The 66,182-nt window shown below is 36.6% G+C and overlaps 1 long non-coding RNA gene across 1 annotated transcript; it reads left to right on the forward strand.

Annotated features, from left to right (window-relative positions):
* The first annotated feature begins 920 nt into the window (after nucleotides 1-920).
* LOC128375677 (uncharacterized) lies at nucleotides 921-60,522 on the forward strand. Its single transcript, XR_008323100.1, has 4 exons — nucleotides 921-982; nucleotides 51,163-51,292; nucleotides 51,570-51,717; nucleotides 60,476-60,522. It is a non-coding gene; the product is annotated as an uncharacterized LOC128375677 (long non-coding RNA).
* The last annotated feature ends 5,660 nt before the right edge of the window (nucleotides 60,523-66,182 follow it).

The raw sequence follows: 66,182 nt of genomic DNA on the forward strand, positions 1-66,182 counted from the left end.
GAGAACACTGCAATACTATGGCTGCATATACAACAAAATAAGCATAGTAAGTTATTACATTCATAATGATGTTTACAAACTTTGCAACTTTGTAGGAACTCCATTAACACTCTGTTATTCAGTTAGTACCTTTAACTGTGTCCTTTGTTACTCTAAACTATGGGGTAAAATAGATAATACATTTTTTTTTCTTTCTTTCATTATGATAATGAATACTATTTCGAATTAATATGTACTGATTTCAAAGTTTTTTTGGAGCAATTCATGCAATGAAATCTTGTTTCATTAATAAAAACATTTGTAACTCTGTTACCATGTAACTTCATTACCATGACATATTATATTAAATGTTTCATAAATGCCTCAAAATTTGTCATGGACATACGATCTTTGGTCATATGACAGAAAATAATTATAAAAACATTTCCATATGACTTTTTAAAATGTTATATTCTGAGAACCCCATGTTTGACGATGTTGAGTTTTATGGTTAAAAAATGGTGTTCATTTTCCGTAACTCCATTACCGAGCACATTTTGGCTTCAAAGTCATATAAGGTCTTAATTTAATTAGATCTTTTTGTGTTGCCATTAAAATACATCTATGCACACACAAAAAGACAAGTTGTTTTTAAATGCCAGTTCAATAATCTCTGAGTGGCATCAAAATATGTAGTAGAAGTGTATCTCCCTTACCGTGTGATCTTCCCCATTGATAAAATGGTCAAACATATTTTCCACTGTAAATTTCACTCGACATTTCAGATTTTTTTTAAATGGGCCCTCCTAATGTCTATGTTATGCACTCTGTACATAAAAAATATGATACATAGACTTCATTGTTTTCCCAGCTGCACCATTAACTTCATCTCCCATTCATGAGGAAGAAGATGACATAGGAGAGACTACATCCAGTGGTACCATGGCCTCAACATCAACACAAATTGAGTCTGCACCACTTTCCAGCACCTCAACAACACAAGGTACCACAAGCTCTGTAATTATAGCTGATATCCTGCACAGTTGCCCAGAGTCTTAACTAATTGTGTGCACTGTCAAATTATTAAAAAAACACCAGTGCAAATCACAGATATTGAATTCCCCCAAAACTGTGAAAATACCAGTCACTTTGCCCATGGACATCTCAGATTTCTGAATATGGGGCCTGTACTAATGTCTAGGTGTTAGACACTCAGTGATGCACTCCAAATCCATTTTACTTGGGTCCCCAAATTCCTTGAAGCGGCCCACAGTGCCCTCTAGGGACCAAGATCTAATGAATATGACAACCAATCACGTTCTCCCCTACCTGCAGCATCACACGGTAGCAGGATCATGCGCTTCTCCAAAATGAGAGAGGTGCTGTGTTCATATACGCACAAGGCGCAGCAACGGTTACATCAGGATCTATGAGAATATAACAATAATTAATGTTAAGTTTCTCCTAAACATCAGGACAGGTCTGCTGTCAATACACAAATTTAAATGTTTATATAGTGAAATATTGCGCGATCACGCACAGATCTCTAGATGTACTATGCGGGTGCCTTGTGAGACCACACGGTATTTCAGTGAACGTGCGATATTTTCACGATGTTTGCAGCTCTAACTGATAGAAGAGCTAATTAAAAGCCAAAGTGAAGAGATACGTTTTTAGCTTTCTCTTAAAAATATTTAGTGAACTGGCTTCCCTGATATCTAAAGGTAGTTTGTTTAATAGTATTGGGATGTAATTGACAGAAGCTGCATCCCTGATTTTCTCTCTGCTGTTTAGTCAGAAGGCTTCACCTCAGACTACTCTGCAATGGCCTGCTCCACATCATTGTAGCTAAAAACCCGACACGCTATCTGATCAGTGTATGCATGCTTCCCACACTCCATTAAACAAACAAACCAACCATCATCTATGTAAGCCAGGTCTGAATAACCACTGGGTCCATAGTTGATGATGGAGGGTTTGCTCCATTGTGTTGGATCTTGTGGGGTTTTGTTCAGATACACTCCTAAATTAACCCTTTTGGACAGATCAGTCGGGTGGCTGAAGAGGAGCCACTTGTTATGAACTGGCTGCACTTCACTTTGATCTGGAAAGGAGACTACACTTCCCTGACAGCCTGAATCTGTGTCCACAAGTTTAGACTTGTTATCACAACTGGCGTCTAAAAATAACAAACATGATGTGAGAACGCATTACCTCATCTCCAGTGTTGTTGTATACCCACTCGTATTACAACTATTAAAGTCCGTTTTACTTTCTTGTTTTTACAAGACATGACAACACATGACGGTATCTCAATCAGGACAAACTTATCAATACACAATAATTCCCAGCTCCAACTTCCAACTTGAGGTAAATGGAACACAGCATGCTATTTATGCTACACTAGAATAATATGAGTAACAGTGCAACTTCAATCAGCCAACATTGATTGTTGATACAGGAAACAGTATAATGTTATAGTAGGCACATTTATTTAGATAGCACTTTGAATGACCTCTGTGTATGATCAAGTGTCTTACAATTCAAAGCAGCATCATTAATGTAGAGCAGGTTTTGTCAACGTCATTAAACATCATTCAGTGAAAAAAGAATAAAAAATCAACTATGAATAGATGAAAAATGTTGCTTCTTCAATGTGTTATCATAACAATGACTATAACTAGAATAGAATAGGTCTTTATTGTATTGTCATTGTCACAAGTACAATGAAATTTTAAAGTGCTCACCAGTCAGTGCATCATTCATAATAATAATTAAAAAAAAGAAATAGAAATAAATAAAAATGAAAGACAAAGATAATCAATAAATACTATACATAAAAACAGCTCAAGTATACCTACATACGGTTACATCCTGTCATTGCACAGCCCTATTTCATTTTCTGGGACATTAGAAAGTGCTGCTTTTGTTTTGTGTCCAGCCAAAATTCTTCTCTATTGTACTGGGTGATGTTACAGAAACATCATCAATCAATATGTCTCATTAATCATCTCACCAGCCCTCACATTTATCTGCTGACCCTTTGCAGGGGCCCCACCCCTAGGTTGGGAACAGTAACACTTATGCTCTAACACTGATGCTTCACTATTACTTTCAATTTCAGTGCCTTTACTGTCATTGTGCAATGTTCAATGAAATCAAGTGTCTCCAGTGGTACATGCAGTAACATAACTATATACATTAATGTAAAACTACAACTAGACACATTACAGTCTGAATATTAAATAAACAATAAATATTATAAAACAGAGTAAGTACATGTTGTCATTTGTTTCTAATGTCCTGACTCTTTGGAGAGCTTTCCAGTCTGCCACAATGTAGCTGGCAGACTACACCAGCACCATAGGTGAGAATAACAGGTGCATCTGCTGGGACAGGTTGGCATGGTATGTAGTGGAGCAGGTTCTACACCCTGTTCCCTGACACTGATTATAATCTTTCTTTTGGACATGTCGAGTCACAGGTTGTTAGTGGCATATCATTCTCTCAGTCTGCAGATGTCATTTCTGAACGCAGACTGATCACATGTATAAGTTCAAACACAGCATAGTACGTATGTACTTTTCCACAAGTATTATGAGCTTGATAGGCTTCATAGGATTTATCATGCAGGACTTTTATTTGTTATAGAATATTTTTACATTGCTGCATTGGTACTTATAAAGAATCTGAGTCCTTCTTCCACCATAGCATACACGTCTCTTTAGTCTCTCTCAAAAAACATAACTTGTGTTATATGCAAAACAAAGAAAGGTATCTCCTTTTCAAAGCTTTATAAATAAAATAGAGTTGTAATATCAGTTTTATAAAGGAGCACTTGAAGACAATTGGATGAAAATTTGTGACACTCAAATGGAGATGAAAAAAATGTCTATCATTGTCTATCATGTCAAGTTCACATCATCATTTGTTTGTGCTGAATATAATAAACTGTTTAAATGTTATTACAAATGTTAAATGTGTTGACCGATGACATAATCAGTTTAAAGTGGGCTAGCTGTATTTTCACTTTGAACGAACATCAAAAACAACCTGTAGGTATCTTTCAATTGTGTGTTGAATAACTTGTTTTTTAATTGTAGTCTACTTTGGATGAAGGTAATGTCATAAGGGAGAAAGGGCGTGTGTTGAATTAAACCAGTAAGACGGACTAGCACACAGGAATCTCTTCCTCATTTCTTGTTGTTTACTTGCAGTTGACTCTAACACTGGTGACGCAGTTTGTCTCACACTTTTAAGGTATTGTCACTATTTATGTATTATTAGGGATTATAACATTTTATATACCCTACTTTAATGACTCTTATTGGAAGCAATAACATAGTTTTTAAAGATTATTATTATTATTGTTATTATGTCATTTTCTTCAAACCAACAGTATTTGTGTTAATCATCAAATCATTATGATTTCCTCTCACGTTTATTTAAACATTGTGTTGCTTTACTTTGTGGTTTGTTTCAGAGATTTTGTTGAGCAAGTTTGTCAACAGAAATTTGGCAGCAGCATAAAATAGACATACAGGTCATGGACAGTGAAGTTGAGTTTATTTAACTGCTCTGAATTGATAGAGGTTGTCTGCTGTGTTTTCAGCACAGAAATGTGTTCATAATACAATCTTATAGAGAATGCACAAGTTTGCCTGGCTTTATTCAGTAGAGGTGCACACTGAGGGCTCATTTTGCTTCTTTTATTTCTCTCTAGTATTTTGCATCTATTAGATAGCCTGGTCTGTAAAGGGTTAGAATAGTGGCTGTTCAGGTCAGGTGTCACTGAATGTACAGCAATTTGTGGCTGTGTGATTGTTTTCTTTATCCGTTAGTGAAATACCGTACATTTCTAAATGTTTCAGTTGACGCTACCTTTTACTTGACATACAGTCAGATCAGTGTGAACAAAAGTTTCAAATGTTAGCCTTAATTGCAATTATTTAAATTATACATACAGTGCTGCTCGAAATGTTGTGAACCCTTTACAGTTTTAATGTTTCTGCATAAATATGATCTAAAACATGATTTGAGTTTTACAGAAGTCATTAAACTACACCAAAGGAATCCAATAAAACAACCCAGACTAAAAATATAAAATTTATTAATTTATTTATTGAGGCCCTGATTTATTTAAAGAACAGAAATCTGGGTGTTGACATTAAAAGTCTGACATTCACAACACAAGTTTGTGTAAGTGTGCCATGGCTGACAACCTTAGAAGAAGAGTTGCTGATACTCAGCAGGCTGTAAAGTGTTACAAAACCATTTCTAAAGAAGTTTGGACTCCACCAGTCGACTGTCAGGCAGATTGTGTATAAATGGGAGACATCCAACACCAGTGTTCCCGTCCGTAGCTGGACAACAAAGCTCACATCAAAGAGCAGGTGTGTAACAGTCTGGGAAGTCAAAAGGGAAAGGAAACTAAAAGCTTTTATTGCAGTGAGCTACAGTCAATGTTCATGACTCCACCATTAGGAGAACACTGAACATCAATGGTGTGCATGGCAGAGCTGCAAAGAGAAAGCCACAGCTCTGTAAATAAAAACATTGCTGCTGTCTTCAGTTTGCTCAAGACCACGTAGATAAACCAGAAGGTGACAAGAGAAATGTTCTGTGGACAGATGAGAAAATAGTAAAAGTTCTCGGCTTGGATGAGAAGCATTTTCTTTGGCGATGAGCAAACAATGCAAAAAGCAGTGTGTAGTTGAGATGACGATCTCCAAATGTTTAATTGAGATGGTGAATATTTATAGGTGTCACTGTCTTGGTCTGATATTTGCTTATTTGTACCAAAGTACTGAACAAATGAATATCTTACCGAATGATGGCACTACATGAAAAGTGAGGGGATGAAGGTGTTACAATTCATCCTGAGTTGGACCTGAGTCCTGCTTAGACATTTCATTAGGAATTAAATCTGTCAGCCTCATAGTGATGCTCAGGGAAAAGTCAGGGGATCACCAAAGTCAGTAACCCTTATCCTCCGGGGATCCTTAAAGTTTGTATATTAAATATCCACAACATGTTTTCAGAGTTAGTATTCTGGCATTTATTGCAGAAATATCAGTTATTTGATTGATAACTGCTGTCAGCCCTCACGTACTCAGTGATTAGTGAGGAAATGGAGAGATACAATTTTACCATTTACCACTGCTGTTAAAGACAAACTAACTGAGGACATCTAGTGGTCATATAAAGTAGTGCAGGGTCTGAAATGAGAAACTAAATAGACACAAACTGAAGTACATTCTCCGTGTCAGTGAACTTCACAGCTACAATCAGACAAGATTAATATCTGTAGAGAAGGTGGGGTGATAATTATAACTCATTCCATCAGAGATCCTCATCTCTCAGAGTGAGATGAGGATCTCTAAATGTTTAAAATGACTGTTCTCTGTTCCTGAGTCAGAAATCAGCAATAACACAATAACATTATACTGTGTGTGTGTGTGTGTTCTTTTACAGCCCAGTGCAGAGTTTGTGATATCCCTGACTGTTAATCATGGGGACATGTCTAAGCAAGTAAGTCACCATCATGTAACTTTGTAATGTTAATGTGTATGTTGGTTAATGTGCTGCTTTGCTATGTGACCTTTGTAGACAAGGAATAACTGTTCTTTGATTCAGTACATCTCTGGTTTCAGAGGTTTGTTTTGTTAGCCGATCATATTTACATTGATCTTTTCTGTCACTTGTATCCACACTGACAGACACTTGAATCAATAAAATCTACTTTACTTTTCTTCTACATCAAAATGACCTCAAATGTTCGGACCAGAAATGATTCAGTATGAACAGAATACAGTTTACTGAACATTTCTGATGTCTGTCTGGTAGTTTTATATCCAGCAGTTGTGTCTAGATAGCTAACATTATAACATAGTCATGTTGAGTCTTGATCAACTTGTTTCTGATCTCTTTTGATCTGCTTTGTTGTGTTTTCATTTATATCTTCATAACAAGAAACAGTGAATTTTATTAGAATTATCAGTCTGAGTTAACACAGAGAACGACCCAATCTCCAGAATAAAATGATTCATTGTAATCATCATGAGCATCAGTCAGGATGAATGGAAAGGAAGGCCATGAAACTTCAGTCCTCTTAATGAAGGTTTATTTGAACTAATCACAGGAATTTAATTGATGCAGCAATAAATGGAAAAACACTCATGAGTCTTCAAGTCTGAAAAAATGTGAATTCCATCCATTCATCTCCGCTTATCCGGGGTCGGGTCGCGGGGGCAGCAGCCTAAGCAGGGAAGCCCTGACTTGAACAAAATGTGAATTACATTTATTAAAGTAAACATTTGGACTTAAGGGAAGATAAAAACTGACAACGTTGAGAATAAAAACTATTTATTAAACTTCTGTTGATTTAAAATGATCTTAAATGTGATTGAGCTGCAGTACAGAAAACAGAGCCGAGCTAATCTCTGTTTTCTGTCTGATTGTAATAAATATTATTGGTTATGATGAATAAAATATTAAGCAGCATCTTTATAAAAGAGGTTTAGTCTTTTATTAGCCTTTGAACATTTGATAGGATGTTACATGACTTTTTCCTTTTTATTATCATTTATCAAACAAACAGTAAGAATCCATCTGGTGAAGCTGTCAACATCATTAAAATCATTCAGTGGAAACAGAATCAATAATAAATCTGACATTGATTTTATCTGCAATCACTTTATAATCATCTTTACTGTCTGCACTTGTCAGTGTGATACTAAATTCTCCATGATATGATTTCTCTGATGTATATCACACATTGAAGAAGAACATGTTTGTTTCCATTTCATCAAATTTCATTTTGTTTCCTCCATATTTATATTTTATTATAACAATGATTATTACTTGCTGCAGGCGGCGCAGGGAAGCACGTGGTGATTCAGACCAGTCTTCAGGCATTGGGTGAGTCAAACATTTAACTTTGTACACACTTTTTGAGAAGAATCAAGTTTTGTGAACTTTTTTGATTTCTACTTCAAAGTTTGTGTTTATCCAACATTTGATGTGACTAGATGGTAAATGTTGTAATTTACCACTCTGGTGTTTTTCTTTTGGAGTACTACCCTTAAAAAGAAGTAAGACTTTATTAATATTAAAATGTTAAATACCTTGTACACACACACACACACACACACACACACACACACACACACACACACACACACACACACACACACACACACACACACACTTGCATCCAGTTTCCTTGTATTTAATCTCTATTTATATAATATTATAATGATTATTACTTGCAGTCGGCCAAGCTTCAAGAAGGGCGTTGAAACAGATCTTCATTCACTCCGGTCTTCAGTCAGGCGGTGAGTCAAACCTTTAACCTGTTTATACATTCTTTCACACACTTTTTGAGAAGAATCTATTTTTATAAACTTTTTTGATATCTACTTGTTCTCTGTTCCTGAGTCAGAAATCAGCCCTAACATTATACTGTGTGTGTGTATGTGTGTGTGTGTGTGTGTGTGTGTGTGTGTGTGTGTGTGTGTGTGTGTGTGTGTGTGTGTCGTCTTGCAGGCCAGTGCAGCAGCAGAGCACGAGCAACATCTCAGCCAATCCCCATGAGCCAATTATGTTTCCACCACCTCCAGGACCTCCACCACCGTAAGTCACCATCATGTAACTTTGTAATGTTAATGTGCTGCTTTGCTATGTGACCTTTCTAGACAAGGAATAACTGTTCTTTGATTCAGTACATCTCTGGTTTCACAGGTTTGTTTTGTTAGCTGATCATATTTACATTGATCTTTTCTGTCACTTGTATCCACACTGACAGACACTTGAATCAATAAAATCTACTTTACTTTTCTTCTACATCAAAATGACCTCAAATGTTCGGACCAGAAATGATTCAGTATGAACAGAATACAGTTTACTGAACATTTCTGATGTCTGTCTGGTAGTTTTATATCCAGCAGTTGTGTCTGGATAGCTAACATTATAACATAGTCATGTTGAGTCTTGATCAACTTGTTTCTGATCTCTTTTGATCTGCTTTGTTGTGTTTTCATTTATATCTTCATAACAAGAAACAGTGAATTTTATTAGAATTATCAGTCTGAGTTAACACAGAGAACGACCCAATCTCCAGAATAAAATGATTCATTGTAATCATCATGAGCATCAGTCAAGATGAATGGAAAGGAAGGCCATGAAACTTCAGTCCTCTTAATGAAGGTTTATTTGAACTAATCACAGGAAGTGAATTGATGCAGCAATAAATGGAAAAACACTCATGAGTCTTCAAGTCTGAAAAAATGTGAATTCCATCCATTCATCTCCGCTTATCCGGGGTCGGGTCGCGGGGGCAGCAGCCTAAGCAGGGAAGCCCTGACTTGAACAAAATGTGAATTACATTTATTAAAGTAAACATTTGGACTTAAGGGAAGATAAAAACTGACAAAGTTGAGAATAAAAACTATTTATTAAACTTGTGTTGATTTAAAAAAGTTCTTAAATGTGATTGAGCTGCAGTACAGAAAACAGAGCCGAGCTAATCTCTGTTTTCTGTCTGATTGTAATAAATATTATTGGTTATGATGAATAAAATATTAAGCAGCATCTTTATAAAAGAGGTTTAGTCTTTTATTAGCCTTTGAACATTTGATAGGATGTTACATCACTTTTTCCTTTTTATTATCATTTATCAAACAAACAGTAAGAATCCATCTGGTGAAGCTGTCAACATCATTAAAATCATTCAGTGGAAACAGAATCAATAATAAATCTGACATTGATTTTATCTGCAATCACTTTATAATCATCTTTACTGTCTGCACTTGTCAGTGTGATACTAAATTCTCCATGATATGATTTCTCTGATGTATATCACACATTGAAGAAGAAGATGTTTGCTTCCATTTCATCAAATTTCATTTTATTTCCTCATATTTATATATTATTATAACAATGATTATTACTTGCTGCAGGTCGAGCTTCAAGAAGGACAGAAGGTCAGATGTCCATTCTTCACTGAGGCAGTGAGTCAAACCTTTAACCTGTTTATACATTCTTTCACACCTTTTTAAGAAGAATCAACATTTGATGTGACTAGATGGTAAATGTTGTAATTTACCACTCTAGTGTTTTTTCTCTTGGAGTACTACCCTTAAAAAGAAGTAAGACTTTACTAATGTTAAAATGTTCAATACCTTGTACACACACACACACACACACACACACACACACACACACACACACACACACACACACACACACACACACACACACACACACACACACACACACATTTGCATCCGATTTCCTTGTATTTAATCTCTATTTATATAATATTATAACAATGATTATTACTTGCAGTCGGCCAAGCTTCAAGAAGGACGTTGAAACAGATCTTCATTCACTCCGGTCTTCAGTCAGGCGGTGAGTCAAACCTTTAACCTGTTTATACATTCTTTCACACTTTTTAAGAAGAATCAACTTTTTTGATTTCTACTTCAAAGTTTGTGTTTATCCAACATTTGATGTGACTAGAAAGTAAATGTTGTAATTTTTACACTCTGGTGGTTTTACTCTTTGTGTCTGTCAGAATCTTTCAGGATAAAAATAATTCCTCTGGATTCACCTTGAAGTATAAAAACAGATCAAGGACTGACGAAGTTGACTTTTGAAAGAATTAAGACTTTACCAACAGTAAAATGTAGGAGCCATATATTGATTGTTTATTAGTTATTCTGTGTTTAATTAGCTTTGTCTTGTTGCCATGGTGATATGTAGTGTTTGGGGTCACGTGGGCACTGTAGCCACAGCCGGTAGGTTATATCAGTACCTGCTTCACCTGCACTGGGGATGGAGGCGAGTCTAGGTAGCCGTAATTTTTGTTGACCGCATTTCATTATCGCTGTTTTGTTTGTTTTGATACACGTTCGCCAAGTGTACACATATACCATCCTATGGGCGCGTGTAAAGCCGCTGTAGTACTCATTTCATTCATTAAAATCTCAGAAACTTCTTTTTGGACTCAGTGTGCTTCTCTGGAACAGCAGCAGCGTGTCATACAAATACAAGACCTATTCTGCCTCACTAGCGACTTTTAAAAGGAACTGGAAAGCCGCTACATAGTGTCAACAAAAAAGGCATCAATTAATAAAGCGATCGCTTGCAGCACAAAGCAATCTGCAGGACGCACAGCGCAGCGGACCTAAATAAAGTAAGACAAAACGCCACGTCATACATCTGTCAAGGAGGACAGGTAAGCTAAGCTCACCTGTGCATGTATGTGTGCGGAGAAGACATCCAGATTGCATCAAGTCGAAGTTTGGAAAAGTCGAATGAATGAATGCTGGTCGGATATGCGATGTCTGTGCATTGTTTGCTCTGTGCTCTGAATGACGTCTGCACTTTGATGCTGATATGCGAAGGTTTTTGATGTTGCATGGAGGAACGCTGATGCTGCTTTGTTGAAATGAAATGTCCTGATTTGCTGTGCATTGTGGATGGATTTAAATGTCAAGGTTCATTGATCATTGAATGAAAAGTTACAAAAATGAGTCAAATAAATGACGCAGCCTCGTGCTCTGACATGGAGTCTGGGAAACAAAGGGAGAGGAAACTCACTGAAAAAGGTTTGCTGAATAAAATTGAAAACCTGCAAAATAAACGCAAACGTGTTGTGGATAAAATCAAAGGTTTAATACCAGAAATGAAAGGGCTCATGAAACAAAGAGAAAATGTGTTGGATGTGAAGCAATGTTTGGAGAATTTAAATACACTGTGTGAAAATGCCACAGCCTCACACAATGAACTGTTGCATCTACTCCCTGAGGAGGAACTCATTCAACAAAAGGAATGGTTTTCAACCATTATGAATTACAGCAATACATTTCAAAGGGACACTCAAAGTTGGATTGTTGACATTGGACAAAAAATCTCTCTGGAGCAACAGGATTCAGCAGAAATTCAATTACACCAAAAGAACGAACCAAGTCAAATTGAGGATGACATTAATCCAAGTGACAGTGTTTCAAATAAGGGAAGCCACAAAACATCTCAGTCACAATGCTCTTCAACCTCTTCTGCACGTTTAAAGGCCGAAGCTGAGCTGGCAGCCTTAAGTATGAGGCACAAATTATTAAAGGAAAAGCATGCTTTGGAAGAAGAGGAGCAACGCCTGCGCAAAAGGAGAGAAGAGCTCCAACTGAGCACTGAGATTGCTGAAAAAATGGCAAAACTTGAAGTTCTCAAAATACAAAGCACAACAAGTGGAAAACGGACATCAAAGGTCTCAGATGGAATGAAATTCTACTTGGAAAAAGCACAATCGCAGCAGTTATTTAATGTCAATGCAGATGAATTCATTCCAAAACAAATTGAAGCAAACACAAATCCAAATATAACCTCATATGAACAAAACCAAATGCAATTTCATATGAACCCCCCAATCAACATACAGGAATCATATGAACAACAAGGAGTTAACATGGAGGGTCTGGAATCCAAAGATGAAGTTCTTGGCATTATGAGGAAACAAAATGAAATAACAACATTGCTAATACAACAGCAAAGCCTCTCAGCTCTACCTAAGAGAGAGATCCCAATTTATGACGGTGATCCATTGAAATACCACACATTCATCAGAGCCTTTGAGAATGGAGTCGAGAGGAACACAACTAATAGCTGTGATCGCCTATATTTTTTGGAACAACACACAAAGGGCCATGCTAAGGAGCTTGTCAGAAGCTGTCAACATATACATCCAGAACGTGGATATACAAAAGCCAAAGCTTTATTAAAGGAGCAGTTCGGGAACGAACAAAAGGTCGCCTCTGCTTACCTGGATAAAGCCCTCTCATGGCCTCCAATTAAAGCAGAGGAGGTGAAGGTTCTGCAGGACTACAGTCTCTTCCTTAGAGGCTGCTGTAATGCCATGGAGGACGTACAGTATCTTTCAGACATGGATATGCCTTCCAACATGTTGAGCATCATTAAAAAACTGCCCTACAAACTCAGAGATAGGTGGAGGAACCATGCCTGTGAGCTACAGGAACGACATAACCGGAGAGTTAAGTTCACAGATATTGCTAACTTTATTGAAAGACAGGTGAAAATTTTGACAGATCCTGTGTTCGGCAATATACAAGACTCTCAATCAATAATCATAAGTAACAGAACAAACAAATCCAAGTCACAGTTTCGTCCTGGACATAAGGGGAGCAGTTTCGCTACCAATGTAAGCCCGGTGGAGAACAAATATCAGTCTGCAAGGAAAGAAAAGGAAATCAAACAAACAGGAAGAAAGGCATGCATCTGCTGTGGAGGAGGACACACATTAGATGTATGTGTACAGATGGGAAAATTGGTTCATGAGAAGAAGATAGGCTTCTTGAAGGAAAATGGCATCTGTTTTGGTTGTTTGTGCACAGGGCACATCAGTAGAGATTGCCGTAAAAGGATTTCCTGTTCTAAGTGTAGCCTTAGACATCCCACTGTACTTCATAAGGAACCTGTTAAAGATTCTGAGCAGATGGAGAGGAGCCCAGGGCTTCACGTTGAGAACACACTGGTGTCAAGTGGTCTTACAGGGGCTGGAGAGCAGGACTGCAAACTGCCCATTGTTCCGGTCCAGGTTAAATCTAAAAAAGGAACCAAAACTGTCATCACTTACGCTTTCTTAGACCAGGGGAGTACCGCAGTGTTTTGCACTGAGAGCTTAATGCACAAGCTCCACCTCACAGGGAGGAATGGACGCATTCTCCTTCGAACCATGGGCCAGGAGAAAGTCGTAAGCAGTAACATCGTGTCAGGATTGGAAGTTGCAGCACTGGAGGGGGACAATTTTCTGGAGCTTCCAAGAGTTTACACGCAAGAGTCCATGCCTGTGAACAGAGGAAATATTCCCACGGAAAGGGATATTGAACAATGGTCACATCTGAAACACATTCGCTTACCTCAGATTGATGCAGGAATTGAGCTACTTATAGGAACCAATGTTCCTAAAGCACTGGAACCACTGGAAGTGGTGTGTAGCGTAAATGATGGACCATATGCGATCCGAACTTCGCTGGGCTGGACTGTTAATGGTCCACTGACAGGTAGCAGTGGAGAGACGGTCAACTGGGAGCATCCACAAATAACTGTCAACAGAGTTTCAGTCGTGAACCTGGATGACCTCTGGCAACAACAATTTAAGAATGATTTCCCTGAAAGCAGTATTGAGGAGCAACCAGGAATGTCAAGGGAGGATCAAAGGTTCTTGGAGTTTGTCAACAACTCTGTGAAACAGGTGGAAGGGCATTACCAGATCGCGTTACCTTTAAGGAACAGGGACGTCAGCATGCCAAACAACAGGAGAGTTGTTGAACAGCGCCTGTGTTATTTGAAAAGGAGGTTTCAGAAAGACTCAATATTTCATACTGAGTATAACACCTTTATAACTGACCTTCTAGCTAAAGGCTATGCGGAAAAGGTGCCCGAAGAAGAGCTGGACCGTGGTGATGGGAAAGTATGGTACATACCACACCACGGAGTCTACCATCCCACTAAAAGAAAAATCAGAGTTGTGTTTGACTGTGGAGCAAGATATCAAGGAACATCATTAAATGCTCAGCTTCTACAGGGCCCTGATCTTACCAGTTCTCTGATTGGAGTGGTGACTCGGTTTAGGAAGGAATCGGTTGTGATCATGGCCGATATAGAAGCTATGTTCCACCAGGTTCAAGTTCCTCCTGAGGACAGAGACCTCCTAAGGTTCCTCTGGTGGCCAAAGGGGGATACACAGCAGCTACCCATTGAGCATCGGATGAAGGTGCACTTGTTTGGGGCGACATCATCTCCCAGTTGTGCTAACTTCGCCCTCAGAAAGTGTGCAGAGGACCACGGGCATCACTACAGTAAGGAAACAGTGGATAAATTACTGCACTGTTTTTATGTGGATGATTGCCTCGTGTCAGTGGCCACAGAGAAGGAAGCAGTGATGCTTTACAGGAACCTTGTCTCTTTGTGTTCCAAGGGTGGATTTTCTCTCACAAAGTGGTTGAGTAACAGGAATGGAGTGCTGAAAGTCATTCCAGAGAATTACAGAACAAAAAGCATTGAAGGATTGGACATGGAACTGGATTCGCTACCTGTAGAGAGAGTGCTGGGTGTGGAATGGAGCATTAAATCAGACTCCTTCAAGTTCAAAATGGTACTTAAGGACAGACCACTAACCAGAAGAGGAATTCTCTCGACTGTCAGCTCCATCTACGATCCCCTTGGAATGCTGAGCCCTGTTGTTTTAACTGCGAAGAGGATCCTGAGAGACCTGTGTGAGAGAGGGATAGGTTGGGATGATATTGTGCCTGAGTCAGTCTCTAAAGAGTGGTTGGAGTGGTTGCAGCAGCTGCATCTGTTGGAAAGATTTGAGGTCAGCAGATGTATGAAGCCTCCAGGTTTTGGAGAAGTTACTTCAGCCCAGTTGCATCATTTCTGCGATGCCAGTGAGCATGGATATGGAACAGTGACTTACCTGTTGTCGAAAGCCAAGAATTCAGAAGTACACAGTGCTTTTGTGATGGGAAAGGCTCGGATAGCTCCTTTGAAATCTGTTACTATTCCCAGGATGGAGCTTATCGCTGCAACTATGGCCAGCCGCATCGACATGCTGTGGAGGAAAGAGTTACAGATGGATCTTTTGGACTCAGTATTCTGGACGGACAGCACATCTGTCCTGAAATACATCAGGAATGAGACTTCAAGGTTTAAAGTTTTTGTTGCAAACCGGGTCTCACAAATCTTCAAGGTTTCTTGTCCTACTCAATGGAGGTACGTGCACACCAGCAGCAATCCAGCAGACATAGCCTCCAGAGGTGTGAAAGTTGATGTTCGTTGCTGATGCTACATGGGTGTCAGGGCCTAACTTTCTTTTGCATCCTGAGAGTGAATGGCCTGTTGCTCGGGAAGACCTCTATCACCTTTCACTTGGCGACCCTGAAGTCAAAGGAGTGGTTGCAGTGAATGTTGTTCAGGTCAGGGAAGAACCTGTAACTCACCTGATGGAGTACTTTTCCTCCTGGATGAAGCTAAAGAAATCAGTGGCCTGGCTCTTGAGGATTAAAAGCTGGCTCATGTCCTGTGTAAAGAAGAGAAGACAGTTACATCTGACCTTTGCACAGTCTGACATCAACAAGGAACAGCAGGCATCATCTGTGGAACAGGAAATGAAAGAGTTCAAGAGGACAGCAGTGCATAGGAGCCTCACTGTGAAAGACCTGGAACAAGCTGATCTTGCCATCATCAAGTTCTGTCAGGGAAAGAGATTTCCTGAAGAGCTAACCAGTCTGGCAAAAGGGCAGCCGGTTAAAAGGTCCAGTCACCTCTATAAGCTCTGTCCACAGCTGCAAGATGGAGTCCTGAGAGTTGGTGGTCGTCTCAGTAGATTGTCTATGCCTGTGGAAGAGAAACATCCTATAATCCTGGCAAAGGATCTCCATATCTCAGAGCTCTTACTTAGACATGTACATCAGGAAGTGGGACATGGTGGCCGTAACCATATGCTGTCTAAGCTGAGAGAGAGATACTGGATAGTGGGTGTGAGTTCAGCCATCAGGAGAGTGCTATCCAAGTGTATCATCTGTCGCCGGCTGAATGCTCTGCCAGTTCACCAGCAGATGGCAGATTTGCCTCTTGAAAGAATTGTCCCAGATGAACCGCCATTCACCCGAGTGGGAGTGGACTGCTTTGGCCCATTTGAGGTTAAGAGTAGAAGGAGCATGGTAAAGAGGTATGGTGTTCTATTTACTTGCCTCGCTATCAGAGCAGTACATATCGAGGTTGCATCATCATTGGACACCAGCTCCTTTATTAATGCACTCAGGCGTTTCATTGCCAGGAGGGGACAAGTTCGGGAGATACGTTCTGACAATGGAACAAACTTTGTAGGAGCAGAGCGAGACCTGAGGAACGCTATGGAACAGTGGAATCAGGTGCAGATCCAGGATGTCATGCTGCAAAAGGGAATACAGTGGAACTTTAACCCACCTGCTGGTTCGCATCATGGTGGAGTTTGGGAACGGTTGATTCGGTCTGTGCGAAAGGTTCTCAATTCAACTTTGAGGGTACAAAACTTGGATGAGGAAAGCCTTCACACAGTGTTTTGTGAGATTGAAGCCATAATAAACAGCAGACCAATTACCAAAGCCTCCTTGGATCCAAATGACCTGGAAGCATTGACGCCCAACCACCTGCTACTGTTGAAGACCTCACCAGCATTGCCACCAGGAGTGTTCCAACCCACAGATATTTATGCACATAGGAGGTGGAAACAGGTCCAGTATATGGCTGACCTGTTTTGGAGGAGATGGATAAAAGAGTACCTCCCTCAACTGCAGGAGCGTCAGAGATGGACAGGAGTAAAGAGGAATCTTGTTGTGGGAGACCTGGTCATTATAATGGACAGCACAGCGCCTCGGAACTCTTGGCCTATGGGACGAGTGATACAGACCTTCCCGGACCGAAGAGGATTCGTTCGTCAGGTGCGAATTAAAACCCGGAGCAGCTGCCTGGACCGGCCCATCACAAAGCTTTGCTTGTTGCATGAGGCTGACGCCATTTGAGGACACGATGGCTTCAGTTGTGATTCTTTTTTCTTTTTTTTCCTTTCTTCTCTTCTCTCTCCTTTTTGACTGTTACTAGACTCTCTTTACTGAACTTTGGCAGTTTGACTTTGACCAATGAGACTGTGGACTGTGAGTCATATGATTCAAGAAGAAAGAAGAGTCGTGTGGATTAATTAATGGACATTAATTTTGAACTTTATTGTTGAAAGTCTTTTTTCATATGTTTATGTCTCCTACGTGATATTAGAGTAATTATTTACATTAACTCAATAATTAGGGGCTGGTGTGTAGGAGCCATATATTGATTGTTTATTAGTTATTCTGTGTTTAATTAGCTTTGTCTTGTTGCCATGGTGATATGTAGTGTTTGGGGTCACGTGGGCACTGTAGCCACAGCCGGTAGGTTATATCAGTACCTGCTTCACCTGCACTGGGGATGGAGGCGAGTCTAGGTAGCCGTAATTTTTGTTGACCGCATTTCATTATCGCTGTTTTGTTTGTTTTGATACACGTTCGCCAAGTGTACACATATACCATCCTATGGGCGCGTGTAAAGCCGCTGTAGTACTCATTTCATTCATTAAAATCTCAGAAACTTCTTTTTGGACTCAGTGTGCTTCTCTGGAACAGCAGCAGCGTGTCATACAAATACAAGACCTATTCTGCCTCACTAGCGACTTTTAAAAGGAACTGGAAAGCCGCTACAGTAAAATGTTACTGTATTTTTTAAAATCTTGTACACACACATTCACATTCACATTCATATTCATAGAACATTTGAGATCAAAATACAAAAGTATCAATAATGTCATCATATGTTTAAATTAGGGCTGTCTAACGATTAATTTTTTAAATTGAGATTAATCGCAGAATTTTCATAGTTAATCACGATTAATGGCGTTTTGAATTGCATGTTTAAAATCCTGTTATTTTCCATTTGAAGGCAGTTTTAAGCCCATAATGTAAAGCATTTCTTACCAGAGTGTCTTAACTGGGAATCAATCACGGCTCTGCTGCGGCTCCCACACTCCAAAATGGTCCTTTGGTGGAGCTGAGGCTCGCTTGGCTGCACCTGGGTGTTTAGCGTGGAGGTGCTAACTCAAACTCCACGTACTCCGGTGGTAGTTAAACTCCGTTTGACACAGGTTGCATTTTACTTTTGACTTGTCAACTGAAGCGTCTGGAAGTGTTTTAAAGTTAAACAAGCCGTTCAAAAGTCCAGTAGCTCTCTTACTTTCCATCAGCGCGGTAGGTTTACTGCAGGAGGCCACTTCAAAGCATAGCGCTACAGCTAGAGGAGCCGTCTACGGGGGAGTAGAAGGGACAAAAAGGCATGCAACATTAAAATGCGATTTAAAAAAAACGCGTTATGGATTGCATTAATCTGATCGCGATTAACGCATTAATGCTGACAGCCTTAGTTTAAATGAATGAATTAATAATAATAATAATAATAATAATAATAATAATAATAATAATAATAATAATAATAATAACAATAATAATAATAATAATAATAATTGAATTTTCTGTTTTACTCCAACACTTGAGACAAGTGTATATTATATTATTAAAATTATTATTATTATTTGCTGCAGACTGCGCAGGGAAGAGAGCTACAAGAAGTATGGTGGATCACGTGTTGATTCAGTCCAGCCTTCAGATTTTCAGTGAGTCAAACCTTTAACCTGTTTATACATTTTTTCACACACTTAATGAGAAGAATCAATTTTTATGAACTTTTTTGATATCTACTTGTTCTCTGTTCCTGAGTCAGAAAGCAGCCCTAACATTATACTGTGTGTGCGTGTGTGTGTGTGTGTGTGTGTCGTCTTGCAGCCCAGTGCAGCAGCAGAGCATCAGCAACATCTCAGCCAATCCCCATGAGCCAATGAAGTCAGCACCACCGTAAGTCACCATCATGTAACTTTGTAATGTTAATGTGTATGTTGGTTAATGTGCTGCTTTGCTATGTGACCTTTGTAGACAAGGAATAACTGTTCTTTGATTCAGTACATCTCTGGTTTCAGAGGTTTGTTTTGTTAGCTGATCATATTTACATTGATCTTTTCTGTCACTTGTATCCACACTGACAGACACTTGAATCATTAAAATCTACTTTACTTTTCTTCTACATCAAAATGAGCTCAAATGTTAGGACCAGAAATGATTCAGTAGGAACAGAATACAGTTTACTGAACATTTCTGATGTCTGTCTGATGGTTTTGTATCCAGCAGTTGTGTCTGGATGGTTAACATTGTAATATAGTCATGTTGAGTCTTGATCAACTTGTTCCTGATCTCTTTTGATCTGCTTTGTTTTCATTTATATCTTCAGAACAAGAAACAGTGAGTTTTATTACAATTGTCAGTCTGAGTTAACACAGAGAACGACCCAATCTACAAAATAAAATGATTCATTGTATGTTACTGCAAACCACAGATGCAATGAATATCTACGTCTCATACGCTATACCTCTACATTACAATGTTGGTCAAATAATTATTTATAATATTTTTATGATGTGAAAACAGAACTGTCTGGTTGTAATACATATTATTGGTTATGATGAATAAAATATTAAGCAGCATCATTATAAAAGAGTTTTAGTCTTTTATTAGCCTTTGAACCTTTGATAGGATGTTACATCACTTTTTCCTTTTTATTATCATTTATCAAACAAACAGTAAGAATCCATCTGGTGAAGCTGTCAACATCATTAAAATCATTCAGTGGAAACAGAATCAATAATAAATCTGATATTGATTTTATCTGCAATCACTTTATAATCATCTTTACTGTCTGCACTTGTCAGTGTGATACTAAATTCTCCATTATATGATTTCTCTGTCCTATATTATAATTGCTCCTGGAGGTTTTCTTCTGGTACAGATAAGCTTCGCTCCTACTGATGTTTAACATCTTATGTTGGCCAGCAAACACTGCAAAACTAAAATTAAATACATATTACAAACACAAAGACATTATCAGTACAAAATTAATTTACAAACATAAATAGCCACAAAAATTAAATATACAAACACATATCATATGCGCCTGCTGAACAGAAATGTCTTAATGTTGCTCTGTTACTCTTCATTGATGAACTCTTTACCCTGTGCTTGGCTTCTGATAGCAGCTTCTGGCAGTACAGGCATTTCCCCTCTAATTAGTGATCATGTGAACATCACATGTTGTCCCTTCAATGTCATTGACAGGTTTAACAGCAGGTGTTTCCATAACAACAGAGAAACCAAGTTACACTTAAATAAATTATTTACAACTTGTTTAGAAAGCCACTTTCTTTAAAAAGGACTTCAAATATTAGGAATCATTTCCATGTGACAGCTACAAGCAGAATGTTGCTTCATTTGCATCCAGTGTCCTTGTATTTTATCTCTATTTATATAATATTATAACAATGATTATTACTTGCAGCCGGCCAAACGTCAAGAAGGACGTTGAAACAGATGATTCAGACGAGTCTTCAGACAGTGGGTGAGTCAAACCTTTAACCTGTATATATTCTTTCACACACTTTTTTCATATCTATTATCTCTCTGTATCTATTATTCATTACCTAGAGAATTATCCTGAGCTTAATCATGACCACTACCTGTTTAACCCAAATATAACCTTAAACCAAGTCTTTACTTTATAGATTTACATGCCCACAATGTGAGGAATACATGACTGTATTACAAACATCAAACAACAAACTGTCACATATTTTTGATGCTGCTGTTATGAGACTCATTTTGCTTCTCTGACTCTCTCACACACAAAAAAAGAAAAAAACTCATTTACATAAAATTACAAACACACACAAGTCTTCAAGTCTGAAAGAAAACAAATACAAGATCAAACTGACACAATAAATCAAATGATAGCTCCATATCTTAAAATAAGGATAATGATGATGTCAGTTAAACTAACATGTACATACGATAAGAAGTAAAGAGAAGAAAAGGATAAAAAGCTCTGAGCAGGTCTGCTGCCTCATGTGAAAGTGAAAGAATGAGTGAGAAGGAGAGCAGCTGTTAAATAAGGCTTGAGTGGACCAGTTGAACTTGAAGAAGAGAAAACATGAGCCAGTTAGTGAGAAGGAAAGGAGAAAAAAGGAAGAGAGGTAGGTGAGGAAAGAGAAGAGGAATAAAAAACAGAATAGTCTTTACTACAAACTAAATGTTAATTACATTTATTAAAGTAAACATTTGGACTTAAGGGAAGATAAAAACTGACAAAGTTGAGAATAAAAACTATTTATTAAACTTGTGTTGATTTAAAATGTTCTTATATTGGATGGTTCTATATTATTATAATAATGATTATTACTTGCTGCAGGCCGACCATTGGGAGGACATTCAGTCGGTGAGTCAAACCTTTAACCTGTTTATACATTTGTTCACACACTTTTTAAGAAGAATAAACATTTTTTGATATCTACTTCAAAGTTTGTCATTATCCAACATTTGATGTGACTAGATGGTAAATGTTGTAATTTACCACTCTGGTGGTTTTTCTCTTTGTGTCTGTCAGAGTCTGAAATATTGAATATTGAAATATTTTCCTCAACGTTTAAAACATATATTGACATATGGAGGCTGCCATTACACTACGTGCACCATGAACTTTGGGTTGATGATGTAAATTGGTTGCATTGGAGAGGCGACCGTTGTACATTGTTGGTATTTTAACGTCCCACAGTAGAGAAAATATGAACACAATGCTGCACTGTGCAGCCCATAAAACATCCTGACTGAGACAAACTGCCTCCAAGTTCTCCTGCTGCTGCTGCTGTGATACACTCAATACCTGTGAATAATATCAAACCTGTTAGCATCTTGTTAGCATGCTTTAATGTTACCTTGTATATAATCTCATCATGTATAAAGCATACGATAGATCTGAAATGATTTTTATTAGAATATGTTTTATCATACAACGATAGTTTGATCCAAACAGCTGCTGACAGAAAGCAGAGCTCTCTATAACACACTCTCTGTTAGCATAGACACTCTCTCCTCTCCTCCATGTTTATCTCGCTGTAGTGTAAACAGACTGGGACTGAAGACCACTGCAACCTTTTGGCATCACTACCCACAATGCATTGTGACATAAACAACAATGGCGATTTATGAGTGATAGAATTGTTTCAAATTTTATGAGAAATTAAGACACCAAGAGTGTTTTTATATCATTTATATAGTTGATGCCAACATTATCTAATAAGGTCTACAAGTCTTAATGGTCGAGGTTCCTTTTAAAAGTTGGTATTCTAACATTAATTGTAGAAATATCAGTCATGTGATTGATAACTGTTCTCAGCCCTCATGTACTCAGTGATTAGTGAGGAAATGGAGAGAAGCTGAGTCTGACTGACAGCTGATCTGTTAAATGTGCAAACAAACAGATTTTGATTGATTAATAAAGTTACCACTGCTGATAAAGACAAACTAACTGAGGACATCTAGTGGTCATATAAAGGCAAGGCAAGGCAAGGCAAGGCAGTTTTATTTATATAGCGCATTTCATACACAATGGCAATTCAATGTGCTTTACATAAAACAGAAAAACATGTAATTTGAGAAACTTAAAACATACAATCAACCCCCCCCCACCCCCATAAAAACAAAGTACAGAAAAATAGAAAGACATAAATAAAATGATTGCAGCATAAAATAATAAATTAGCTTTAATATCATTAAAAGGACAAGGAGTGCAAATGAAAGATTAAAATGTAAAGTGCTTTAGAAGAGCTCAATCATAAGCACAGGAGAAGAGAAATGTTTTTAACCTGGATTTAAAAGTGTTCACAGTTGGGGCTGATTTCAGTTCTGCTGGTAGTTTGTTCCAGTTGTGTAAAAAGCTGCTTCATCATGTTTAGTTTGAACTCTGGGCTCAACTATCTGACCTGAGTCAGTAGATCTCAGAGCTCTACTGGGTTTATATTCTACTAACATGTCATTCATGTATTCTGGACCTAAACCATTCAGTGATTTGTAGACCAGGGTTACGGTTAGTCAGTGTAAAGACTTTAGAACTGGAGTAATGTGCTCTGATCTCTTTGTTCTGGTCAAAACTCGAGCTGCGGCGTTCTGAATGAGCTGCAGCTGTTTAATGCTTTTTTTTGGGAGTCCAGTCAGAAGACCGTTACAGTAGTCGAGTCTACTTGAGATGAAAGCATGAATCAACTTCCCCTGGTCTGTTTGAGACATAAAACCCTTCACTCTGGATATGTTCTTAAGCTGATAGAAGGCTGTTTTGGTGATTTGTTTGATATGACTGCTGAAAGTCAAATCTGAGTCTATCAGCACGCCAAGGTTTCGGACTTGGTCCGTAGTTTTTAGAGAGAGTGACTCGAGATGTTTACTGACAGCAATCCTCTTCTCTTTATTGCCAAAAACAATGACCTCAGTTTTGTCCTGATTTAATTGAAGGAAATTTTGGTTCATCCAATTAGTTACTTGCTCTAAACAGTGACACAATGACTGTATTGGACTGTAGTCATCTGGGGACAGTGCTAGGTATATCTGTGTGTCATCTGCATAACTGTGATAGTCTACATTAGAGTTCTGCAGAATTTGACCCAAGGGCAGCATATATAGACTGAACAGAAGGGGTCCAAGAACTGACCCCTGAGGAACTCCACATGTCTTAGCCACTCGATCAGATTCATAACTTCCAATGGAATAAAGTAGTGCAGTAAACTTCACAGCTACAATCAGACAATATTGATATCTGTAGAGAAGGTGGGGTGATAATTACAACTCATTAACAGCAATATTCAGTGTGAGGAGACAGAGGAGGGGTCCATCCCTCTGAAACCCCTCTGTGTGGGAAACATGATGACAGTCTGACTAAAGCTCAGAGTGAGATGAGGATCTCTAAATGTTTAAAATGACTGTTCTCTGTTCCTGAGTCAGATATCAGCAATAACGTTATACTGTGTGTGTGTGTGTGTGTGTGTGTGTGTGTGTGTGTGTGTGTGTGTGTGTGTGTGTGTGTGTGTGGTTTTAAATCCCAAACTCCATATCGCCCACAATGTCCAGTCAGTCAATGCCGTTACGGTAAGTCACCATCATGTAACTTTGTAATGTTAATGTGTATGTTGGTTAATGTGCTGCTTTGCTATGTGACCTTTGTAGACAAGGAATAACTGTTCTTTGATTCAGTACATCTCTGGTTTCAGAGGTTTGTTTTGTTAGGTATTTATTAAACTTCTGTTTATTTAAAAAAGTTCTTAAATGTGATTCAGCTGCAGTACAGAAAACAGAGCCGAGCTAATCTCTGTTTTCTGTCTGATTGTAATAAATATTATTGGTTATGATGAATAAAATATTAAGCAGCATCATTATAAAAGAGGTTTAGTCTTTTATTAGCCTTTGAACATTTGATAGGATGTTACATCACTTTTTCCTTTTTATTATCATTTATCAAACAAACAGTAAGAATCCATCTGGTGAAGCTGTCAACATCATTAAAATCATTCAGTGGAAACAGAATCAATAATAAATTTGACATTGATTTTATCTGCAATCACTTTATAATCATCTTTACTGTCTGCACTTGTCAGTGTGATACTAAATTCTCCATGATATGATTTCTCTGATGTATATCACACATTGAAGAAGAAGATGTTTGTTTCCATTTCATCAAATTTCATTTTATTTCCTCCATATTTATATATTATTATAACAATGATTATTACTTGCTGCAGGTCGACCTTCAAGAAGGACAGAAGGTCAGATGTCCATTCTTCACTGAGGCAGTGAGTCAAACCTTTAACCTGTTTATACATTCTTTCACACCTTTTTAAGAAGAATCAACATTTGATGTGACTAGATGGTAAATGTTGTAATTTACCACTCTGGTGTTTTTTCTCTTGGAGTACTACCCTTAAAAAGAAGTAAGACTTTACTAATGTTAAAATGTTCAATACCTTGTACACACACACACACACACACACACACACACACACACACACACACACACACACACACATTTGCATCCAATTTCCTTGTATTTAATCTCTATTTATATAATATTATAATGATTATTACTTGCAGTCGGCCAAGCTTCAAGAAGGACGTTGAAACAGATCTTCATTCACTCCGGTCTTCAGTCAGGCGGTGAGTCAAACCTTTAACCTGTTTATACATTCTTTCACACACTTTTTAAGAAGAATCAACTTTTTTGATTTCTACTTCAAAGTTTGTGTTTATCCAACATTTGATGTGACTAGAAAGTAAATGTTGTAATTTTTACACTCTGGTGGTTTTACTCTTTGTGTCTGTCAGAATCTTTCAGGATAAAAATAATTCCTCTGGATTCACCTTGAAGTATAAAAACAGATCAAGGACTGACGAAGTTGACTTTAGAAAGAATTAAGACTTTACCAACAGTAAAATGTTACTGTATTTTTTAAAATCTTGTACACACACATTCACATTCACATTCATATTCATAGAACATTTGAGATCAAAATACAAAAGTATCAATAATGTCATCATATGTTTAAATTAGGGCTGTCTAACGATTCATTTTTTAAATTGAGTTTAATCGCAGAATTTTCATAGTTAATCACGATTAATGGCGTTTTGAATTGCATGTTTAAAATCCTGTTATTTTCCATTTGAAGGCAGTTTTAAGCCCATAATGTAAAGCATTTCTTACCAGAGTGTCTTAACTGGGAATCAATCACGGCTCTGCTGCGGCTCCCACACTCCAAAATGGTCCTTTGGTGGAGCTGAGGCTCGCTTGGCTGCACCTGGGTGTTTAGCGTGGAGGTGCTAACTCAAACTCCACGTACTCCGGTGGTAGTTAAACTCCGTTTGACACAGGTTGCATTTTACTTTTGACTTGTCAACTGAAGCGTCTGGAAGTGTTTTAAAGTTAAACAAGCCGTTCAAAAGTCCAGTAGCTCTCTTACTTTCCATCAGCGCGGTAGGTTTACTGCAGGAGGCCACTTCAAAGCATAGCGCTACAGCTAGAGGAGCCGTCTACGGGGGAGTAGAAGGGACAAAAAGGCTTGCAACATTAAAATGCGATTAAAAAAAACGCGTTATGGATTGCATTAATCTGATCGCGAGTAACGCATTAATGCTGACAGCCTTAGTTTAAATGAATTAACTATTAATAATAATAATAATAATAATAATAATAATAATAATAATTGAATTTTCTGTTTTACTCCAACACTTGAGACAAGTGTATATTATATTATTAAAATTATTATTATTATTTGCTGCAGACTGCGCAGGGAAGAGAGCTACAAGAAGTATGGTGGATCACGTGTTGATTCAGTCCAGCCTTCAGATTTTCAGTGAGTCAAACCTTTAACCTGTTTATACATTTTTTCACACACTTAATGAGAAGAATCAATTTTTATGAACTTTTTTGATATCTACTTGTTCTCTGTTCCTGAGTCAGAAAGCAGCCCTAACATTATACTGTGTGTGCGTGTGTGTGTGTGTGTGTGTGTCGTCTTGCAGCCCAGTGCAGCAGCAGAGCATCAGCAACATCTCAGCCAATCCCCATGAGCCAATGAAGTCAGCACCACCGTAAGTCACCATCATGTAACTTTGTAATGTTAATGTGTATGTTGGTTAATGTGCTGCTTTGCTATGTGACCTTTGTAGACAAGGAATAACTGTTCTTTGATTCAGTACATCTCTGGTTTCAGAGGTTTGTTTTGTTAGCTGATCATATTTACATTGATCTTTTCTGTCACTTGTATCCACACTGACAGACACTTGAATCAATAAAATCTACTTTACTTTTCTTCTACATCAAAATGACCTCAAATGTTAGGACCAGAAATGATTCAGTAGGAACAGAATACAGTTTACTGAACATTTCTGATGTCTGTCTGGTAGTTTTATATCCGCCAGTTGTGTCTGGATGGTTAACATTGTAACATATTCATGTTGAGTCTTGATCAACTTGTTTCTGATCTCTTTTGATCTGCTTTGTTTTCATTTATATCTTCAGAACAAGAAACAGTGAGTTTTATTACAATTGTCAGTCTGAGTTAACACAGAGAACGACCCAATCTACAAAATAAAATGATTCATTGTATGTTACTGCAAACCACAGATGCAATGAATATCTACGTCTCATATGCTGTACCTGTACATTACGATGTTGGTCAAATAATTATTTATAATATTTTTATGATGTGAAAACAGAACTGTCTGGTTATACAAAATATTTTTGGTTATGATGAATAAAATATTAAGCAGCATCATTATAAAAGAGGTTTAGTCTTTTATTAGCCTTTGAACATTTGATAGGATGTTACATCAGTTTTTCCTTTTTATTATCATTTATCAAACAAACAGTAAGAATCCATCTGGTGAAGCTGTCAACATCATTAAAATCATTCAGTGGAAACAGAATCAATAATAAATCTGACATTGATTTTTATCTGCAATCACTTTATAATCATCTTTACTGTCTGCACTTGTCAGTGTGATACTAAATTCTCCATTATATGATTTCTCTGTCCTATATTATAATTGCTCCTGAAGGTTTTCTTCTGGTACAGATAAGCTTCGCTCCTACTGATGTTTAACATCTTATTTTGGCCAGCAAACACTGCAAAACTAAAATTAAATACATATTACAAACACAAAGACATTATCAGTACAAAATTAATTTACAAACATAAATAGCCACAAAAATTAAATATACAAACACATATCATATGCGCCTGCTGAACAGAAATGTCTTAATGTTGCTCTGTTACTCTTCATTGATGAACTCTTTACCCTGTGCTTGGCTTCTGATAGCAGCTTCTGGCAGTACAGGCATTTCCCCTCTAATTAGTGATCATGTGAACATCACACGTTGTCCCTTCAATGTCATTGACAGGTTTAACAGCAGGTGTTTCTATAACAACGGAGAAACCAAGTTACACTTAAATAAATTATTTACAACTTGTTTAGAAAGCCACTTTCTTTAAAAAGGACTTTAAATATTAGGAATCATTTCCATGTGACAGCTACAAGCAGAATGTTGCTTCATTTGCATCCAGTGTCCTTGTATTTTATCTCTATTTATATAATAGTATAACAATGATTATTACTTGCAGCCGGCCAAACGTCAAGAAGGACGTTGAAACAGATGATTCAGACGAGTCTTCAGACAGTGGGTGAGTCAAACCTTTAACCTGTTTATATATTCTTTCACACACTTTTTTCATATCTATTATCTATCTGTATCTATTATTCATTACCTAGAGAATTATCCTGAGCTTAATCATGACCACTACCTGTTTAACCCAAATATAACCTTAAACCAAGTCTTTACTTTATAGATTTACATGCCCACAATGTGAGGAATACATGACTTTATTACAAACATCAAACAACAAACTGTCACATATTTTTGATGCTGCTGTTATGAGACTCATTTTGCTTCTCTGACTCTCTCACACACAAAAAAAGAAAAAAACTCATTTACATAAAATTACAAACACACACGAGTCTTCAAGTCTGAAAGAAAACAAATACAAGATCAAACTGACACAATAAATCAAATGATAGCTCCATATCTTAAAATAAGGATAATGATGATGTCAGTTAAACTAACATGTACATACGATAAGAAGTAAAGAAAAGAAAAGGATAAAAAGCTCTGAGCAGGTCTGCTGCCTCATGTGAAAGTGAAAGAATGAGTGAGAAGGAGAGCAGCTGTTAAATAAGGCTTGAGTGGACCAGTTGAACTAGAAGAAGAGAAAACATGAGCCAGTTAGTGAGAAGGAAAGGAGAAAAAAGGAAGAGAGGTAGGTGAGGAAAGAGAAGAGGAATAAAAAACAGAATAGTCTTTACTAAAAACTAAATGTTAATTACATTTATTAAAGTAAACATTTGGATTTAAGGGAAGATAAAAACTGACGAAGTTGAGAATAAAAACTATTTATTAAACTTGTGTTGATTTAAAATGTTCTTATATTGGATGGTTCTATATTATTATAATAATGATTATTACTTGCTGCAGGCCGACCATTGGGAGGACATTCAGTCGGTGAGTCAAACCTTTAACCTGTTTATACATTTGTTCACACACTTTTTAAGAAGAATAAACATTTTTGTGAACTTTTTTGATATCTACTTCAAAGTTTGTGTTTATCCAACATTTGATGTGACTAGATGGTAAATGTTGTAATTTACCACTCTGGTGGTTTTTCTCTTTGTGTCTGTCAGAGTCTGAAATGTTGAAATTAAATATTTTCATCATTTAAAAATCCTCAACGTTTAAAACATATATTGACATATGGAGGCTGCCATTACACTACGTGCACCATGAACTTTGGGTTGATGATGTAAATTGGTTGCATTGGAGAGGCGACCGTTGTACATTGTTGGTATTTTAACGTCCCACAGTAGAGAAAATATGAACACAATGCTGCACTGTGCAGCCCATAAAACATCCTGACTGAGACAAACTGCCTCCAAGTTCTCCTGCTGCTGCTGCTGTGATACACTCAATACCTGTGAATAATATCAAACCTGTTAGCATCTTGTTAGCATGCTTTAATGTTACCTTGTATATAATCTCATCATGTATAAAGCATACGATAGATCTGAAATGATTTTTATTAGAATATGTTTTATCATACAACGATAGTTTGATCCAAACAGCTGCTGACAGAAAGCAGAGCTCTCTATAACACACTCTCTGTTAGCATAGACACTCTCTCCTCTCCTCCATGTTTATCTCACTGTAGTGTAAACAGACTGGGACTGAAGATAACTGCAACCTTTTGGCATCACTACCCACAATGCATTGTGACATAAACAACAATGGCGACTTTTTGGTGCCTTAATTTCATGAGAAATTAAGGCACCAAGAGTGTTTTTATATCACATTTATATAGTTGATGCCAACATTATCTAATTAGATCTACAAGTCTTAATGGTCGAGGTTCCTGTTAAAAGTTGGTTTTCTAACATTAATTGTAGAAATATCAGTTATGTGATTGATAACTGTTCTCAGCCCTCATGTACTCAGTGATTAGTGAGGAAATGGAGAGAAGCTGAGTCTGACTGACAGCTGATCTGTTAAATGTGCAAACAAACAGATTTTGATTGATTAATAAAGTTACCACTGCTGATAAAGACAAACTAACTGAGGACATCTAGTGGTCATATAAAGGCAAGGCAGTTTTATTTATATAGCGCATTTCATACACAATGGCAATTCAATGTGCTTTACATAAAACAGAAAAACATGTAATTTGAGAAACTTAAAACATACAATCAACCCCCCCCCATAATAAAAACAAAGTACAGAAAAATAGAAAGACATAAATAAAATGATTGCAGCATAAAATAATAAATTAGCTTTAAAATCATTAAAAGGACAAAGAGTGCAAATTAAAGATTAAATGTAAAGTGCTTTAGAAGAGCTCAATCATAAGCACAGGAGAAGAGAAATGTTTTTAACCTGGATTTAAAAGTGTTCACAGTTGGGGCTGATTTCAGTTCTGCTGGTAGTTTGTTCCAGTTGTGTAAAAAGCTGCTTCATCATGTTTAGTTTGAACTCTGGACTCAACTATCTGACCTGAGTCAGTAGATCTCAGAGCTCTGGACTCAACTATCTGACCTGAGTCAGTAGATCTCAGAGCTCTACTGGGTTTATATTCTACTAACATGTCATTCATGCATTCTGGACCTAAACCATTCAGTGATTTGTAGACCAGTAGCAGAACTTTAAAATCTATTCTATAGCTGACTGGGAGCCAGTGTAAAGACTTTAGAACTGGAGTAATGTGCTCTGATCTCTTTGTTCTGGTCAAAACTCGAGCTGCGGCGTTCTGAATGAGCTGCAGCTGTTTAATGCTTTTTTTTGGGAGTCCAGTCAGAAGACCGTTACAGTAGTCGAGTCTACTTGAGATGAAAGCATGAATCAACTTCCCCTGGTCTGTTTGAGACATAAAACCCTTCACTCTGGATATGTTCTTAAGCTGATAGAAGGCTGTTTTGGTGATTTGTTTGATATGACTGCTGAAAGTCAAATCTGAGTCTATCAGCACGCCAAGGTTTCGGACTTGGTCCGTAGTTTTTAGAGAGAGTGACTCGAGATGTTTACTGACAGCAATCCTCTTCTCTTTATTGCCAAAAACAATGACCTCAGTTTTGTCCTGATTTAATTGAAGGAAATTTTGGTTCATCCAATTAGTTACTTGCTCTAAACAGTGACACAATGACTGTATTGGACTGTAGTCATCTGGGGACAGTGCTAGGTATATCTGTGTGTCATCTGCATAACTGTGATAGTCTACATTAGAGTTCTGCAGAATTTGACCCAAGGGCAGCATATATAGACTGAACAGAAGGGGTCCAAGAACTGACCCCTGAGGAACTCCACATGTCTTAGCCACTCGATCAGATTCATAACTTCCAATGGAATAAAGTAGTGCAGTAAACTTCACAGCTACAATCAGACAATATTGATATCTGTAGAGAAGGTGGGGTGATAATTAAAACTCATTAACAGCAATATTCAGTGTGAGGAGACAGAGGAGGGGTCCATCCCTCTGAAACCCCTCTGTGTGGGAAACATGATGACAGTCAGACTAAAGCTCAGAGTGAGATGAGGATCTCTAAATGTTTAAAATGACTGTTCTCTTTTCCTGAGTCAGAAATCAGCAATAACATTATGCTGTGTGTGTGTGTGTGTGTGTGTGCGCGCACGGTTTTAAATCCCAAACTCCATATCGCCCACAATGTCCAGTCAGTCAATGCCGTTACGGTAAGTCACCATCATGTAACTTTGTAATGTTAATGTGTATGTTGGTTAATGTGCTGCTTTGCTATGTGACCTTTGTAGACAAGGAATAACTGTTCTTTGATTCAGTACATCTCTGGTTTCAGAGGTTTGTGTTGTTAGGTATTTATTAAACTTCTGTTGATTTAAAAAAGTTCTTAAATGTGATTGAGCTGCAGTACAGAAAACAGAGCCGAGCTAATCTCTGTTTTCTGTCTGATTGTAATAAATATTATTGGTTATGATGAATAAAATATTAAGCAGCATCTTTATAAAAGAGGTTTAGTCTTTTATTAGCCTTTGAACATTTGATAGGATGTTACATCACTTTTTCCTTTTTATTATCATTTATCAAACAAACAGTAAGAATCCATCTGGTGAAGCTGTCAACATCATTAAAATCATTCAGTGGAAACAGAATCAATAATAAATCTGACATTGATTTTATCTGCAATCACTTTATAATCATCTTTACTGTCTGCACTTGTCAGTGTGATACTAAATTCTCCATGATATGATTTCTCTGATGTATATCACACATTGAAGAAGAAGATGTTTGTTTCCATTTCATCAAATTTCATTTTATTTCCTCATATTTATATATTATTATAACAATGATTATTACTTGCTGCAGGTCGAGCTTCAAGAAGGACAGAAGTTCAGATGTCCATTCTTCACTGAGGCAGTGAGTCAAACCTTTAACCTGTTTATACATTCTTTCACACCCTTTTTAAGAAGAATCAACATTTGATGTGACTAGATGGTAAATGTTGTAATTTACCACTCTGGTGTTTTTTCTCTTGGATTACTACCCTTAAAAAGAAGTAAGACTTTACTAATGTTAAAATGTTCAATACCTTGTACACACACACACACACACACACACACACACACACACACACACACACACACACACACACACACACACACATTTGCATCCAATTTCCTTGTATTTAATCTCTATTTATATAATATTATAATGATTATTACTTGCAGTCGGCCAAGCTTCAAGAAGGACGTTGAAACAGATCTTCATTCACTCCGGTCTTCAGTCAGGCGGTGAGTCAAACCTTTAACCTGTTTATACATTTTTTCACACTTTTTAAGAAGAATCAACTTTTTTGATTTCTACTTCAAAGTTTGTGTTTATCCAACATTTGATGTGACTAGAAAGTAAATGTTGTAATTTTTACACTCTGGTGGTTTTACTCTTTGTGTCTGTCAGAATCTTTCAGGATAAAAATAATTCCTCTGGATTCGCCTTGAATCATAAAAACAGATCAAGGACTGACGAAGTTGACTTTAGAAAGAATTAAGACTTTACCAACAGTAAAATGTTACTGTATTTTTTAAAATGTTGTACACACACATTCACATTCACATTCATATTCATAGAACATTTGAGATCAAAATACAAAAGTATCAATAATGTCATCATATGTTTAAATTAGGGCTGTCTAACGATTAATTTTTTAAATTGAGATTAATCGCAGAATTTTCATAGTTAATCACGATTAATGGCGTTTTGAATTGCATGTTTAAAATCCTGTTATTTTACATTTGAAGGCAGTTTTAAGCCCATAATGTAAAGCATTTCTTACCAGAGTGTCTTAACCACTTAACGCACGCTGTTCCTCCTACGGGACGGGACGGATGTTAGGAGGTAGCCACAAGTTCTTCTGGATGTTTTAAACACCAACCCTTAAACATATATATTCATGCCGTACATCGTTGGAAAGCTTAGATTCTCCTGATTCATTCAAGACCACTCACAACTTATATGGTTGCTCACAGCCGTAATAGTATTAGCGATTAGCTCGGCTAGCCCCTGAGCTAAGTAAGAAAAGCTATAATGCCTACATACCTTCAACGTCATGCCTTTATCCACAACGATCATCTTATGACTCAGGACTTTCTGTACAGCTCGCCAAGTATCCATTCTTGTGAAATATGAAATCCGTTTCCATAAAACCGAAATACTTTCCTCAATATGTCCATGTATTTAGTCCAACACGTAACGTAATAACACAAATAACAAACCACATACGGTCCGTTTACGTCATTTCCTGACCTGCACGTGCATCTCAGAGTACACGTGACTAGATGTTTACGACCGTGAGCCTCTTCTGCTTCTGACGACACCACACACAAGCCAATCAGTGTTTAGGATCAGGCCGTACATGTCTCCAAAGCCAATGAGGACATGTGACCGACAACAATGACGACATGGCTTTGATTGACTGCTGTTCTAGCCTATGGAAATATTCGGTGAAATGAAGTTGATAACCTTTTAGCCAATAGTCAGAGGTTTCCAACGGTGTATGACACTAAGCTATCAAGTTTGGCTGTCCATAAACAAACTCCAAGCGTAACCGGCGTGCGCCCTGTGCGTAAAAGAGTTGAACCATATATCATTACGCACACGGCATTTTGGTACACGGTTGGTTCTTCTTCGACTTAACATATGACTTATACCAAAATAAACAGATAGATAGATAGATAGATATGGCCAAACAAAAAAAATATGGTTATATGTAATAATAATAATAATAATAATATTAATAATAATAATAATATGGCGTCAGCTTTCATTAGAGACCAAGATTTTGATTGTAGGCAAAGGGGATGTGAAGTTATAGGTGTTTGATTGCGGTTATACAGCTTTGGTAACCAAGTGTCCATTTGGAGTCTCCAAAAAGGACCTGAGGAAAACGCATGGACATACCTGTTGAAAAATAATTCTGAAAAATTCATCTTTTGGTCTTTTGACTCCAAATTTGGACTGCATGAAGCCAAGACCTGTGGCTGTGGCCTCATTGTGTCTATATCTCGCTGAGAGGTCCCTGAATGTCTGTACACATGTCATTGTAAAGGCAAACCTATGGGCGAGTAAACAACCCCATCATTGTCTGCCACTCTTTGTCAGTAAGTCACAGAATCACACAGACACTTTTACAAGAATCCTGAGAGTGTTTCCTTTCCAATGATACCAGACACATCTCTGAGTCTCAAACTATGTGGGATCTGTGCTGCTCACAACTTGGGCATGTCGTTTAGGCTAACAGCATAAAAAACAGGGGCGTGTATTAAGTGGTTAACTGGGAATCAATCATGGCTCTGCTGCGGCTCCCACACTCCAAAATGGTCCTTTGGTGGAGCTGAGGCTCGCTTGGCTGCACCTGGGTGTTTAGCGTGGAGGTGCTAACTCAAACTCCACGTACTCCGGTGGTAGTTAAACTCCGTTTGACACAGGTTGCATTTTACTTTTGACTTGTCAACTGAAGCGTCTGGAAGTGTTTTAAAGTTAAACAAGCCGTTCAAAAGTCCAGTAGCTCTCTTACTTTCCATCAGCGCGGTAGGTTTACTGCAGGAGGCCACTTCAAAGCATAGCGCTACAGCTAGAGGAGCCGTCTACGGGGGAGTAGAAGGGACAAAAAGGCTTGCAACATTAAAATGCGATTAAAAAAAACGCGTTATGGATTGCATTAATCTGATCGCGAGTAACGCATTAATGCTGACAGCCTTAGTTTAAATGAATTAACTATTAATAATAATAATAATAATAATAATAATAATAATAATAATAATAATTGAATTTTCTGTTTTACTCCAACACTTGAGACAAGTGTATATTATATTATTATAATAATTATTATTATTTGCTGCAGACTGCGCAGGGAAGAGAGCTACAAGAAATATGGTGGATCACGTGTTGATTCAGTCCAGCCTTCAGATTTTCAGTGAGTCAAACCTTTAACCTGTTTACACATTTTTTCACACACTTAATGAGAAGAATCAATTTTTATGAACTTTTTTGATATCTACTTGTTCTCTGTTCCTGAGTCAGAAAGCAGCCCTAACATTATACTGTGTGTGTGTGTGTGTGTCGTCTTGCAGCCCAGTGCAGCAGCAGAGCATCAGCAACATCTCAGCCAATCCCCATGAGCCAATGAAGTCAGCACCACCGTAAGTCACCATCATGTAACTTTGTAATGTTAATGTGTATGTTGGTTAATGTGCTGCTTTGCTATGTGACCTTTGTAGACAAGGAATAACTGTTCTTTGATTCAGTACATCTCTGGTTTCAGAGGTTTGTTTTGTTAGCTGATCATATTTACATTGATCTTTTCTGTCACTTGTATCCACACTGACAGACACTTGAATCAATAAAATCTACTTTACTTTTCTTCAACATCAAAATGACCTCAAATGTTAGGACCAGAAATGATTCAGTAGGAACAGAATACAGTTTACTGAACATTTCTGATGTCTGTCTGGTAGTTTTATATCCGCCAGTTGTGTCTGGATGGTTAACATTGTACCATAGTCATGTTGAGTCTTGATCAACTTGTTTCTGATCTCTTTTGATCTGCTTTGTTGTGTTTTCATTTATATCTTCATAACAAGAAACAGTGAATTTTATTAAAATTGTCAGTCTGAGTTAACACAGAGAACGACCCAATCTCCAGAATAAAATGATTCATTGTATGTTACTGCAAACCACAGATGCAATGAATATCTACGTCTCATATGCTGTACCTGTACATTACGATGTTGGTCAAATAATTGTTTATAATATTTTTATGATGTGAAAACAGAACTGTCTGGTTATACAAAATATTTTTGGTTATGATGAATAAAATATTAAGCAGCATCATTATAAAAGAGGTTTAGTCTTTTATTAGCCTTTGAACATTTGATAGGATGTTACATCAGTTTTTCCTTTTTATTATCATTTATCAAACAAACAGTAAGAATCCATCTGGTGAAGCTGTCAACATCATTAAAATCATTCAGTGGAAACAGAATCAATAATAAATCTGACATTGATTTTATCTGCAATCACTTTATAATCATCTTTACTGTCTGCACTTGTCAGTGTGATACTAAATTCTCCATTATGTGATTTCTCTGTCCTATATTATAATTGCTCCTGAAGGTTTTCTTCTGGTACAGATAAGCTTCGCTCCTACTGATGTTTAACATCTTATTTTGGCCAGCAAACACTGCAAAACTAAAATTAAATACATATTACAAACACAAAGACATTATCAGTACAAAATTAATTTACAAACATAAATAGCCACAAAAATTAAATATACAAACACATATCATATGCGCCTGCTGAACAGAAATGTCTTAATGTTGCTCTGTTACTCTTCATTGATGAACTCTTTACCCTGTGCTTGGCTTCTGATAGCAGCTTCTGGCAGTACAGGCATTTCCCCTCTAATTAGTGATCATGTGAACATCACATGTTGTCCCTTCAATGTCATTGACAGGTTTAACAGCAGGTGTTTCTATAACAACGGAGAAACCAAGTTACACTTAAATAAATTATTTACAACTTGTTTAGAAAGCCACTTTCTTTAAAAAGGACTTCAAATATTAGGAATCATTTCCATGTGACAGCTACAAGCAGAATGTTGCTTCATTTGCATCCAGTTTCCTTGTATTTTATCTCTATTTATATAATATTATAACAATGATTATTACTTGCAGCCGGCCAAACGTCAAGAAGGACGTTGAAACAGATGATTCAGACGAGTCTTCAGACAGTGGGTGAGTCAAACCTTTAACCTGTTTATATATTCTTTCACACACTTTTTTCATATCTATTATCTATCTGTATCTATTATTCATTACTTAGAGAATTATCCTGAGCTTAATCATGACCACTACCTGTTTAACCCAAATATAACCTTAAACCAAGTCTTTACTTTATAGATTTACATGCCCACAATGTGAGGAATACATGACTTTATTACAAACATCAAACAACAAACTGTCACATATTTTTGATGCTGCTGTTATGAGACTCATTTTGCTTCTCTGACTCTCTCACACACAAAAAAAGAAAAAAACTCATTTACATAAAATTACAAACACACACGAGTCTTCAAGTCTGAAAGAAAACAAATACAAGATCAAACTGACACAATAAATCAAATGATAGCTCCATATCTTAAAATAAGGATAATGATGATGTGAGTTAAACTAACATGTACATACGATAAGAAGTAAAGAGAAGAAAAGGATAAAAAGCTCTGAGCAGGTCTGCTGCCTCATGTGAAAGTGAAAGAATGAGTGAGAAGGAGAGCAGCTGTTAAATAAGGCTTGAGTGGACCAGTTGAACTAGAAGAAGAGAAAACATGAGCCAGTTAGTGAGAAGGAAAGGAGAAAAAAGGAAGAGAGGTAGGTGAGGAAAGAGAAGAGGAATAAAAACAGAATAGTCTTTACTACAAACTAAATGTTAATTACATTTATTAAAGTAAACATTTGGACTTAAGGGAAGATAAAAACTGACAAAGTTGAGAATAAAAACTATTTATTAAACTTCTGTTGATTTAAAAAAGTTCTTAAATGTGATTGAGCTGCAGTACAGAAAACAGAGCCGAGCTAATCTCTGTTTTCTGTCTGATTGTAATAAATATTATTGGTTATGATGAATAAAATATTAAGCAGCATCTTTATAAAAGAGGTTTAGTCTTTTATTAGCCTTTGAACATTTGATAGGATGTTACATCACTTTTTCCTTTTTATTATCATTTATCAAACAAACAGTAAGAATCCATCTGGTGAAGCTGTCAACATCATTAAAATCATTCAGTGGAAACAGAATCAATAATAAATCTGACATTGATTTTATCTGCAATCACTTTATAATCATCTTTACTGTCTGCACTTGTCAGTGTGATACTAAATTCTCCATGATATGATTTCTCTGATGTATATCACACATTGAAGAAGAACATGTTTGTTTCCATTTCATTAAATTTCATTTTATTTCCTCATATTTATATTTTATTATAACAATGATTATTACTTGCTGCAGGCCGACCATTAGGAGGACATTCAGTCGGTGAGTCAAACCTTTAACCTGTTTATACATTCTTTCACACACTTTTTAAGAAGAATAAACTTTTTTTGATATCTACTTCAAAGTTTGTGTTTATCCAACATTTGATGTGACTAGATGGTAAATGTTGTAAATTACCCCTCTGGTGGTTTTTCTCTTTGTGTCTGTCAGAGTCTGAAATGTTGAAATTAAATATTTTCATCATTTAAAAATCCTCAACGTTTAAAACATATATTGACATATGGAGGCTGCCATTACACTACGTGCACCATGAACTTTGGGTTGATGATGTAAATTGGTTGCATTGGAGAGGCGACCGTTATACATTGTTGGTATTTTAACGTCCCACAGTAGAGAAAATATGAACACAATGCTGCACTGTGCAGCCCATAAAACATCCTGACTGAGACAAACTGCCTCCAAGTTCTCCTGCTGCTGCTGCTGTGATACACTCAATACCTGTGAATAATATCAAACCTGTTAGCATCTTGTTAGCATGCTTTAATTTTACCTTGTATATAATCTCATCATGTATAAAGCATACGATAGATCTGAAATGATTTTTATTAGAATATGTTTTATCATACAACGATAGTTTGATCCAAACAGCTGCTGACAGAAAGCAGAGCTCTCTATAACACACTCTCTGTTAGCATAGACACTCTCTCCTCTCCTCCATGTTTATCTCACTGTAGTGTAAACAGACTGGGACTGAAGACCACTGCAAACATTTGACATCACTACCCACAATGCATTGTGACATAAACAACAATGGCGATTTATGAGTGATAGAATTATTTCTAATTTCATGAGAAATTAAGACACCAAGAGTGTTTTTATATCACATTTATATAGTTGATGCCAACATTATCTAATAAGGTCTACAAGTCTTAATGGTCGAGGTTCCTTTTAAAAGTTGGTTTTCTAACATTAATTGTAGAAATATCAGTTATGTGATTGATAACTGCTCTCAGCCCTCATGTACTCAGTGATTAGTGAGGAAATGGAGAGAAGCTGAGTCTGACTGACAGCTGATCTGTTAAATGTGCAAACAAACAGATTCTGATTGATTAATAAAGTTACCACTGCTGATAAAGACAAACTAACTGAGGACATCTAGTGGTCATATAAAGTAGTGCAGTGAACTTCACAGCTACAATCAGACAAGATTAATATCTGTAGAGAAGGTGGGGTGATAATTACAACTCATTAACAGCAACATTCAGTGTGAGGAGACAGAGGAGGGGTCCATCCCTCTGAAACCCCTCTGTGTGGGAAACATGATGACAGTCTGACTAAAGCTCAGAGTGAGATGAGGATCTCTAAATGTTTGAAATGACTGTTCTCTGTTCCTGAGTCAGAAATCAGCAATAACATTATACTGTGTGTGTGTGTGTGTGTGTGTGTGTGTGTGTGTGTGTGTGTGTGTGTGTGTGTGTGTGTGTGTGTGTGTGTGTGTGGTTTTACATCCCAAACTCCATATCGCCCACAATGTCCAGTCGTTCAATGAAAAGACAGTAAGTCACCATCATGTACCTTTGTAATGTTAATGTGTATGTTGGTTAATGTGCTGCTTTGCTATGTGACCTTTGTAGACAAGGAATAACTGTTCTTTGATTCATTACATCTCTGGTTTCAGAGGTTTGTGTTGTTAGGTATTTATAAACTTCTGTTGATGTAAAAATGCTCTTAATTGTCAGAGAGCTGCAGAAGTCTGTTAAGTTGTTCACAGTGATGGCTGCAGTACAGAAAACAGAGCCGAGCTCAGCTGATTGAACAACATATAATTGGTCATGATGAATAATATGTGAACATTTGATAGGATGTTACATCACTTTTTCCTTTTTATTATCATTTATCAAACAAACAGTAAGAATCCATCTGGTGAAGCTGTCAACATCATTAAAATCATTCAGTGGAAACAGAATCAATAATAAATCTGACATTGATTTTATCTGCAATCACTTTATAATCATCTTTACTGTCTGCACTTGTCAGTGTGATACTAAATTCTCCATGATATGATTTCTCTGATGTATATCACACATTGAAGAAGAACATGTTTGTTTCCATTTCATCCAATTATCTCTTGTTTAATCTGTATTTATATATTTTTATAACAATGATTATTACTTGCTTCAGGTCGACCTTCGTGGAGGACATTCAGTGGGTGAGTCAAACCTTTAACATGTTTATACATTCTTTCACACTTTTTCAGAAGAATCAACCTTTTTTTGATTTCTACTTCAAAGTTTGTGTTTATCCAACATTTGATGTGACTAGATGGTAAATGCTCTAATTCCTCACTCTGGTGGTTTTTCTTTTTGTGTCTGTTAAAGTCAAGAAAAGCTGCCGCAGGAAACGGGTCACTAGAAAGTCGTCACAAGGTCCCGAGATAAACATTTAAAGAAGTAAGACTTTACAGTTTTCTGCATTTTGTACACACAAAGCATTTCCATTACAGAGGACATTACTTTGATTTACATTCATTATCTGGAGAATTATAGTAACATTAACCAAGTCTTCACCCCAAAATAAATAATTTTTTATTACAGAGACATTCTTTTTGGATAAAAAAACATTTACCGTTTATAGTCAGTTGTCATAACTTAATATTTTAAAAAAACATCAATGTCATGCTTAAAAGAAGTCAACATCAATTGTTACAGTAGCAGGAAACAAGAAACAATATAATACTAAGCAAGGCACGTTTGCAGCACTTTATCATAATAGAATATAATGAATAGATACTTAAATGTAAAGACAAGTTTAAAACAAGTTTAAAGTAATTAAAACATATTAATTAAAAGCAGAGGAAAAGAGAACAGTCTTTCACTTAGTTTTAAAATCAGATACAGTTGGGGGTAAATGTTACTTCCAGCAGCTTACTTCTGAGCTCCACTAACTGACCAGTCCCTGCAGGTCTGAGATGCTTTTCTGGCTTGTTTTACTCAGGAAACATTTCTGATAATAATAATTTAAAAAAAATCTGTAATAATTAATGTTTAAAATGTATTTTTATCCAGATGTTCTGCAGCCTTGAAATCCCTTTCCATGATAACCATGCCATAAAGACCTCTCATGTGACTGAATAACTCACCATTATGTTACTTCATTGGTTAAGGTGCTGCTTTGCCATGTGACCTATGTATAAAAAAAAAAGAAAAAAGAAAAAGCCCCACATGGCTAAAATAACCCAAATGTGCCATCTAATTACCTTTCTTTGTAAAACTGTGCTCATTAATCTTAAACACTGGATCAATATTGTTTTAAAAATAAAACATGTTAACTGACGAGGAACTAAATTATTTTTTAGAAGGAAATTGATGATCATAATGTATTGAAATATGTGGAATATGAAAATAGGTTTAAATGGTACCAATACCAATTTATTAAATCTTTACATGCAGCAAAGTGAATAATTGACAGGAAGTTCACTACGCCCTCACGGAAGAAACAGTCTCACCTCACTTCATTTGATTGATGGCAAAATACTTAAAGCAGCTGGACATAGAATATAGAGCAGAATGTCTTTGTGTGAATTTATAAATATTCTTCCCGATGCTGATAATATTCACAAGCAATGTCAACATGATTTAATGAATGGTGTAAAAAGTGGAGACCTAACTTAATCAGAAACAAAACAAACACAAGTCTTCAGGCAGAGAAAGCAGCATTTAGTTGTGTTTTGGTAAAGATGACTGTTTATAGAAATGGCTAAATGTCTTGTGTTTGTTGTATTTTAGGTTATGATGTCATAAAATATTTCAGACTATTCATATTTGTGTAATCACAACAATCAGTTTATGGCAACATAAAGCTTGAGTTTGAATTAGTGAATCTCCAAAAGTGAAAAGTGCAGATGGAGTTGTTCAGATACAGTTTAAAGTGTAAATGTGTTCACAGATGGGCTGAAGATGTCCGACAAAAGCAAAACCCTGTAATTATTAGCAGTATAAATGAGAAACATATGTAACATGTGTGTAACGTGAGGTAATTCTGACTGTTAGTAGTTGGTGGAATCAACAGGATTAACTATGGAGTGGATGCTTTAACCCTAACCCTAAAAGTCACAGTCATGCTATAACGGTTACAGATTTTACAGAATTTATCGCAAAATAATTAATTGAACTAAATTGCAAACCAGAAATCCATCCAACCATTTGGAATCAAGATTGCACAAACAATCTGTAGTGACTAAGCTCTACACTTTAGCCTCTACTGAAAAAACTGAATGAAAGGCCATTCAGTGTTTTCCAGTTGATGAAAAATGATGGATTAATTTTCTTTCCAAAATGTCCTTCTTGCACATTGTAACTTTCATAATCCTTTTACATAAACTAAACAAAAAAATAGCCCTTCACACCTGAGCACAGTCAGAAACTGTTTGCCTCCTTCCATCAGTAAAACTTGAGATAACTGGCATGAACTTTAAGTCCGTGTAAAGTAAGAATAAATATGTGTTCTGAGTTTGACATACCACAGAAAAGTGTGTTGTAAACAACCCTGCCAAATTTGAATGATTAAAAAAATCGCCAAATATATGATATTAGGCTTCAAAGTTGTGTAAAAGTCAGCCTCTTTCTCTGCTCCTAAACGCTGTCGGCGTGGCCACCGAGTCCGATGAAGCCCCGCCCCCTATCAAGTGTCACCTGTTAATCAAAGTCACCACCTCTACCAGAAACATAGACGCTACGTCGGAGAGCTTTCTGCTGCTGACTCAGCTGCTAGCTCGGCGGCTAACTCAGCGGCTAGCTCGGTGGCTAGCTCAGCGGCTAACTCAGCTAACTGTAGACTGTAGTAGTAGTAGTGTGCGCTGAATGTATTTATACCTCTACAGCAGCAGGGGCGGGTTTATGCTAATCACTAAATCCTGAACACAGAAATGTTGAAACAGTTTGTGAAGCCTAGCTCCACAATTCAAATCTAAATGGTTGAAATGCTTTTTACACCTTTTTTAGAAATACATTTATGACCTATTTAATGTGTTTAGAAGAAAATGTCTGAATTCACTTTACACGGTCTTTAAAGAACCTGCACCCAGCTGGGTCTTTTCCGTGAGTTTGAGAGGAAAATTACCATTTTCTTCAAATCACATCCATGCTTCTACACAATAATTTCACATAAAAAACAAACAAACATTTAGGCATACATTTGAAGTCAAGTTAGATTAAAAGCCCCACTGTATTTATAGTACTTCTATATTAATTTTGTACTTTTCTTCTTTTTTTCAGGAGCCTCCCCCGGTGCAAGTTGTTTTTTGTGTTCTATGGTGTAAAATATGCTCATATGTGCTCATGTTGCTGGGGTTTTTTTCCATCTCCCAGACTGTGCTGTAAACAGCCAGCACAGTCTGGGAGCTGCCCCCCCCCCCCCCCCTAAGTTGGCTTTACTGATGCATATAACAGAGCTTGTTCTTAAAATAATAAAATACTATAAATATTTTTTTTTGCATTTTTGTTCCTGAAAATTATCCATAATAGTTTTGAGAATAAACATCGTACACACAGCTGGGATCAAATTTCCTGTGAGACGAACCATTAAAAAAAAATGCTGCAATGACCTGACTGAAGAAACATCTGGCTTCCATGTTGGAAAAAGTATTTTCTCTGATATTTCTCCCCATAAATTAATGTTAAACCTTTCATGGATTTCTGCTCCAGCCATCTTGTCCTTTGTTTTTCTTTTCTTGTTTTCTCACTAACTGAAGAAAACCACCAGAATATTATATTTAATCATTAGAAAAAAAAATGTTGTTCTTAGGATACAGTCATTGCCAAAATATTGACACCCCTGCACTTCTGTCAGATAATGCACCAATTCTCCCAGAAGATTATTGCAATTACAAATGTTTTGGTATTCACACGTGTATTTCTTTTGTTTGCATTGGAACAACACAAAAAAAGAAAACAGAGAAAAAAAGTCAGAACTAATAAAAATGTCACACAGAACTCAAAAAATGAACTGGGCAAAATTATTGGCACCCTCAGCTTAATATCTGGTAGCACACCTTGTGGAAAGAATAACTGAAATCAATTGCTTCCTGTAACCATGAACCAGTTTCGTACACATCTCTACTGGTATTTTAGACCACTCTTCTTTTGCAAACTGCTCCAGTTCTTTGAGATTTGAGGGATGCCTTCTCCCAGCTACTGGTTTGAGATCCCTGCACAGGTGTTCTCTGGGATTAACCATTTTTGAGTGTTTTGGGTCATTGTCCTGCTGGCAGACCCATGACCTCTGGTAGAGACGCTGCTTTCCTACACTGGGCACTACATTGCGCCAAAAAATTATTTAATAGTTATCAAATTTCATGATACCATTCACATTCAAGGCATTTGGTGCCAGAAGCAGCAAAGTAACCCCAAAACATCTGAGAACCTCCACCATGTTTGACCAAAGAAAAAAAAGATACAGGTGAACAAAATGTCCATTATATAGGACACAAATGAATGGGCTGGGTCACAAGAGGATATAAGCAAACCATGAAAACCCTAAACAAGAAACCCTAATAGCTCTCACCATTGCAACACACTGGAAAAATATGATCTTTTAAGCTGGGAAAACATGATAAAGTAGCTTTGTGCGTCAATGATTACATTCAAATCAGATTACCAGAGAAGGCACAAGAGGAAACGGGTCCTTTTCCAGAGAATTAAGAACATGGTTTATCAATCTCTGAATCTGTCAGCACTTATCAGGATGATCTCATCACTTGACAAAACAGTTAGAACTGCTCTCCTGTCACCCGTCTGTTTTTATCTTACGTTTTTATCTTTTAAAAAATCTTTTTATCTTCACTGGGTCCTGTGAGTCTATCGTTGTATGATGTTGAATTGTCTTTTTGCCTGACCTGCCTTAGTGTTATTTTTATCAGGTTTCTTACATTTGTTTTTCTTATGTCAGTCTATGTTTATGCAGTTAGTTTAGGCTGCCAATTCTCACCTGGTCAGGGCCTACACATGAAAACTAGCCTTTGGGATAATTCTGCCATATTTACAGGAATGTTTATTGATTCGCACTGTCACTGACAAATAAACAAATACTTAAAAAAAAAGATCCCTTGGTGGGCTGGTTCTGGCCCGCAGGCCGTATGTTTGACACCCTTGATCTAAGCAGATGGTGCCACAATAACAATGTCTCTCTTAATGTCAGTAATATAAAAGAAATCCCTGTTGATTTCAGAAAGATGAGAGAAAATCACATTCCCAATTCCATTAGCTCATCTCTTGACATGGTTGATAGTTTTTAGATTTCTTGGTATATACATCTTAAACACCCTCACATACATGGTCTCTCAACACCAAGGAAGCTCAGCAGAGACTGTATTTTCTGAGGTGTTTCATACCCAAAAAAAATGACTCATACATTTTTGCTGCTTGGGTCAATCTCATATACAGATAGAACCTGGAAAACCAAACCTGGAAAGTCCCAGGCACACCATGTTATGCAGTATTACAGGAATAATACCTTTGTTCTGCATATTTGTTTTTCCCTAGTCATCAAGGAAAACAAAAAGCCAGAAAAACAGTTTCACATGGAGCAATAAAGACTCCTCCCTGCATCATCCACACTTATAAAAACCCTCAGCAGGAATACCTTGATGATACTGGAGGAGTAAGCACGTCTTTCTTTCTTCTTCATCATTTCATACACAAACATCAACCATGGCAAACAAACCCTCATTTCTATCAGAGCTATCCAAGGAAACTGTTTTTACATCTGTGGTGAACAGGATTCCTGCTCTAATCAAACTTGCAGACGACAAGATCCTGTCCTTTGCAGAGCACAAGATGTCTACAAAGAATGCCGGCCCAGCGGTGCTGGACATGAGCGCAGGAAAGGTGAACAGGAATCAGGAATCCAATCCTGAGGTGATGATTAAGATAATTATCTACAGCAACTGGTTTATTTATATATTGCTTGTGATGACAGTGATAAACCAAATCAGTGCTAATTTAACCATTATATTTACACATCTGATTTTTTTCCCTTAGTCGTCAGAGCCAAATTCAGTCAAGGAGGCACAACTTCAGGACCAGAGCATCCAGAAAAATGAAGCAAACCCTCCATCATCAACTATGGACCCAGTGGTTATTCAGACCTGGCTTACATTGATGATGGTTGGTTTGTTTGTTTAATGGAGTGTGGGGAGAAGACAGAAACTGAGCATATAGCGTGTCGGATTTTTAGCTACAATGATGTGGAGCAGGCCATTGCAGAGTAGTCTGAGGTGAAGCCTTCTGACTAAACAGCAGAGAGAAAATCAGGGATGCAGCTTCTGTTAATTACATCCCAATACTATTAAACAAACTACCTTTAGATATCAGGGAAGCCAGTTCACTAAATATTTTTAAGAGAAAGCTAAAAACTTATCTCTTCACTTTAGCTTTTAATTAGCTCTTCTATCAGTTACTACTGCACTTCTTTTAATAGTTGTATTTTACTTGATTTTATTCTAATTTTATTATTACCACTTTTCTTATTTTGAGTTTTAAATTCCATCTTATATTACATTGATTTTGTTTTTTTAAACATTGCTCTATACTTCATTTATGTTCCTTTTTTGTGAATTAATGTACTATACAAATCAAGTTATTATTATTATTGTTATTGGTATTTTAAAAAGTCTTTATATTAGACTTTTTCTTGTCACAATGATATTTTAATATGCTGATTTTGTTCTGATACATATGTAAATTCAACACATATGATATTTAGAGGGAGCTTAATGTTACTTACTATGTAAAAACGTTGTTTTATGAGTGTTGAATGGTTTCATTTCTTGTTTCTTTACAAAGGAAACTAATTTTGCCAAGAAGCAACAACATTAACATCACATCACTACTGTGTTTATCATAAACTAGTCTGTATTATTGTACGTTTGTAAGAATATTATAGAAAATGCCTGTTTGTTAGAGATCACAGAGATCTGTTGAAATCTGTTGAAATCTGCAGAAGAAATATTAGTCATGGCTTTATTTGATTGTACTTTCATATTTACCGATGCATAAAACATAACTTGTTCTTTAAATAATAAAATATATTCATATGTGTGGTGTTACAGCTCAACTCCTCTACTTTTAGAAAGTGAAAAGTCTGACAAAAGCAAAAACCTATAATTATTTTTAAAGAAATACGAATGAGAAACATATGTACTGTGTGTAGAGGTAATTCTGGCTGTTAAACAGAATAGTTAGTGGAGAGCTGACAGGGTTAGAGAGCCCCATTGTATTTATACTTCTTATATGTTTGTTATATGTATTTTCAGAGGCCAAGCATACACTGACCAGCTGATGTTTTGTCTTTGTTTTTACTGTATTATTTTGTGTCATTACCTTGGACCCTCCACCATTATTTTTCTGGTTATTAATACATAAGATGCTTTGTGTCACTTTTAAGCAAACTCAACTGATTTCGCCTGAAGTATCTGTTGAGCGATATTCACTTTCGCCACTAGATGGCGGTAGCGGTTTTGGTAAGTTAGAGATTGGGGCTGTCGTCCTCCGTAGAAGAAAGTCAATGAAGACAGAATAGCAGCAACGGGAGACGATTTAAGTACAATAAAATCATATGGCACCTAGATGCAAGGTTAAATGTGCAGCTCTTACAGTCTGTCCTCAGTTAAAACGTGATGAAGAGTTTGTGTTGTAAGTGTGCACTTTGTGTGACGTCACCGAGTCGCGTCAGCACTTTATGGCCTCCCTGATTATTACTGTCCTTTTTTATCCCACTGCTTCATTTATTACGCTGAAAATGAAACACTTCTCCCTTTGTTGGATTATTCTGCTGAGAATAGAGTCAAGTGTTTCTACTACACATTTGGGTAAACGAAGCTCGCAATATATTTAATATTAGTATCTGACTATTATGTCAAGTTTAAATCATCCCAGGAGAAACATGAAAAAACGCATTGCATTGCTCGATGACATCATCAGTCATCAAAAGTAATCTGTAGCTTCCATTGATCATGTATTTTTCTAAAAGGTTAACAACTTTCGGCTCGGCTGCAGGATTTATTGTGCAGCGCCGCCTCTGTGGGGTTTTTAGGGTCCTCTCAAACTCTATGCGCCCTCTGCTGACATGTTTCAGTATTACGCTAACACGTTGACCAGTAGAGTAAAATGAAATGTGCATTTTAATCACTATTTAGGACACAATGAAATAAAAAAATATATATAGTAGTATCTATTTTTAACCACACTTGACTTATTTAACATATTATCTTAACTATGAACTGTACCATATAGTCCCTTAATGAACTGACTTTTTAACATCTTTTTTATGACATTTTAAATTCCTGTACATATACTGTATTTTTTTAATCCTTTACATTTCGTTTAATTGAAATACAACAACCTAACACATCTCCTGCACCAAGAGGACATAAACTGGAAAACTCATTCCTATAAGTGCATTGTTGTCCTTATATGACAATATTGTGTATTTTCACCTCTGTGAATGCTCTGAGCTGTGAAAGCAGTTGGATTCCTTGTAAATATGAAAATCAGAAAAATAATATGGTAATGCTAACTCTCACTGTATTGGAACTGTTATTTACTGCTAGAACTTGTAGGCCACTAGGGGGCATAGTTCTTTCATTTATTGTTGGTATCACGGCCTCAGCCAATAGTAAGCAACAGGAAGTGATGTAACAGGAAGTTGCTTTGTGTTTACCTGCGCCACAATAAGAATATGGTAGTGTCATGGCAACGGAAAAATGCTCCGTCTTTATGAAGTTGTTAAGTTAGTTATATTTGTTTATAGCCCTTTGAGTGGAAATATAAGTAAGTGAACATGTTATAGATAATTACTAGAAAGTACACTGTTAATGTCTGTTACATATTCGTAACGTTTAGCAACGTTTTTGAGTAACTTTGTTGGCACGTATGACCGTTGGTGCCGTATAATAACGGTAGATTTCAGGTTTAAGCGACCGTTGAATTGACCTTTAAGCTAACTTGTATATACGACAAGCTATTCTGTATTGTTTATTAATGAATGCTTTTCTGTATTTTTATATGTCCATTTCAGTTTCACACTTTCTTGTAATAAATCCTAACCTACTACAACACCTGCCTGTTCCTTGGAGGATATGATGCAAGGGAGAGTTTAGCTGGCTGTGAATCTCAATACACGACAAGAGTCACATTGGGTGCAACAGTTCACTCACCATATCTTTTCTTTCTCCCTCAAGGTGCTTTGCTTAAATTTTTAAGCCCTCTTCCTCGGGATGCCTCCACTGATGAAGGTGAGTGAAATCACCAGTGTAGTTTCTGATGTCATGGTACTAAAGCATCTTTAACAATGCCACTGAGTGCTGGTGAGAACACCGCAATACTATGGCTGCATATACAACAAAATAAGCATAGTAAGTTATTACATTTATAATGATTTTTACAAACTTTGCAACTTTGTAAGAACTCCATTAACACTCTGTTATTCAGTTAGTACCTTTAACTGTGTCCTTTGTTACTCTATGAATCTATGATTAAAACTATGGGGTAAAATAAATAGTAAAAATGATTAGTTTTTTCTTTTCTTTCTTTCATTATGATGATAAATACTATTTCGAATTAATATGTACTGATTTCAAAGTTTTTTTGGAGCAATTCATGCAATGAAATCTTGTTTCATTAATAGAAAACATTTGTAACTCCATTACCATGACGTATTATATTAAATGTCTCATAAATGCCTCAAAATGTGTCATGGACATACGATCTTCGGTCATATGACAGAAAACAAGTATAAAAACATTTCCATATGTCTTTTTAAAATGTTATATTCTGAGAACCCCATGTTTAATGATGTTGAGTTTTATGATTGATAAAATGGTCAAACATATTTTCCGCTGTACATTTCACTGGACATTTCAGATTTTTTTAACATGGGGCCCTCCTAATGTTTATGTTATACACTCTGTTCATGAAAAATATGATACATAGACTTAATTGTTTTCCCAGCTGCACCATCAACTTCATCTCCCATTCATGAGGAAGAAGAAGACATGGGAGACTACATCCAGTGGTACCATGGCCTCAACATCAACACAAATTGAGTCTGCACCACTTTCCAGCACCTCAACAACACAAGGTACTACAAGCTCTGTAATTATAGCTGATATCCTGCACAGTTGCCCAGAGTCTTAACTGATCGCGCATTAACTGCACTGTCAAATTATTAAAAAAACACCAGTGCAAATCACAGATATTGAATTCCCCCAAAACTGTGAAAATACTAGTCTTTGCCCATGGACATTTCAGATTTCCAAATATGGGGCCTGTACTAATGTCTAGGTGTTAGACACTCAGTGATGCACTCTATACATGAAAAGTGTGTTATATAAATAAAAATGTTCTTCTTTTCCCAGCTGTACCATCAACTCCAGCTCTCATTCAGAAAGACAACGAGGAAAGAAGACATGGAAGAGACTACATCCAGTGGTTCCATGGCCTCATCATCAACATTAAGTGACTCTGCACCACTTCTCAGCACTGATGTTACCTCTACAGCACAAGGTACCACAAGCTCTGTAATTATAGCTGATCACCCTGCGCAGTGGCCAAGAGTCCTCACTGATAGTGTGCGCTGTCAAATTGTTAGAACAAAGACCATGTGTGCTTTTTCTGCATAGTTTTTTGTTAGTGTTTTTATTCAGATGTTCACATTTAAATGTGACTTTTGTTAATAACTTAAATAAGCAGTATCTGCACTGTTCAAAAACATTTTATTCATATAAAGTGAGTTTTAACTTAAAGAGACTTTGTCCTCTCTGAGATAATCCAGTCCAGGTAGGTGGTGCTATACTTTCATTATGACCAACTTTATTATTTCCTGGATTTTGTATCACCATAGTCCCTAAATCTATGTATAAAATACAGGAAATGGGATTCAATCAAAAACATGTTTATGGTGGAGGACACCCAGGACCCCTTGTTTACTCCCTTGATTTTACCTGATAGTGTTTTGTGTGTTGTTGTGTTGCTGTTAATGTTTCTCAACACTATTGTAAATGAGGATTCCTCTTCAATGGTGTTTCGAGGTGAAAGAAAGGTTAATAGTATTTTTAGTAGTAATATTTAATAGTTTAAGGGTACTTTGATTGGTACGATACCCAGCCTCAGTCTTAGGCAGTGACTTCATTGAGGATCATAGTAGTCTGAGGGCAGAAACTCATCCTGACCCTCTCAGTGCTGGCCTTGTGCATGTGGTACCAGCAGCGAGAGGAGGCCATTTTCTGGATGGTTGAGATCCTTATCATTGCAGCACCTGGTGTAAATATACTTTATGCAGGTTAAAACACCACCTGTTGTATATTCAGCTGAATGAGCCTCTCTATGGCTACATTCACACTGCAGGTCTTAATGCTCAAATCTGATTTTTTGTTTGGCTGTTCATATTCCACTTTTAAACATGGCCTCCTGAAGTGACCCACATGCTCAGTTCATCATGACGTCACGCACAGAACGGTGTTTACAGAAGCTACCATGGCAACATTAACAGGTGAAGTTACTGGTAGTCTCATTTATGGTCTAATGTTAAAAACAATGTGTGGCTGCAGTCGGCAAATTCGTGAGCGGGTGATGTTAAAAAGGAGGAAGAGGTGAAAGAAAATTAATAAGAAGGCCCTCTGATCCTGTTTGGTGCTGTTTTCTATACCAGGCAGTGATGCTTCCTGTCAGGATGCTCTCGATGTTGCAGGAGTAAAAATTCATCAGTATTTAAGATTATATCTGGAATTTCCTCAAGTATCTGAAGTGATCCAATATTTATAACCTGTAGTTTGACAGATATTGTGTTTTTGGTGTGTGGAGGTGGGCGTAGTTTAGGCAGTCAGCTGTAGGAGAGAGAAGCTGGGCAGAGCTGGCTCAGCAGGAGCAGCACCAGGTGAGTTGATGAACACAGCTGGGATGAGTTGACTAATCAAAGGCTGTTTACACGGAAACGATCTGAACAGAAAACGCAAAAGTGGTGTAGTGTTCTAACTTTTTATTCTTCGTTTAGACGAGCGTTTTTTGGGGGAAATCTGCGTCCATACGGTGACGCAAAAGTTTGTGGAATTCAATATTGTCCAGTATGCACGTCAGGCGGCCACAACACCACAAAGTCCGCACATCTGTATAAAACCTTTCCTCCCTAGTAGCGCGAAATGGAAAACCAAAACCAAAACATGGCTAAGAAGCAAACAAAAACTGACCATTTTGTCTGGACAGAGGAGGAGGTGGAGTTATTTCTCTTTGAGAGCAGTTTAGCTTCGTTTTTGGGTTGCAGCATCAGAACGTGTAATTGTTCTCTGCGGACTTGATTAGAAACAGAAACTTGTCCAGATACGACCATGGTGATTCACGAGATGAACTCGGACTACACTTCTCTCAACACATGAGTTGACTAATCAAAGTCTCCTCTGTCTCTGCAGTAGTGGCAGGACTGAGAGGGAAGAAGCACCTGAGCTGAGGACAAGGTTGAAGTGCTTTAGTTTATATATGAATCATGTGTCTGAGCACTGGGCAGCAGTAACTCAGGGAGCTCTGTGACTTTAGGTTTGGACAATGAAAGGGTTAATTTGAACTGTCAGTCTGCTTGTTACTGAGTGAATGCTCTGTAGCAGCTACTGTGCTACATGATGCTAATGCTATTAGTGTGTAAAGGCAGAGTAGCATGAATTATAGAAGAAGATATACCACACTTAGAAGTAACAGTATACCTGTGAAATGTTCTTTTTAAACTTTACTTCATAATACTGCAGTATCTTTACTGTATGTAACTATGTTTTCCTCTCACGTTTGTGTTGACTCTTCACGTGAAACGTTTCTTGTTATAACATGATAACATACATGTTTCACGTTGTGGGAATGAGGAAACGCTGTGTGGAGAATGGATTCATTGAGGAATATGGCTCATTTACAGGATTTGATCAAGTTCTACTTCATGCTTGGGTTGAAACAGACAAATCTCAACAGTAGGGTGTCCGTGTTTTGGGCCATATAATGTAGTGATGAAGTTAACTGCAAAAGGCCAAGTGCCAGTTCACAACCTGTTTAACCGGGGTCCACCTCCGCCTGAGACCAATTTATCACATTATAATGTGAAACGTTTCATGTAATAACAATATAAATTATAACGTTATTAAGTGAAACGTTTTATGTTATAACAAGAAACTGTCATGTTATAACGTGATACTGATCCGTTTTTTTTTCTGGTGTGGCAGCAATATGCTTCCATATGTAATAAAACAGTCCATCTGGATGAATCATGAGCTCCATCAAACCTGTCTGGGCTTTTCTTTTCTTTTCAAGCAGCTAAGAGTCCAACATACGTCTGTCATTCAGCTCAGACATTTATTCATAATAAAATCTCACAGAGAGCACGTGTCTGCCTGCTTTAGTTCTCAGAGGGTCACACAGAGAAATCTACAAAACTACAAAAACACTTCCTTTTCTTTTTAATGACCCTAACCCATCAGAGCTGTCTGGACACTTTCATTTCAAGCAGATAAGAGTCAACATAATTCTGTCATTAAACAGTGCATGTAGCTGTGAAAGTCAGGATGGTGATGATGAATATTAATATTGTCTGACTGTCATGTTATGTCCAAACTATCAGAAGAGATTTAAAGTAAAGGCTGCTGAATATACTGTGTGAATGTTATAGTAACAAATGTAATATAAAGAATTGCATTACGCGATGACATCATCAGTTTGTAGTAAAGCAGCTGTATTTTTAATTTAGGAGAAAAATCGAACATAACTATGGTCAGCAGAGGCTGTCTGCAGTGATCCGACTTTTTGTTCATAATACAATCTCACAGAGAGCGTACATGTTTTCGTGGCTTCAGTTAGCAGACGTGCACACAGAGAACCAAAACCACAAAACTACTTCAGTTTATTTACTTTCATGAGCTCCATCAGAGCTGTCATCAGGCACACAATGAAGTATCAGCTTGACATTTTGGGTAAACAGTGCATGTAGCTGTGAAACTCAAGTAAGATGGTGATGATGAATAATATTGTCTGACTATCACGTCCTGTCCAAAACTATCCCAGAGAGATTTAAAGTAAAGGCTGCTGAATATAATAAGTGGACTGTGTGAATGCTATTATAACAAATGTAATAATGTAATGTAATTGCATTATTCTATGACATCATCTGTTTGAAGTACAGCAGCTGTATTTTTAATTTTGGAGAAAAAAATAACTCATAAGTTTATCATTTAATGGAGGATTTTTAGGTTTAAAAGAGCAGAATTGATCTGAAATGTAAGTCAGAATATCAGTTTCATATTAAATACTGTCGACTAACTTTATTTGGAATTGTACTTTGGTTTTAGGAGACCGAATAGTTAAGAAAAAAAGAGGAAGTGTTGAATTAAACCAGGAAGACAATTCGTGACTATTGTCATGTTACATACTGAGGCTGCAGCAGTGTGAGTGTGTGTCACTAGTGTGACGCAGTTTGTTTTATACTTTACATCTATTGTAACTGCCCTTTATATACTATAATAAATATTACTGACAGTCTTAATATATCATATTCAGGGTTTATTAGTAGAAATCAGGTTAAAATGTCATTTTCTTTTTCAGCTGTTTGACAAAAAACAGTATTTCCATTACACTTCAAACTGTTATAATTTCCACTCATGTTTATTTTGACTCGTTTAACTATCAAAAGAAACATTTACTTTGTGGTTTGATTCAGAGTTTTTATTGAGTTGCAACTCATGACAACAGAAATGTGGAGCAGCATAGTGAGAAAGGAGAGACAAACAGAAACAGAGAAGGCTGGGGGAGTTTTAAGCCTATTAAATGTAAATGTTTACAAAAATGGGCAGAAAATAACTTGCAGGTGCCAAAAAAGTGAGATTGAAAGTGAAAAATGTGTTGAATATGATCTGTCAGAAACTAAAAGATAAGATGTCAGCATTTTGAAACTGTGCTGTACAAATGATCACTATCATACTGCAGTATTTTTACTCTAGTAGGATTTTGAATGCGGGACTTTGACTTGTAAGGAATATTTCTACAGTATTGTTTGTTATTGTTACTGTTAAATAATATGAGTACTTCTTCCACCACTGCAGCAGTGCCTTTAGCTCAAAATTTGATTTAAAAAAATAATTTATGGTTATGTGCAAAATAAAGTTGCTTCCTTCCTAATTTTGCGTTTTGCAACATTTTCTTACTATCGTGCAAATTCAAGTAATCTCAGGAAGATTTCAAGTGTATGTGCTGAATATAATAAGAGGACCTTTTAAATGTTATTGTAACACATGTAATATGAAGAAAGCAATTGGATTGTTCCATGACACCAGGATATCAGTCTGATAACCCCGCCTGCCCTCCCCCCCTCCATCACCATAACAAAACGGAAAGAGTGTGAAGAGACTGGTTTCAATTCACATGACTGACACCTGCGACGCAGTTTGTTTCGCGCTATAAAGGTATTGTAACTACGCTTCATATATCTTTATTAATCTTATTTCCAGACTTAATATAGGCTATAGTATTCAGGGTTTAAACCTTTAAAGAATAACACGTTTTCTTGTTCAGCAGAGGGTCAAAAACTAACTAAAAAGTATTTCTGTTATTGGTCAAACTGTTATGATTATCTTGCACGTTCTCCACATTTCAGCACAGAGATTTATTCATAATATAATCTTATAGATCATTTACAAGTTTGTCTGGCTGTAGTCAGCAGAGGTGCACACAGAGCTCTCAGATTACATCAACTTCTGTTTATTTTATCTGCTTTTTTCTCTCAAATATTTTCACATCTATGTACACCGCTGAAATATCCAAAAACCAGAAGTTGATGTGATTCAGGTATTTAAAGGTTATAATAATGTCTGTTCTGGTGTCACTAAATGTAATCCAAGATGTTGTGGCTGTGTGATTGTTTTCTCTCAGTTTGTGAAATACTTGCATTTACTCACGAGACACACCAGCTTCATGTTAAATTAAACCAGGAAGCCCTTTCACACGACGACTAGTGACATGTTACTGTGTTAAACTGCAGCAGTTAACTTTCACCCCTGAAACGCAGTTTGTTTTACACTTGAAAGATGGGAGATTGTAACTCCGCTTCCTATACTTTAATAAATATTACTGTCAGTCTTAATATATCGTTTATAGAGTTTAATAGAAGAAATCAACAGATACACAGCGGAGGTGCTCACTGAGAACTCTGTAAAACCACAAATCAACTTCCGTTTATTTAGTTTCTTTCTCTTCATGAGCTCCATCAGAGCTGTCAGGACATTTTTATTTTAGGTGTCTAAGAGTCCAACATAAGTTATTATATTATTATCATGAAACACAAAATGACATTTCAGTTAGACATTGTTCAGTAACTTGTTTTTTTAAATGTAGTCTACCTTCGATAAAGGAAGGGGAAATATTGAATTTAACCAGGACGACAGACTTGAAACACTTCCTGTTTTTTTGTTTAGTTGCAGCTGTTAACTCTGACACCTCAGACGCAGTTTGTTTCACACCGTAAAGGTATTGTAAACGCTTTTTATATACTTTAACACATATTACTGTCAGTCGTAATATATCATATTTAGGGTTTATTAGTAGAAATCAAAAGTTAAAGTGTGAATATTTTCTTTTTCAGCAGCAGACCAAAACAGTATTTCCATTATTCGTCGAACTAATTTCCTCTCAGGTTTATTTCCACTCGTTTAACTAATCAATAGAAACATTGTGTTGTGTTACGTTTTGGTTTGATTCAGAGTTTTTTATTGAGCTGCAACTTTGTTAACAGAAACTTGGCGCAGCAGAAAATAGACGCAGACAGCATGTATGAAGCTGCAGACAGTGAAGTTATTGAACGGTCAGCAGAGGCTGTCTGCTGTGTTTCAGACTTTTGAACACAGAGGTTTGTTCATAATGTAATCTCACAGAGAGCGTACATGTTTGCCTGCTTTAGTTCTCAGAGGTGCGCACTCGTTTGTTTATTTTCATGAGCTGAATCAGAGCTCTGTCAGAGGATTTTTAAGTTTAACAGAAGAATTGATCTGACATGTCAGAATATCAGTTTCATATAAAATACTGTAGAGTAACTTTATTTGGAATTGTACTTTGGTTTAAGGAGATACAGTAGTTGAGAAAAGGAGAAGTGTTGACTTAAAACAGGAAGACATTTCACATGACGGACATTTTACTGACTGAAGTACTTTTCTTTCACTCCTGTGACGCAGTTTGTTTTACACTTTAAAGGTATTGTAACTGCGCTTTATATACTTTAATTAATATCACTATCAGTCTTAATATATCGTATATAGGGTTTATTAGCAGAAATCAACATTTCAAGTGTTGCATGTTTTCTTTTTCATCATCATGCCAAAAACAGTATTTCCGTTATTCGTCAAAGTGTTGTTCAAATTTAGTTGATTTGGTCATTATCTTTGATTTTTGTGTTTCTACTATGGGTCAGGAAGCTACGTAGATAAATGGTCTCTTTGTGTGTTTGTTTTATTCATGTTTGTTGCAGGCTTATTATAGTTAACTAAAACTAAAACTAAAACTAGCAGTGAAAATTATAATTTAGTAAACTGAAATAAAAATAAAAAAGAGAAAAGGAAAACTAAAAAACTACAATGAAAGCTGCAAAACTAACTCAAACTAAAGTGAATTGCAGATAAAATCAGCTTAGTTTTAGTTTTCTTTTCATTGTCTCCATGGTGACTGTGTAGTGTTCAGTGTGACTTGTTGAGATAAACAAACACAGTGTCAGCATTATTTATCCTTTACAGCTTCTACTAATCAAGGCTTTCCTCCTAATACCTGAAACACTAAAACAAAGACTGAAACTAAATAAAAACTAAACTAAAACTAGGATACTTCATCACTTGTTAAACTTACTAAAACTGAACTGAAATAAAAAAAGCAAACTGAAATACTACTGCGCGGATTGTTTTATTTTGACACTTTACCGGAAGTTGTAAGTTGACAGCAACATGTTAAGAAAAAGACGACTGGATATTTGGTCCCATTTTATAAATATGCAAATCAGAACATGTTCAATATCTGGATGTATTTCTGTGACAATCAGACCAGATACCTTCCTAATCCTAATCATTCAGCATGTGTACTTCATCAGGTAATGATATCATAAATCTTGTGAGATGAGTGAGAACAAGACTAAAATGTGTGTGCTTAGAGTCAAGGTAAATATTCAGTGCCAACCTTCCTTCTTGAATCTGTGAATTAAATCTGTAAACATCATGGTGATGCTACTTCTGTGTTAAACTTTTTTAGCCAACTTCCTTTGACCTCATTACCAAGTTTTACACTGACTTTGAGAATTTATTTTCAATAGGTCAAACTTAGATGAAATCATACCTCATTTATGAGTTATAAAGAAGGAGAAATTATAATTATTTAAGGAAAATTTAAGTGGTCACCAAAGTCATTTATTTATTTATCATGAACATTTTTGGAAAAAATCCAGGCAATCCATCCAATAGAGCAGCACCTTAGATAACGATGATATCTTTAAATATAACACCAGATAAATGTGGAATTTAATATTAGTCAACATCATAATGTGTCTCATGTTGGATTGTTATATGTTTAACTCTTTACTATTTGGATTAACCAGCAGAAAATTCATTATGCAAATGTTTCAGTTGATACAATAGTTTGCCTGACACACAGATCAGATGTCAGATCAGTGTGTATATCATGTTTTAAAAGTTGGTATCTAACATTAATTGTAGAAATATCAGTCATGTGATTGATAACTGCTCTCAGCCCTCATGTACTCAGTGATTAGTGAGGAAATGGAGAGAAGCTGAGTCTGACTGACAGCTGATCTGTTAAATGTGCAAACAAACAGATTCTGATTGATTAATAAAGTTACCACTGCTGATAAAGACAAACTAACTGAGGACATCTAGTGGTCATATAAAGTAATGCAGTGAACTTCACAGCTACAATCAGACAAGATTAATATCTGTAGAGAAGGTGGGGTGATAATTACAACTCATTAACAGCAACATTCAGTGTGAGGAGACAGAGGAGGGGTCCATCCCTCTGAAACCCCTCTGTGTGGGAAACATAATGACAGTCAGACTAAAGCTCAGAGTGAGATGAGGATCTCTAAATGTTTAAAATGACTGTTCTCTGTTCCTGAGTCAGAAATCAGCAATAACATTATTGTGTGTGTGTGTGTGTGTGTGTGTGTGTGTGTGTGTGTGTGTGTGTGTGTGTGTGTGTGTGTGTGTGTGTGTGTGTGTGTGTGTGTGTGTGTGTGTGTGTGTGTGTTCTTTTACAGCCCAGTGCAGAGTTTGTGATATCCCTGACTGGTAATCATGGGGGCACGTCTAAGGCAGACACCGTAAGTCACCATCATGTAACTTTCTAATGTTAATGTGTATGTATGTTAACGTGCTGCTTTGCTATGTGACCTTTGTAGACAAGGAATAACTGTTCTTTGATTCAGTACATCTCTGGTTTCAGAGGTTTGTTTTGTTAGCTGATCATATTTACATTGATCTTTTCTGTCACTTGTATCCACACTGACAGACACTTGAATCAATAAAATCTACTTTACTTTTCTTCTACATCAAAATGAGCTCAAATGTTCGGACCAGAAATGATTCAGTATGAACAGAATACAGTTTACTGAACATTTCTGAGAGTTTTATGTCCAGCTTTGTGTCTGGATGGTTAATATTCTCATGTTGGGTCTTCTTCATAAACTATTTCTTGGTCTATTGATCTGTTTTGCTTTCATTTATATCTTCATAACTGTGTTTTATTAAATTATAAAAGAAACCCTCCATCTTATTTAACAGAGAAGTTTTCATCAGGAGTCAGTCCTTCTGTTTTATAAACTCATAAATGATCATCCATCAGTTTACTCTGAGTGTAATAATAATAATAATAATAATAATAATAATAATAATGATGATAATAATAATAATTATGATGATGAAAATAATAATAATGATAATAATAATAATAATAATAATAATAATGATTACATTTTCCTGTTTTACACTTGAGACAAAACGAATCACTAACAATATAAAGTAGGTAGTTCAGGTAAAGATGATGATGATCATCATGATATCAGTCAGGATGAATGGAAAGGAAGGCCATGAAACTTCAGTCCTCTTAATGAAGGTTTATTTAAACTAATCACAGGAAGTGAATTGATGCAGCAATAAATGGATCAAACTGACACAATAAATCAAATGATAGCTCCATATCTTAAAATAAGGATAATGATGATGTGAGTTAAACTAACATGTACATACGATAAGAAGTAAAGAGAAGAAAAGGATAAAAAGCTCTGAGCAGGTCTGCTGCCTCATGTGAAAGTGAAAGAACGAGTGAGGAGAGCAGCTGTTAAATAAGGCTTGAGTGGACCAGTTGAACTAGAAGAAGAAACAACATGAGCCAGTTAGTGAGAAGGAAAGGAGAGAAAAGGAAGAGAGGTAGGTGAGGAAAGAGAAGAGGAATAAAAAACAGAATAGTCTTTACTACAAACTAAATGTTAATTACATTTATCAAAGTAAACATTTGGACTTAAGGGAAGATAAAAACTGACAAAGTTGAGAATAAAAACTATTTATTAAACTTGTGTTGATTTAAAATGTTCTTAAATGTGATTGAGCTGCAGTACAGAAAACAGAGCCGAGCTAATCTCTGTTTTCTGTCTGATTGTAATAAATATTATTGGTTATGATGAATAAAATATTAAGCAGCATCTTTATAAAAGAGGTTTAGTCTTTTATTAGCCTTTGAACATTTGATAGGATGTTACATCACTTTTTCCTTTTTATTATCATTTATCAAACAAACAGTAAGAATCCATCTGGTGAAGCTGTCAACATCATTAAAATCATTCAGTGGAAACAGAATCAATAATAAATCTGACATTGATTTTATCTGCAATCACTTTATAATCATCTTTACTGTCTGCACTTGTCAGTGTGATACTAAATTCTCCATGATATGATTTCTCTGATGTATATCACACATTGAAGAAGAACATGTTTGTTTCCATTTCATCAAATTTCATTTTGTTTCCTCCATATTTATAAATTATGACATAACAACATTTTTTTACCAACAGCTGGCTGGACACTGGTAAGCCTCCCTCAGAGAAGGACATTCAAAGAGGTGTTGGTGATCTCCAGTCTGCATACAGTCAGTGAGTCAAACCTTTAACTTGTTTATAAATTCTTTCACACACTTTTTGAGAATAATCAATTTTTAGTGAACTTTTTTGATTTCTATTTCAAAGTTTGTGTTTATCCAACATTTGATGTGACTAGATGGTAAATGTTTGAATTTCTTACTCTGTTGGTTTTTCTTTTTTGTGTCTGTCAGAGTCTCTGTGGAAAGAAGCAAGCAGAACAGTTCACCTGATCGTGATATTGACTTTTAAGAGAAGTAAGACATTATGTGAAAATGTTACTGCATTATTTACTGTTATTATTTACACACACACACACACACACACACACACACACACACACACACACACACACACACACACACACACTCACACATATATATACTTGTGATAACTGCTTGATATTGTACAAACAATCTGTAGTGACTAAGCTGTACACACTGCCGCTACCAGCTGCCAATGGCTGCAAATGTTAAGATGTGCACTAACAAATTAATGAAAGGCCATTCAGTCTTTTCCAGTTGATGAAAAATGATGGATTAATTTTCTTTCCAAAATGTCCTTCTTGCACATTGTAACTTTCATAATCCTTTTACAATAAACTAAACAAAAAAATACCCTTCACACCTGAGCACAGTCAACAACTGTTTGCCTCCTTCCATCAGTAAAACCTGAGATAACTGGCATGAACGTAAAGAACCTGTACCCAGCTGGGTCTTTACCGTGAGTTTGAGAGGAACATTACCATTTTATTCAAATCACATACATGGCTCCTACACAATCATTAAACATAAAAAAACAAACAAACATTTAGGCATACATTTTATTGATTATTGTATATCAAAGCCATTTTTCTGAACCAGACTGGCAGTGCACCTGTGTGAAACTCAGATAGTAGTGATACAAACACAATCTAATGGTTGTATCTTATTTTGTGTTTGATATTCTGCAAATATTTGTGATTGATAACCAATTTTTAATTAAGTTACATTTGGTGACACTAGGCGACCATTTGAGTGCTTTGATGTCAAGTTAGATTAAGAGCCCCACTGTATTTATAGTACTTCTATATTAATTTTGTACTTTTCTTCTTTTTGTCAGGAGCCAAGCAGACATACCCATGCCAAGTGGCTTATGCTTTTGATCCATACTGTACCTTCCAGGAATTGTTTTTTCTTTCCTTTTGTATCAATTTTGAATTTGATGGTATAATTGTTATCAGAAAACTAAAAATATAAACTGAGTTGTGCCTGTTATGTGCCTGTATGTTATGGTTTAAGGATAACCAGACTTCAAGAGTAAAAGGTTGATTTATGCTTCTACGTTGGGTTGACGTCAAGCTGACGTGCACCTCCCCAGAAATGTAACTACACGTCGAGGCAGTGCAGACCGCAAGGGCTGTGATTGGTTTGCTTGGTAGCAAAAAATATAAAGAGTAATAATTAATAAATAGAACAATGTTGTGTGACAATCATGCGCATTACAACAAAATACTGCAGAAATTCAAAATCTTCTAGACACTCAAAATAAGACTCATCACCAAAAAAGTAACTTGTTTTTAAACAACTTTCAACTAACAAGTGTTTCAAGCACATTTTCACTTGAAATAAGAAGCTCAATCTGTTGTGGAGCAAGTTTTTTTAAATACTTGTAATAGGAAAAAAATAAGAAGCAGCGATTATACAGAAAATAAAGTGCGAAATTGTCTGTGTCATACCTGGGAAGGGACTAGAGACACCGCTCTGGTGGTGAATTGCATCGCAACAAAACACGACGCGATTGAGGGACGCAGAACTTCGAAAGGTGCACAACAGCGTCGGGGCTGCGACGTAGTTACGGCGTGGAGGTTGCGTAGAAGCATAAATCAGCCTTTATATAATTGTATTTGTAATGTTTTTATTTCTTTCCTCTTTCCTCTGTTCTTTTCATGTGAGGCACTTTTATTACATAAACGGTGCCATACAAATCAAGTTAACATCATTATTATTATGAGTATTTTATAAAGGCTTTTTATATGAGACTTTTTCTTGTCACAATGATTATTAAAATTTGCTATTATTTTCTCAATCAATCAATCTTTATTTGTATAGTGCCAAATCACAACAAAGTTATCTCAAGGCACTTTCCACATAGAGCAGGTTCTAAACCGAACTCTTCAGGTTTTAACTTTAAAGAGACCCAACATTCCCACATGAGCAACAGTGGCAAGAAAAAACTCCCTTTTAACAGGAAGAACCCTCAGAACCAGACTCAGAGTGGGAGAACATCTGCCTCGACTGGTTGGAGTAGAGAGGAAAGAAAGGAAGGATAGAGGAGAGATGTGTAATTCAAAATACATACGATATTTAGAACTTAATGTTACTTAGTAGGCCTATGTAAAAAAAAGTTGTTTTATGATTTTGCCAAGAAACAACGGCAGGGAGAAGCTTTGTTTTGAATGGAAATGCAAACAAAGCTTAGCAATAACAGTGACTCATTAACATGACATCATTACTGTGTTCATCATAAACTAGTCTGGATTTCGTTAAATCTGTAACAATATTATACAAAAATATCGATTATATTACAGATCACAGAGATCAGTTGAAATCTGCAGCTGAAAAATAAGTCATGGCTTTGTTTGATTATACTTTCATATTTACTGAAGCATATACCAGAACTTGTTCTTTAAATAATAAAATACAGTCATACAATGGAAAGTTGTTCTTTTGCATTTTTATTCCTGAAAATTATCCATAATAGCTTTGAGAATAAACATCACACATTTATTAAACAACTGGGATCAAGTTGCTGCAATGACCTGACTGAAGAAACATCTGGCCAAGTCAGAACTGATAAAAATGTCATACAGAACTCAAAAAATTAACTGGGCAAAATTATTGGCACCCTCAACTTAATATCTGCCGGTAGCACACCTTGTGGAAAGAATAACTGAAATCAATTGCTTCCTGTAACCATGAACCAGTTTCGTACACCTCTCTACTGGTTCTTTGAGATTTGAGGGATGCCTTCTCCCAGCTACTGGTTTGAGATGCCTGCACAGGTGTTCTCTGGGATTAACCATTTTTGAGTGTTTTTTGATATGTGTTTTGGGTCATTGTCCTGCTGGAAGACCCATGACCTCTGGTAGAGATGCTGCTTTCCTACACTGGGCACTACATTGCGCCAAGAAATTATTTGATAGTCATCAGATTTCATGATACCATTCACATTCAAGGCATTTGGTGCCAGAAGCAGCAAAGTAACCCCAAAACATCAGAGAATCTCCACCATGTTTGACCAAAGAAAAAAAAGATACAGGTGAACAAAATGTCCGTTATAAAGGACAGAAATGAATGGGCTGGGTCACAGGAGGATATAAGCAAACCATGAAAACCCTAAACAAGAAACCCTAATAGCTTTCACCACTGCAACATACTGGAAAAATATTATCTTTTAAGCTGGGAAAACATGATAAAGTAGCTTTGTGCGTCGATGATTACATTCAAATCAGATTACCAGAGAAGTCACAAGAGGAAACAGGTCCTTTTCCAGAGAATTAAGAACATGGTTTATCAATCTCCAAATCTGTCAGCACTAATCAGGATGATCTCATCACTTGACAAAACAGTTAGAACTGCTCTCCTGTCACCCGTATGTTTTTATCTTACGTTTTTATCTTTTTAAAAATCTTTTTATCTTCACTGGTTCCTGTGAGTCTATCGTTGTATGATGTTGAATTGTCTTGTTGCCTGACCTGCCTTAGTGTTATTTTTTATCAGGTTTCTTACACTTGTTTTTCTTATCTCTGTCCCTGTTTATGCAGTTAGTTTAGGCTGCCGATTCTCACCTGGTC

Source organism: Scomber japonicus, chromosome 16 (assembly GCF_027409825.1).
Source record: "Scomber japonicus isolate fScoJap1 chromosome 16, fScoJap1.pri, whole genome shotgun sequence".
NCBI lineage: Eukaryota > Metazoa > Chordata > Actinopteri > Scombriformes > Scombridae > Scomber > Scomber japonicus.